The following is a 72,089-nucleotide window of genomic DNA, read 5'->3' as shown; positions in this document are numbered from 1 at the left end:
AGTTTTTAATTTGTACTACAACTTAAAATGTGGAAATAAAATTAAATGTAAGCTTAATATCAATGAAAGCAATACATAGCACTAATTTTGACTTGATATATATTTTTCAAGCTACTGCTAATACTTAACGTATAACTTCTACAATAAAACATGCCTATTTTGCTTGCCAGCATATGTTCTGTATTGGTCAGTTTGAGAGTTGAATTTATAGATGTTTGGTATAAAGCTTGCTAATTACATTTAAGAGATTGATGTGTCAATAATTAGCGGGCAGTCCTGATTTCCTATAAAGGTAAGTCCATTATCTTGGGTAAATTCAAGGGATGAAGAAATATATCATTACCTGAAACAAGATACTTTCTACCGTGATGATCGTTGGTGGTTATAATTAGTAACAAGTATTATTGCAGATGACCTGAAGCCCTTTATTCTTTTTTCCCCCTAAAAAAAAAAAAAGCCTCTTTCACAAGGACTGCTAAAAATTGATAGCACAGCTTCCTTAAACTTTGAAGTAGAAGTATAAAAACTGTAATATAAATCTAAAATAGGCAACTCACACAGTTAAAATAAGAACCTTATGTAATTGTATCTTTGTAACCTTAACATGCAATTGTCAATATAGTTATGCATTGTGAACTCCCTATTATGTACTAAATATGCATATAATATTGCATATGCAGTAATGCATTCTACGTCATCATCTAGGCCAGTGGTCGGCAAGCCGCGGCTCGCGAGCCACATGTGGCTCTTTACACATTTTAATGCGGCTCTTCTGTGTGCCGGGCGCCCTCTCCCCTCCCTCCTCTCGGGCACTTCAAAACAAGCGCCCCTTTCCCTTTTTTCTTTTCGACCCACAATGATTAGGGAGGATCCTGAAGTCGGGCGGGGACGAGAAGCGAGGAGGCAGAAAAAGAAACGGAGGCTAAGGAGCTTCCCCCCGTCCCCTCCCAGCAAAAATCTAACCGGGGAGCCGGGCGGGCAGTAGCAAATTAACCGATCATGGGGCGTGATCGGCTAATTTGCTACTGCCCGCCCGGCTCCCCGGTTAGATTTTTGCTGGGAGGGGGCGGGGGGGAGCTCCTTAGCCTCCGTTTCTTTTTCTCCCTCCTCGCTTCTTGGGGCTCCACCAATGGGGGAGCAAGGCCCGCCCAGCGCCAGGCTTTGGGCTAACACAGAGGTCTGCAAAGTTGGCTGTTTTAAGACTGGTGGAATCCTCAGAATTCTGGGAGTTGAAGTCCACCAGTCTTAAGAGCCAATTTTGCAGATCCCTGGGCTAATATGATTGATGCCCTTGGTGGACTTCAATTCTCAGAATTCTGGGAGTTGAAGTCCACAAGTCTTCAAGCTGTAAGATTTGAAGACCCCTTGGGGTTTTTTTCCTAAAGGGTTAGGGATGCAAGGATCTTGTAACTTGACAGCTTTAAGACTTGCGTGCTTCAAATGCCAGAGTTTATTGAAACTAAAAACAGTGTACCATCCTATGTATTTTCGGTTTTAAAAATGTGGCTCTCAAAATAAATTTCAATCGTGGTTTTGGCGAGATTTGGCTCAGTTGAAAAAAAAAGGTTGCCCACCACTGATCTAGGCTAATATTTGAAAATGTTCTAATATTACTGGAGTTGAGTGAAGGATAAATATGATGTATTGTGGCACTTAAATCTGCATATTAGAGATAATTGATTAAATCTGGGATGGAAAACAAAATTAAGGATTTTTCTAGCCACATTTTCCTCTGAGAAGAGTAGTGAGATTTTTTTTTCTATTGCTTTACTAATTTATTTTCTTTTGTGTCCAGATATCATCAAAGAGTTCTTTACATTGATATTGATATCCATCATGGTGATGGTGTTGAAGAAGCTTTTTATACCACAGATCGAGTTATGACAGTATCATTCCATAAATATGGTGAATATTTCCCTGGAACAGGAGATTTAAGGGTGAGTTCAGTTATAAGCTTATTTAATTAAGATAACATTTCAGAAATGCTATTATTAAGCCTCATTCTCAAGTTAAATTAGTTATTAGTTTCTGTCTCTCTTTTCCATTAAGTTCATTTAAGATTTATCAGGATTGACATTGATTTACATTAATATGATATCGGTCTACATTAGTGTAAGTCCAGATGCTTATTTTTGTACATTTCTGGGAGAGATAGTTTAATGTTTTGAAAGTAATTACACTTTTATATTAGATGTGGCATCTGGAGGGTACTAGCGTTTTAAATAAAAGTCATCTTAGCATCTAGAGTGGTTGTGAAGTTCTTCCAACCTAGTATCTGGACTCCATTTTCACTTGCAAGATAAATACCCAGAAAACCTAAATATGGCTGGTCAATACTAATAGGTACCAGGATGCCTTTAAGATTTCTCAATAATTTGAATTGAACTATACAAACAGTCATTGTTTCATTTACAAGGATTAGTATGACAACAAACATAATATTTAGCAAAAAATATATGCCTTTATTTTGTTCCTATAAAACATGAATAAATACACTCACTGTGTTGTAAAAAGGGTAACATTTTATTTGAGATAATGTTACATTGTGCAACAGTATAAAGGAACTATAGAAATTTGAGTTTATAGGCAAGGCAGAATACCAGAAAAAATGAAGGTCTATTATTAATTCAGATAACCATAATTATTTAAGGATGTATCCATGACAAATGTTACTGTATCACTAAAATCCATTAGACACATTTGAGTCTAGGCCAATGCTTAGAATCCCACATTCAGAAAAACTGAATGCCTCCTTTGAATATACTGCTTTAAAAAAAAAACTTTAAAAGAATAACAAATAAAAATACTTCACAAAAAACTTAAGACATTACACGAAATCATGTTTTAAGTACTGTTTTGTTGAACAAACTACAGTGGCCTTGTTCTTAAGTAATGCTATATTATGCTAACAGTGATTGGGCCAGCACAGTGTTTTAAATTGTTGGACTTAGACTAAGGAGACTTCAGTTCAAGTCCCTATTTGATCAGAAAGCTGACTAATTGACTTTAAAGGGCATTGGGGCAAACCCATATATACAATGTTAAAAATTGTAGAAGAAAGTCAAAATATAAATGCAATAGACATAATAAATCTGATTCTGATAAAGTTTTCTGAGTAGAGCAACTAGCTATAATACTATATATGGGTGCATAATCTTGTGTCTCTAAACTATAACAGTTAAGAAAACAGAGATAATTTCTATTGCTTCAGAGTTTCTTGGTAGTTGATGAATAATATTTTAAGAAGCTTTGAAAATTTTTGGCACATTCTTATTTTGCCATTTTAGGTTGGCTGAATCTTTAGTATCAATAGGGCTGTGTTCTGAGATTAGAGAAACCAGGTGATGTTTGATGTCATTAAATGTTAAGACTAATAATGGACTTGATGTTTACACTCATACCAATTTATCTTTTAAAAGATAGAAATCCATTTATTACCTTTTTAATAGGAATTAAATACAATAGTTTAATAACTGTAAGAAACTTTTTTCAACTTGTCTGACCACAAGGTGGTACTATTGCTTCATGCTAATCACAGGTGATTTTGAGAAAAAAATCACATGATTAAGAGTATAAATACTATTGAATACCTATCAAAAATAGGTTAGTTGATGGTATGAAATGGCATTGAAAACTTTAACAAGATCTGTAAGGTTGCACTTCCTCCATCTAGGTCATAGCAAACATCAGCCACCAAAGCAGCCAATTTCATAGGGCCTGGCCTGAATCCAGATGGAAGAAGTCCAAATGATCTGTTTCCTCTAGAGGACTCTTCCATTTTTTCAATAACCTACATTTTTAAAAAATAGGAAATGTTGGATGTGGGACAATAATGTTCAAAACAAAGATTTTTGAGAAGTTGATCATTCTGGGTACACACCGTTGTTTTTGTATTATAAGTTATTTCCGCTGGAAATAAATACTATTCATATTCATTCTGGTGAATATGAATAGTAACCCATTGTTTAAAGGAGTGCAGCTGTTAAAATTACTGAAGGATTTAGAATTTATGTAAAAATACAAAGGAAATGAACATAAAAGATTATTATTTTGTGTCTTTTGCTTAGTGAAATGTGGCACATTTCTTGTAGATAAAATAGCATGTGATTTTACGCATCTGACAGAGCAGACCCATGACTTTGCACCCTATCCCCAGGTAATTGGTTGTTTTATAAAATCTAAGCTGCCTGAATATCTGTATTTTACACCATCCTCATTCCTGGTGAAAGACACTGTATTTTACCCTGTACAGTGATTCCAAATCATGCTTTGCTGAGATAAATTGCATCCTAATTTTGCTTCTGGGTCTGATTCTTCTGTATTGTCACATGTCTATAGCTTGTTTCTCTGAACATATTTCTTTTGTACATTTTTTCTATTGCACAAATCAGATGCTTTATAGTGTATCCAAAAATTCATGTAAAATTTGTTTGATACCTCTGTGGTATAAATTGTGTTTATTTTCTATTTAATATTTCTCACATGCTATACTATAGAAGCAATATTTTTAAATCACTGGTAACAGCCAATGTTGATCTGGAATTAAGTGCAGCATACCATGCTGTTTTCTCTCCTTGGCTACCAGTATGCAATGCCTTATGTTCATACTTTTCTTATAGGACATTGGAGCTGGAAAAGGCAAATACTATGCTGTTAACTTTCCAATGAGAGATGGAATAGATGATGAGTCCTATGGACAAATATTTAAACCAGTGAGTACATTCTATACACCTTTTAAAATAAATATTGTAGTATTGAATAAAAGGTTTAATAACATCCCTGCTTTTTTATAGATTATATCTAAAGTGATGGAAATGTACCAACCTAGTGCAGTAGTATTGCAATGTGGGGCCGATTCACTCTCTGGTGATCGACTGGGATGTTTTAATCTTACTGTTAAAGGTAAGGAAACAAATACAGAAACATCACAGCTTCATATTCTTGAAAACAGTGTTAGAAATGTTTGGTGGAAGTGTTTTATGAGCTTTAATTCGCTAAAGAATTCAGCTTTATGACCTACAATGAGTTTCCAATTCTAAACAATCCCAGACATTTTTCTTTCATTTCAGCTGTGTTTCGTAATGCTTATGTAGCTGTTTATACTGTATACAACCATTGAGTTTTAGTGGGATACTTTCAAAGTATTTATTCATTCATGCCGAAGTAAAAATAGTAATTAAATAATTTACAGTTAAATTGTGATGTGTTGTATATAAATGAATGGGTCCTCTAAGAAAATTTGTATCACCTTTTAAAAACTTAAAATGCCTGTTATTGACAACTGTTTGTATATGTAGTTTTTTGTACACGGCAGGCAGTTGAAGGAATAACTTAAAAAGCTGTTCCATTTTAGTATTTTTACATATAAGGCTGTTGTGCCTTGCTTGTCACATGGCATGTGAAGAAAAAGATATACATAAACATGCAGAAAATATTTATGCTACTAAAACCCTTGTTTCCATAATCTTTAATGATGCTTCATAGGGCAACCATTTTTTGAATCAAGTTATTTCAAATGGGTTAATTTATAGAATGCATCCGAAATCTAGGACACATGACTGAATGAAATTTAGGGAAGTTGTGGCTGCTGCAGTCATCTACACAATATTCTGTGACACTTACCTGCCCACTGGCCTTAGACTTGCAATTTTTTCTGGCTTCCCCACTGTTTTTCTCTGAAACCCTCTCACAAGCAAAATAAGCTGTCCAGAATTCTGGAAAGGGGAGGGAGGGAGCTTCCCACAAGGAAACTCAATGGGGAACCTAGACGGAAGTCATTCCCACGCCCACTGCTGTTTTGCCTACCCATGGTCATTCTGTTTCTGTTTAGTTAAGGAAATGTCTCTGAAATAATGACACAACAGGGCACAGGCTGTCTAATATACTACTATACTACTCTTGTGTCTATGTGATTGTTTAAAAACTTAAATTGGATAAAATTATGTGTGCTAGGGCAACAGATTTTGAATCAACATACCTCGAATGGCTAAATTCTAGAATGTGTCCAAAATCCGCAACCCATGGCTCTCAAGAGATTGAAATTTGGCAAAGTTGTGGGCACTTTGCAACTGCTATGTTACTGTGCTTCTTGTAGTCACGTTTCTGACACTCCCTGCCAGCTTCCAACAGTGAAAGTCTGTCGGGAAGCCAACAGAAAGATGAAGCTGCTCTTGCTCCGACTACTTTTTTTGCCATCTGTGGTCATTCTGTTTTTTTAAAATAAAGGAAATGTCTCAATGACCCAATTTATCGATTGTCTATCAGCTTTCCTTAAATATAGTATTATGTTAATCTACAGTTGTTGATGCTTATAAAGTTTTCCCATTAGTGGAACATAGTTCTTAGAGAATCATTCATTAGTTACACTTAATTGTGGGCAATTCTGTGCCTTTTTTAAAACCTGGAAAACAATTTACATACAGGTAGCTCAGTGCATTAATGCAAAACACCTTAAACATTTTAGGTAATCATAATACTATTGATCATCTTAATTTTAGATTGTTTTCCTTAAGACCAATAAATTATCTGTATTTTAAAACTGAAGTGCTATATGCTTCCTCCACTTTATTCTTCTATCATTTCAGATATGCTTTGTTTAGTTATGAGTTCTCAAAGTAGAAAATCCTTATTTGGTAATCTTCATAGTAAATATGTGTGCCTTTTATAACTGCATGTTTTCTTTTTATATGTCCATGACTTCTGGCAGGTCATGCCAAATGTGTGGAAGTTGTAAAGACTTTCAATTTGCCTCTTTTGATGCTTGGAGGAGGTGGATATACCATACGCAATGTTGCTCGATGTTGGACATATGAGACTGCTGTTGCCTTAGACTGCGAAATTCCTAATGGTAAATATTATACTAAAAAGTACAGATTGTCTAATAATCTAAGTTATAATTAATATAAGTCCACTTAGAGTTTTCTCTGCCTTAACAAATTCCTAATTCCAGCAAGAATTCTGTACATTGTGATTTTGAGTGGCATCATCCAAAAGCCTTACAGTTCTAATTTTCTGCAAAATTCTTCAGACCTCATTCTAGCCCTGCTTCTCCTTCTGTGGTGTCTTGACTCCAAAACTTGGTTACATATTTGATTCTTGGTTTTTGTTATGCTCAACATTTCTGATGTGCAGAAGGGACTGGACCCTTCAAAGTTACCCTTCCCATAGCTTCCTATGTTCATCTCTTCCCCTGAGTCATAAAAGTTACAGACACCATTGTTGTAGAATCCAAACACCATCGCTGTAGCTGGTTATTACCTTCCAGAATTTTGTTGTCTTCTTGGGCCATGATCCTCAATTGGATATCCTGACAAAAATATCTACATTTCCAGTTTCTTTATCTTCTAACTGAAGGCTTTATAATCTCCAAAGATTCATTCAGGATCTCTTGGCCATACAATTTGTCCATTTGCATATGAATTTCATTTGCATATGAATCAAAAGGAATGAATAGTTGGTGAGTTTGAATAATGTTGGTAATGTTTTTAGAAGGCAGTGACCTTGAAGGACAAGAGGAAGAGCTCCTACCAAGGCAATGGCCCTATAGGAGGGTCTTGATCCTGGGCCAAGAAAACATCTCAAACAAGCCCCTCCCTAATTTGCACAAAGATAAAGTGAAGGAATTCATATTTGCAATATTCTGTTACTATAGTTGTTACAATAAAAGTAGTCCTGACGTTTGTGGTATTAACGTTTGAGCATAATCTGTCTTGTTGGGCTCACCTCTGTCATATTATGGAAAAACAGTGCTTTGGCTGCATCTTCCTTATTCTTCCACCCCTGTTAATATCTATTTGTTGTCTGTCCTCAGTGATCTCAATCTCTGGAAGCATCCTTAAATTTACAGTGTAAAGCTTATACTGTACACTAAAATATATAGTATAACTGTAACTTGTAATTGTTACAATTATAGTGCAAGGTTTTTTTTAGTGAAGTAGTGGGGGATGTTATACCTTAAAATAATATATATTTATAATATGTTCTCAAACAAAATGTCAATATGTTTTATTTCCCCGTTGAATCCAGTGCATTTTGTAGTGTTTAAAAGGCATCCTTAGTATTTTGGTGTGTGTGTGTTATCATAAGAGTTATATCATCCTATTATTCCTTTGTTGACTAAGAGACATTCTTTTTGTAACTATTACTTGCCTATTGAATTTTACTTGTTGAATAATTATTAAAAACTAAAAGTTCAACTGATGTTTCTTGAATGCAAGAGTTTATAAAAATAATACTTATTAAAAATAATTTTAATATTGAAAATAAATAAAAGACATAAAATCCTGTATGTAATTATGTTCATAACTTTAGATAGTGATTTAAATTAATTATTTAAGTCCTTCCAGTCAGTATATAGAAATGGCCATCCAGTTCTTGATGACATTTTCAGATGTGTTTGGTCAGTGCCTTCTTTCTCGGGGAATGACTGACTTGGTCACCTGGCTGGTTTCCATGCTTCACTCAGAATTAACACTGCTATTCTCCCAGCTTTTTACTCCAGCACTTTTAACCACTAAATCAAACTGACTGTGTGTGGTACTATGTATAAAACACATTTCAAATTTTTGAAGTAAATATTTTAATTGAATTATTTAAAGTCTTTTGAGCGTAATACCATACAGATTCATTATTTTAAGTTTTAGTAGTTCAAAATAGACGTATGTTTGGAAGCATCACTTTTGAAGAACTTTCCTATTCTATCTTATATTGTACAGCTTTAAATGAATGCACGTACATAGTGTTTAAATGAATACATTCCAAAATTCCAAAACATGACTGAAGAAAGTCACTTCCTATGACAGTGCAGACCCTATTTTTCTTTTTCTTTTACAGAATATAAATATTCTGCACGTACCTAATGTAACACTATTTGAAACAAACCATAATTTTGAACTATAATATATTTTACTTAAGTTTCTTCTAGAATAAATCATAGCATTTATTGTTTTGATAACTGAAAATTTTTATAGTAATATTTTCAAATATACTAGTAAGATCTGTAAGTCTGTTAGGAATTCAACAATAAAAATAAAGTTATGTCTCAATTTTGTTTTAACAGAATTGCCATATAACGATTACTTTGAGTACTTTGGACCAGATTTCAAACTGCATATAAGCCCATCAAACATGACAAATCAGAACACTCCAGAATACATGGAAAAGATTAAGTAAGTATTAATGTCCTATTTTCAATAAAAACAATAATGCCGTGAAAATTTGTAAAATTTTTATTAAATGATCAGTAATAATAGAAGGCAAGATAATAGATTTTCTAATTACATCTGGGGTCTGAAATAGTATAGAAAATGAAAACTGACAGTTTATCCATTTAGTAATGTAAGAAATATCGCTTTTCCTCTTCTAAACTGAGGCCTATCTGTATTAAAATCATTTTTGCTTAGAAAGTAAAGTCTGGTAAGTCTCAGAAACCTTTTTTATCATTAATATTCATAGCTTGCATACTATTTTGAAAACTGGAATATGTTACCACTATAAAGTTACATTAGTCATTTTCAGTAAGTTTACATTGAATATTGAAAACAGGATATAAGACAGAAACAAAGTTGTTTCATAGTTAACTGCTTTCATTGCAGGCAGCGTTTATTTGAGAACTTGCGCATGCTGCCCCATGCTCCTGGTGTGCAGATGCAAGCCATTCCAGAAGATGCCGTTCATGAAGACAGTGGTGATGAAGATGGTGAAGATCCAGACAAACGTATTTCTAGTAAGTAAATTTTATAGGTAATGCTTAAAATGCTGGCCTTGAATTTTTGGATTTTGCTCCCAGTTTTTGTGGAGAAAATAATTAAACCACAATCCTAGTGCAGTTGCTTTTTTGAAGAAAAAGTCACCTTGCTTCTTTGTAATTGCTTGTGAATAGATATAAATAAATAATTGCTTTTAAAAATGATATGTCAAGACTGGTTTAAAGGTATTCCCATAATGATTTTGTTTCCTTTTACAGCCATTTGTTCCATAGTAACCCAACATTTAGAGTTTGGTAGCAACTTTTAAGATCAATAAATTTTATTGTAAGACATAAGCTTTATGAGTTTCATCTTATTTCATCAGATGCATGGAATGGCTTAACTGATGTAACATTTAAATAGGGATGGAGGGTGGTTATGCGAATGAGGCTTCATGGGAGAACAGATTACAAGTACCTTCTCAATTAATAATAGTAATGTGTTAAAAATTCATTCAGTTTGTTCAGACCTTCTGGGATAGCTTGAGCATAAAAACTATAAGAGCACAATTGAGTACAAGACAGTTGAACTTATCTACATCAGTAAGTGTCAGGTTACCATGCCTTTTTGTTGTTGTTGTTGTTAAATACTGTGTCATTGCTGAAGAGCCTTTATGTCATCAGGTAACATTTTGAAGAAATATGAAAGAACTTGGAATAATCTCTTTTTTAAATACCCATATTAATTCTAGTTCGTGCTTCTGATAAGAGGATAGCCTGTGATGAAGAATTTTCTGATTCTGAAGACGAAGGAGAAGGTGGACGCAGAAATGTTACAGATCATAAGAAAGGAGCAAAAAAAGCACGCTTAGAAGAAGATAAGAAAGAGGCAGAAGACAAAAAAGCTGGTAGGTCAATGCTAAATTAAAGACATTTTCTGTTAAGCTAAACATACCAAATTAACTGGTAATTCTGTAATTTGTTTTGCATATAATTATAGCTCCTTTCAAATGTTGAACTGAATGAATAAATAGCTAGACAATTTGACTAGGCATTATCTGTTCTCTTAAACTACCAGACATTCAGACAAAGATGTAAAGAATTATGCTCATATTTGCAAAAATAAGAGTATGGTCTTAGATCCTATTTTACCTGCTTCCTTTGTCTCATATGCAAAGCTGTACAAAATTTTTTAAAAATACAAAATAGTTATCTTTCAGGCTTCCAGTCATGTATGTAGCTCAAAAAAAAAAAAAAAACCAAAACCCACCAGGTTACAAAACTTAATCCTGTTTTACCTTTGAAACCCTCCTTTGTTCATCTGATTAAATGAAGAACACTTTTTATGATAATATCTAGCTAAACCACATTTTATGACTTAAACCAAAGTAACTGCAGTATTCCCTTCCTGGGTTGAGAGGAGGGATCCAAAAGTGCATAGGTTTAGCTTCGATCATAAAAAAAATTGTAATACTGTTGATATTACATATTAAAGTCAGCTGTCATATTTTCTAGATTACCCCCAATGCATGTAAATTGATTGTGAAATTAATAGCTAATTTCAGAGGGGAAATTTCAGTTTTAAGTGAGCTGCAATCTTGTATTTACTTATTTACCTGAGAGTCCTTTTAAACTGAATGAAGATTATTTCTTAATCATATAACTAATTATACTGCTTTTGCAAATTGCTGCTATTCTTTTTTATTTCTAGATATTAAAGAAGAAGACAAATCTAAAGATAACAGTAATGAGAAAGTAGATACCAAAGGGTAAGTATATTCCATCTGAAAAGTCTACACCTGCTTTTAAAATGTTATTGAAATGGTAATTATCTGCCCCTTACTTCCCCTTATAAATTACAATAATCTTGTATTGGTAACAATTGCATTTGTTTATAGTGTATGCTTGAATGGGTGAGCCCAGTCCATTCCCATTTGGAGACAATTTCCACAATTTTCTGAAGGTGAAATAAATTCCTTAAACATAAATCAAGCTTAAAGCGCTCACTTTGGCCCATCAAAATTCTCCAGAATCAAAAAATGAGTCTAAGCCATTTGTGGGGCTCTTGAGAGCACGGAAAGGATGTTTATAGCCTGCATTCAGATTTCAGACTGCATTATTTGCATATAAATGATCACAATATTAACATGTGACCTACACTAATAACTATTCTTTCTTTCTGCCCCTCCAGCACAAAATCAGAACAGCTAAGCAATCCTTGAACATAAAGCCTTACAGTATGTCAATCAAAGGACCCAATACCATAATGAAAAAAAAATACTAAGAGAAGCTTTTCGTACTGGAAGAGACTTTTTATTTTCATTTAGTAGAATTTGGCGTGGAGCATATTTATTTTCAAACAACTGTGTTTTGATTTTTAGCAACTTGTATTGTGAATTCCCCAATTATGATACAAAATTTGTTCCTTCCACCAGGCTTTATGTAATACTATTTAAAATGGATGTGAGTTAAGATGTAGTTAAACGTCTAAACTGATCTATTAAAATTTCCCTTTACCCGGATTGATTTTATCCCCCTTTTTGTAATTATATCTTTATTAAAAAACAAACAAACTGTACTTGGCTGATTTGTTTATTATTACCTAGTATATACAAATGTATGCATTACACTATTGTTATGAAAAAACCTGGTTAACCTTGAAATTGAGTTTGGTAAAAAAAATATTTTAGTTAATGCCCCGGCTTTAAAATAATTGTACGCTTAGGTCTAAAGATCTATGACTATACAATAGTTAATAGAACTCTTTTTATCTATCTTCTAGTAGGAAAGTTTTGTTTTTGTTTTCTAGTTCTCCAAATCAATGCAGTCTTTGATTATGTGGAAGCGTACACCATACAGCTGCAGACCAGAATTTTTCTTTCTGCTGACAATCATAGCCTACGTTTGGGGGAGGAGGGAATGGCAGATCAGGTGAGCATTCCAGATGTAACATCTAAACATCACCTATGCCATGGTCCTTTTACAAACCAGAAATAGCATCTTTATTAATAGGATTTTTTGAGGCATAATCGAAATAAATGGCATTTTATTTCTGCACAAAAATAATAATTACAAAAAGGATTTTATTCCCTTTTTGTAATTGTATATTTATTTATTTTTTTAAAAAAGTTGATAAAGTCAATGAAATCCATTGTTTTGGTTCCCCCTCTTCCAAGTCCAGCAAAACATGAGCCAAAACAGTTACTTTAACAATTTGTTTAACTAAAGTTATTTATTTGTTTATTTTAAAAAGATTTCAGTAAGGAGAAGAGAGAGTATAATGAATCCTGACTTTTAACACATCACTGGGAGAATAGATTGTTATTTCTGAATGTCTGTTACATTCAAAAATGTATCATTCACACATTATAAGACATTTGCTTCATGACCCCAGCAACATCATCTTTGCAGTATCCTTTTTGATGTCACAAATATCAGCGAATTAATTTAAAATTAAGATAAATATAATTGCCTCATCCAGACATTTCAGATGCAGGACACATGTACAGGTGAAACTCGAAAAATTAGAATATCTTGCAAAAGTTCATTTATTTCAGTAATGCAACTTAAAAGGTGAAACTAATATATGAGATAAGACTCATTACATGCAAAGCAACATAGTTCAAGCTGTGATTTGTAATAATTGTGATGATTATGGCGTACAGCTCATGAAAACCCCAAATCCAGCATCTCAGAAAATTAGAATATTACATGCAATCAATAAAACAAGGATTGTACTTAGAATAATATCTGAACCTCTGAAAAGTATAAGCATGCATATGTACTCAGTACTTGGTTTGGGCCCCTTTTGCAGCAATTACTGCCTCAATGCAGCATGGCATGGAAGCTATCAGCCTGTGGCACTGCTGAAGTGTTATGGAAGACAAGGATGCTTCAATAGCGGTCTTTAGCTCTTCTGCGTTGTTCGGTCTCATGTCTCTCATCTTTCTCTTGGCAATGTCCCATAGATTCTCTACTGGATTCAGGTCAGGTGAGTTCGCTGGCCAATCAAGCACAGTAATGCCACGGTCATTGAACCAGGTTTTGGTGCCTTTGGCAGTGTGGGCATCTCATTGGAAACCAAGGATCCAGAGTATGGAGGAAGAATGGAGAGGCCAATCAAGCACAATAATCCCATAGTCATTCAACCAGGTTTTGGTGCTTTTGGCAAAAGTTGCTCTCACCAGAAAAGAGGACTTTGGACCACTGAGCAACAAGACTTTGAACTATTGTGCTTCATTAAAACCAGGGTCAACACAGTGGTCCACCAGGAGATTTTGGAGCACTTCATGCTTCCTTTCGCAGACAAGATTTATGGGGATGCTGACTTCATTTTCCAGCAGGACTTGGCACCTGCCCACACTGCCAAAAGCACCAAAACCTGTTTCAATGACCGTGGGATTACTGTGCTTGATTGGCCAGCAAACTCGCCTGACCTGAACCCATAGAGAATCTATGGGGTATTGCCAAGAGAAAGATAAGAGACATGAGACCGAACAATGCAGAAGAGCTGAAGGCCGCTATTGAAGCATCTTGGTCTTCCATAACACCTCAGCAGTGCCACAGGCTGATAGATTCCATGCCACGCCGCATTGAGGCAGTAATTGCTGCAAAAGGGGCCCAAACCAAGTACTGAGTACATATGCATGCTTATACTTTTCAGAGATCCGATATTGTTCTATGTTCAATCCTTGTTTTATTGATTGCATGTAATATTCTAATTTTCTGAGATGGTGGATTTGGGGTTTTCATGAGCTGTACGCCATAATCATCACAATTATTACAAATCACGGCTTGAACTATGTTGCTTTGCATGTAATGAGTCTTATCTCATATATTAGTTTCATCTTTTAAGTTGCATTACTGAAATAAATGAACTTTTGCACGATATTCTAATTTTTCGAGTTTCACCTGTACTTATTTGGGGGATTCCAGGTGGAATTTCAGTTTCGTGCATCTGAAATCCACTAAATGGAGTAAATCATTAAATCAAGGCTTCATTTTGTTACAGATAGAAAAGAATAGGAAGATGATGCAGAGAAGTGTTTTATTTCAACTTATGTGTCCTCCAAAGCACTATTGGGAGATCATGTTGAAGAAGCACAGTTATAATACAAAAGCAGTTCTCATTGCCTTAATAGCTTCTTTTTTAAAATATTTTTTTAATTTTCAAAACAAACACAACACAAAGGATCTTTCTTCTTTACATACTGTAGAAAGTGTATCAGTTGGTTACAAAAGACTTTCGTGCATCTCTTCCACAGTCATCAACCATAATTCATATTAACTCAAGTATTTTAACTCAGATATCTTTACATGTTGCCATATTCATACCTCCATTTTCATTTGACTATAATTGTTTAAACATCCTTCATCATAAAATATACCAAGATTTAATACATAACCACATACTGGCATTTCATTTACTATTTCTGAAATCCTCCAATAACATTGAATCCTTATAACCTATTCTAGCTAAACATCTATAATATTTAGTAACAAAGTTTTCTCCAGTGCGCTGCTTGGAGAGTCCAAGGAAGGGTTAACACAGCCTGTTTGCCCAAGGACTGAGTAGATTTTCCCCCTCTGGTCACGCCTCCTTTGCCTCTTCAGGATCAGTTTTAAAAACTCAGTCCGCCCGATAGGACTAGTTTTGGGGAGCTCTCAGTTTTTGAGCAGATAGGCTGAGTTCCCCAGTATATTTTTTCCCTTTTTTAAGGAACAGTTAGTATAGTGTTAGGATTTTTCCCCAATTTTTTTATGATTCAGGTTTTTTCTTGAGAAATGTGTGAAGGTTCTTTTAAATTTTACTAGAAGGCTGAGGCAGCGATCATGTTCCCCATCTAGTCCTAGTCACAGCTGGTGGAACGAGCGAGGCCGCTCGTCCGGCGTCAGCTGGCAAGCGCAGGAACGAGGGCAATCCCCCGTTCGTCCCTGGCCGTTTTGAGGAGGGGTTTTTAAAAAACCCTTGCTTCCTCAGGCGGCATCTCTAGCCAATCGGGAGAGCGTGGCCGCCATTTTGGAAAGGGTTGCATTGGTGCGCTTTTTAACGGCAGCCAATAGAAGGACAGCTGCATCCTGGGCTGCGTTTTTTTTTGGCACGCGAAAAGCGCGGCGGCCATTTTATTGCTCCAATAGTTACCGGCTAGCAAGAGCAGTTCCCAGAGCCTCTCCGCCTCATCACAGATCGCCGCTGAGGATTGCAAGGGCCTGACTGGGTCTCCGGGAGGTCTAAAGTCCCTCTCAACGATAAAGGAAGCGGCAAGGAGTGTCCTGGTGCCAGATTCAGCCTCCTAGCAAGATCTGCAGACGCTTTGGAGCCGTTGGGCCAGCGTCCATTGCTCTTCCCTCAGCAGCGACCTCTTCTATTCAAGCCAACCTCTTAAGATGGCTGACGAAGGTTTGGAGCAAAGGGAGGAGCTGGCAGGGCCATCTGCAAAGCGCAGTAGGCCAGATCTCTCAGGCCAAGGGAGAAAGGGAAATAAGGGCACAGGGAGGAAGTCTTCCCATTCTTCAGCTGGGAGCAAGGCCCCCAAGATCCACGGGGACAAGGGGCAGGAGTCTCTTAGAGAAAAATCTGCTAGGCCCCAGATTCCCCTCAGTTCTTTGCCTTGTGAGGCTGGGCCTGTTCCTTCTCCACCCAATCAGAGGGAGGAAGAGCAGGTGGATGATATAGAGGATAGGTCTCCTTACTTCTATGACAGGGATTCGATTTCAGGATCCCCTGCAGCCTCTCTGGGTTACCCAGATTCTCCTAGCTCTTCAGTGAGGGAGGATCTCCCCTCATTCCAGTGTTGTTTCCATGTAGAGGATCATAGGGATCCTTCTAAGGGTGGCAAGGCTCAGGCCTATTCCAGATCCAGACCTGTGGAGGACAAGGGCCCAGCTATGTCAGCTGAAATGAGGGAGCTCATTACGCAGGCCATCTCCCAGGGAGTGGTGGAGGCCATGAGGCTACAGGAAGGCAAAAGTGCAAAGGCCTCTAAGGCTGCTTGTCCCCCCGGGGAGAACAGAGACCGCACCCTTGATTCCCCGGGCACTTCTGTTACCACGGAGGTGTCTGCGTGGGAGGAGGAGGCCGCGGATGAATTTGCACTTTCGGAGGATGAGGACATGCCCCCAGACAAGCCTTCCTTTTTGGGCCTCTTCAAGCCATCCTTGTTCAAGGCTATTTTACACAAGGCCAGAGCTTCTACCGAGCTTGGCGCCAAGCCTAAGGACAAGGCAGTTCCCTCTGCAGCTCAGGATCTCATGGCAGGGCTGTTCAGTGAAACCACCCCGGACCCTGAACTAGTTCCAGTCCCTGACATGTTCATGGAGGTTATCCAACGTCAATGGGTGCAGCCAGGCACCCTGGCCAACCCCAGTGGTGCAGACAAAACATTGTACCCCCTAGAACCAAAATTAGAGGACATTTTGAAAACGCCAGAGGTAGATGCCCCGGTGGTCTCTCTGACCTCCAACTCCAATCTTCCTGCTGACCTCTTAGAGGGGTTAAAGGCAGAAGATAAGAGATCCGAAAAGGCCTGTCTCAAGACGCATCAGGCGGCCGCCTGGGCGATCAAGGCCTCCACCTCTGCTTCGTTTTTTACGAGGGCATCCTTGCTGTGGCTGCGCCAACTCAGATCTCAGCCTCCATCTGAAGCATCTCGTTGGCGACATGATCTTAACAAGATCATTACGGCCGTAGAATATTCCGCTGATGCCTCCCTGCATGCAGCGAAGTTCACCTCCAGGGCGCTAGCGTCCAATGTCACTTCTCACCGCCTGCTATGGCTACGGCACTGGCAGGCGGATATGAAGGCGAAATGGAAGTTAGCTTCAGCTCCATTCAAGGGGGGTACTCTCTTTGGGGATTCCCTAGAGAAGTTCTTGATTGAGACGAAGGACAAGAGGAAGATCCTTCCGTCCACCAATCTGACAAGAAGGGCCCGGGTGCATTCAGAAAGCAGGCCTTTCAGGCGCAAGACAGTGCCCAGGCCTCCACTTCATCTTACCCTTACCAGAGGCCATACAACCAATCTACTGACAGGTCTCAGGAGCGAAACAGTTTTGCTACCAGGGGCAGGCAATTCAATCAGGGTTCCTTTCGGAAGCCCTTTCGTGGGGGCTCCCACAACCATCAATTTAGACGTGGGAAGTGACCGCCTGGATTCTCCTCCCATCGGGGGCCGCCTGCAATTCTATGCAGACCGTTGGGAGGAAATAACCACGGACAGGTGGATTTTAAACACCATAAGGAGGGGGCTAACCTTGGAGTTCCTGTCTTTTCCTCCACGAACCTTTGTTCGCTGTCCCCTAGCCAAGAACCCCGTAAAAAGGTCACTCATGCAGGCAGAAATAGATCATCTTCTGCAAATCAACGCAATAGAGCCAGTTCCCCCGGAACAGGAAGGGAAGGGGTTCTATTCCATTCTCTTCCTGGTTCCCAAAAGCTCAGGGGGGTGGAGGGCCATATTAGATCTGAAGCGCCTGAACAGACATCTGGCCTACAAGCGCTTCAAAATGCAGTCCCTTCAGTCGATCCTAAGCTGCATACGACAAGGAGATCTGCTCACCTCCATCGATCTCAAGGAGGCGTATCTGCATGTGCCCATTCATCCCTCCCACAGAAAGTTCCTGCGACTGTACTACAACGGAAAGCACTTCCAGTACAGGGCTCTTCCGTTCGGACTTTCTTCTGCACCCAGAACGTTCACGAAGCTTCTTGCTGCTGTGGCGGCCCACCTGCGCAAGCTTCCCATCCGTCTGGAGTGCTATTTGGACGACATCATCATTCACTCGAGAACTCGTCCACAAGCGGTGAGAGATGTAGACATCACAGTTCGCACCTTGCAGGACCACGGGTTTTCTGTAAATGTGGAAAAAAGCAACATGAACCCTGCTACGCGCATCCAACACCTGGGCGCCATAATCGATTCAGTCTCGTGCCAGGTGTTTCTGTCCCCGGGAAGGCTCCGCAACCTCAGGAGCAGAATCCGGTTGTGTCGCAGGAACAAGGCCTGGCAGATAGTGCAGCTATCCCAACTGTTAGGGATCTTGATTTCCTGCCTCAACATAGTTCCCTGGGCACGTCTCCATGCAAGGGAGCTGCAATGGTTCTTGCTTCCAATGCAAAGAGCAAAGATCAGCAACTCCACCAGGAAGGTCCGTATTCCACCGAAGGTGACACGTTCTCTGAGTTGGTGGCAGTCACGGGCGGTGGAGAAGGGCTGTCTATTCAGGGAACCCGACAGAATTGTGGTAACGACCGATGCCAGTCTGTACGGTTGGGGAGCGCATTGCAAGGGACAGTTGGCACAAGGCAGGTGGTCAAGCGTGGAGGCAGCCCAGAGCATCAATTGGCTGGAGCTCAGGGCAGCCCGTCTTGCGCTGAGGAGATTTGCGGTTCAGCTAAGGGGTCACCACGTTCTGCTGCTTACCGACAATGTGGCCACAAAGGCCCATGTGAACCGACAGGGCGGTACCCACTCCAGAAGGCTCATGTCAGAGGCAGAAGCCCTGTGTCGATGGGCGGAGATCCACTTAGCGTCGCTGAGAGCGGATCACATATCCGGCACCAGCAACGTGAGTGCGGATTGGTTGAGTCGTCAGACCATTGACAACTCGGAGTGGCAACTACATCCGAACTTGTTCGCCCAGGTGGTAAGACGGTTTGGCCTCCCACAGGTCGACTTGTTTGCCACGGCGGCAAACACGCAGCTCCAGCGGTTCTTCTCCCGCTACAAGTCGACGCAAGCAGAGGGGACGGATGCCCTGAGGACCAACTGGCCTTCGGGCCTACTTTATGCGTTTCCGCCCCTCCCTCTAATTCCGCAGGTGATCAACAAACTGCTGAGGGAGGGGGCAGAGCTCATCCTGGTGGCTCCACACTGGCCCAGGAGATCCTGGTTCGCAGATCTGGTCGATCTGTCTGTGGAGAAACCGTGGAAGATTCCCCCAGAACAGATATCCTTGCGTCAGGGGGCCATCAATTATCCGGAGCCCCAGTGGTTGCAATTAGCCGTCTGGCACTTGAGGGGCAGCTCCTGAAAGATCAAAGCCTCTCGGACAAGGTCATCCAGACCATTCAAGCTTCCAGACGTCCGGCTACAACTCGCATTTATGAGGCGACTTGGTCTGCATTTTCTATTTGGTGCAGACAACAGGACATTGACAGTGTTGGGGCATCCATCCCACAGTTATTGGACTTCCTTCAGGAGGGTTTGGACAAGGGCCTGGCTCCGGCTACCCTCTGGCGTCAGGTTGCTGCGTTGTCCACCATCCTGTCTAGACATCATTCTCAGTCCCTGAGTCACCATCCTCAGGTCAAGAGTTTCTTGAAGGGAGCCTCCAACACACGACCTCAGGTGGTACATAGGTACCCGACCTGGAACTTACCTTTTGTCTTACAGGCATTAACGGCTGCTCCCTTTGAACCTTTGAGGAAGGTTTCTCTATGACATCTGACTCTTAAAACCGCTTTCTTCATAGCGATCACTTCAGCCAGAAGGGTGTCTGAGATTGCTGCCTTCTCGGTCAGAGAGGAGCTGTGCATCATCCATCCAGACAGGGTCATCTTGCGTCTGGATCCAGCCTTCTTGCCGAAGGTAAATTCCCATTTTCATAGATCTCAGGAGGTGATTCTCCCGAATTTCTGTCCCAGCCGTCAACACTCCAAGGAGCGCAGGTGGCACAAATTGGACGTGCGAAGGGCTGTTCGCCTTTACCTAAAACGGACTAAGGACATTAGACACTCTGAGGCTTTCTTTGTGTCTTTTCAACCGGCACGCTGGGTCGCAAAGTATCATCATCAACCATCGGACGATGGCTGCGGGCTTGCATTTGCTTTCTTTGTGTCTTTTCAACCGGCACGCTGGGTCGCAAAGTATCATCATCAACCATCGGACGATGGCTGCGGGCTTGCATTAAGATGACATATGACCTCCAGGGCAGGCCGGTTCCAGCACATGTAACGGCCCACTCCACCAGAAGTGCGGCCACAACAGCGGCCTGGGCGACTCAGGCATCTATTCTGGACATCTGTAGAGCGGCCACGTGGGCGTCACCCACAGCTTTTATTAGAAACTACAAGATCAATTCCTTTGCCTCTGCCAAAGACTCCTTTGGACGAAGAGTGTTGCAGAAGGTTATTGAGGCTCCGGACAATGCTACTTCTTCCCGCCCTGGGACACAATAGCTTGGGCATGTCCCTTCCTTGGACTCTCCAAGCAGCGCACTGGAGAATGACCGTTGTCTCACCTGAACGGTGATTCTCGGGGCGCTGCGTGAGAGTCCAAGACCCGCCCAGGGTTGTTGGATAGCACCGAGACTATCTTTGTACACAGGTGCGAGCTGAGGGCGTCTTCCTCGGACAAGACCTCGTTTTTAAAACTGACCCTGAAGAGGCAAAGGAGGTGTGACCAGAGGGGAAAAATCTACTCAGTCCTTGGGCAAACAGGCTGTGTTAACCCTTCCTTGGACTCTCCCGCAGCGCCCCGAGAACGACCGTTCAGGTAAGACAACGGTCATTCTAATCCTCCTTTCCAAATCACTGTTTACAATTTACATCCAATTTCCTTATGTTATACACATACATATATATATATACGTTGTTATCATTATCCCTCCTTTATTTGACTATATTCTGTATCATAACCTTTGCCCCCCTAATAATCAAGACTTAACTGTATCTAACTTAGTTCTTTTTTATTAACCTTTATATATAATCCAAAAGGATTTCTAATCTTCCTTTCATGGGTACCATTCAATATTCATATCCAATTTATTACTTATAACACTACACGTATACATTATTATCATTATCAATTATTTATTTAACTATATCTATTGTCACTAAATTTCATTAAGTTTAACTAGTTTTAAATTATACACTTCCATCTATCAACCTGTATCTTTCTAATAGCAAAACAGTCTCATGTCTTCTGCCATTTGTGGTGTCAGTCCTCTAATCATCTCCTTAATCAAATTTGTATGGACTCCTCTTAGCAACTCCTTGCTTATAGAATCTCTCATGTAATTTTGATGCCCTTCTGTTTCCTTAATCAGCTTATCTTTAATTGTCAGTAGTGTTATCAATGATGTTGCTAATAAAATTTCTCTCTTTAAATCCATAAATTCTTTTGTTTTTTTCTTCTTCTGTGTCTTGCCATCTGGGGTAGAGTTCCCCTCCATTTAATTCCTCTTTCAGTATTCCACTCTTTCCATTTCCAGAAACAAACCAATCATCATAAATATCAGCAAATTTAATTTCTTTATGGTCATTTTCCTCTTTGGTTTTTAGGATTGTAACCTCCACTTTTTCCACTTTATAAACATCTCCAACTTCTTCATCATATTTTACTGTTAGATACTCTAAATCTTCCAACTTCTTCTCCATCCTCTCAAATGTGTTTGATAATTTCTGAATTTCTAAGAATATCTTTTGCAGGCTTAAAGTTTCTTTCTGCTGTTGAAGTTATGCCATTATCTCCAGCTAACAAGCACTGCTGCTCTGGTTTGGAAGGTTTTTACAAGATTAAGCATAGATTCACAATAAAGTTTTATTTTCACTTTTCTTTTCTCACTTTTCTAAAGATATACTTCAAAGGGACATCTGTATGCTTTTCTTCTTATCACTCTATAAACAAGCAGTGACACCTTGGAGCGCCAAGACAGGATGGATCAGTAAGAAAAGTAAAAGTGTTTTGTTTCCAATACACAAACCTCCAGCCTCAATAGCAGTGTTATTGTTGCAATTTTCTTTGTTTCTTTTTGTATCTTTTTTGTATTCCAAGTTAAAAAAAGGTCCGATTCTTGAATGAGTTAGAAAAACACCGACAGTAATGAAAGAGAATTTTAGTCCATAGGTTACAAAGAGTAATAAAAGAAAAAAAATAGAAGAAAACTTAATCCATTCGTTTTAAAAGACTTGCATAAATTCCATCCATGAACATAGCATTTAAAAAGTAAGATAACCCGCTGTCCAAAACCATTCCAAACTTAAATCTGCTGCTTATTTCTCTTGTTCTCCAATTTAAATTAATTTTAAGTTTTTTATAGGCAGTCTCTTTTAAAACAGTAAAAATTCCTCACCAGCTGGAAACACTTTCTCTTTCCGTATCCTTCCGTTTTGGAGCCGCCCCGACTTCATCAGCCTTGGCTGGATTTTTTGTCGCCGGCTTGAAGAATTTATCTTGCATTGATCAGGGACTTTGCGATGTCCCTGAGATCAGCAAGACATATTCTTCCTGTTCACTGTCTCTGTGGGACAGTTTAGGTCCGATTGGACCACCCAGCGGCAAAAGTATCGGCTGCAGTCTCGGAGCATCGAGACCGCACGTTCGTATCGTCACAACGTTGGCTCCTCCCCCTGCCTTAATAGCTTCTTAAAGCACTTCCAATAGCTTGAACTTCTGTTTATTGCTGTCATTCATTTCTAAAGCCAATCTATCTTAATAGCTTGGCAATCCTCAAAATCTAGTTTCCAACAAGTTTGGATGACACTGGGTCAGAAATATATTCCTTGCCTTTTAACAAGTGATTTACATAAAGCAAATGAAGATTTAAATGTATTCATAACTTACTGTTAAGCTTTGTAACCAATCATTTTCCAGCAACCAGCCTTCAAAATTTCACCAAACTATTCTAGCAACATATAAATCAATGCAGATGCCAATTGCATCCACATTTAGAATAAAAAAATAGAGATTATGTATCTTTCTTTGGCCAACTTCAATCTTTTCTTGGCAGTTTCTTCCTGAAGACAAGCATTTGTGGTTAGCCATATTAATACACAATTTGTACAGGATTTCATAGACAGATGTCAAGTATTTTTAGAGATTTATTTTCAAAATATAATGAATATTGATGCATTTCCTATAACTTGCATGGCAAGAGTTTTATATTTGAACAGATCCAAAGACTACTGTAGTTGTTGATGTTGTTAAGTATGCCCCTAATATTTTGTAATATTTAAATTTTTGTTTATAGGAAATTCTTTGCATCAGTTTGCCCATCCTCATTGGCACATACTCCAGCACAGATGGTACAAAAATATACAGTGGCCAACATTAACATTTGGCTGTTCACCATCTTCAGGAGATTTTGGCTACAGTGCTTGATATTCTGGGTTGTAAATAATGCATTAACACTGAGAATATATCAGGTGGATGCCAAGAACAGGACATCTGACTTGGCAATGGGCAGACAGAAATGAGTTGGCAAATAGCTTTCATTGATGTTCAATGCCAATATTTTCCTCCTGATTATATTACCAGGACTAGCACACATGAGCTAGGCTGCAGGCAAATGTTCATTTATCTTGTCAGCCTCTAACCAAGTAGCATCAAAATCCAAGTAAACACGAGCAATTTTATCTTCAAAAAAAAACTTATTATAGTATTCTTCAGACAGTTCTTCCATCTCTTTACCCAGGAGAGTTTGGATATAGAGAAGTTCTGTAATGTTCTACATTTAGGCAAGAAAAAACATGCACAGGTATAGTACTATAAGTGGTACCTGCCTCAATAGCAGTAACTGAGAAGGATCCTGGAGTCCTAATGGACAATCACTTAAAAATGAGCCACCAGTGTGCTGCAGCTGCCAAAAAGGTCAATGCAATGCTAGGCTGCATTAATGGATTGAATCAAGATCATGTGAAGCATAAGTGCCACTTTATAATAATACCTTGGTAAGATACCCACTTAGAATACTGCATCCTGTTTTGGTTGCCACAATGTAAAAAAAAAAGCTGTTGAGACTTTGGAAATTAGTGTGCAGAGAAAGAGCAACAAAGATTATTAGGGGACTGGAGGATAAAACAGAAGGGTTGCTGGAATTGGGTGTGACTAGTTTAATGAAAAGCAACACTAGGGGTCACATGATAGCAATATCTAAAGAGTTGCCACAAAGAAGAGGGGGTCAACCTATTCTCCAAAGCACCTGAAGGCAGGACAAGAAGCAATGGATGGAAACTAATCAAACAGAGAAGTAAGGAAAAATTTCCTGACAGAACAATTAATCAGTGGAACAACTTGCCTCCAGAAGTTGTGAATGTTTCAACACTGGAGGTTTTTAAGAACAGATCAGACAAGTATTTGTCTGAAATGGTATAGGGTTTCCTGCCTGAGCAGAGGGTTGGTTAGAAGACCTCCAAAGTCCCTTCCAACTCTGTTATTCTGTTACAAGTATAGAAATAGCTTTGAAGCTTATATCAATAGCCATGAGGTAAACACCAGCTTAGCCATGAAAAGAAGCAGTGTGTGAGGAGGAAAATACCTACCTTAATTCTGAGAGGCTCAGGTTTCAATAAGTGTAGAGAAATAGATGTTTCGCTATCATTATCACCAAGGAATGCTGTCAAATATGATTATACAATTTTGTTTTGATTGCATTTTGGCTTAGTTTTTTTTGCTACCATTGCTCTAGGTATCTGTTAAGTAATTAAGCTCCCCATTGGGAGTGCGAGTATGCAGAGAAACGTAATGAGACTGATATGGAAGAACATGCACAAACCAGCATACAGAGACACTGAATAGTATAAAAATATAGTAGTTTACTATGTAGAAATATAGAGGTATTCAGAGTCCAGTTAACAGTCCAAGTCATATACAGTTCAGTCATTCAGTTATCAATATTCTCCCACAAAATATAGCTAAACAGTAGCAAAACACAAACAGTCCAAGTCATATACAGTTCAGTCATTCAGTTATCAATATTCTCACACAAAGTATAGCTAAACAGTAGCAAACCACAATAACTCAAAAATACACTGACCAGTTTCTAACAAAACACAGAGAGAGAGAGAGATCTAACAACCATTCTGGCTCCCTCTTATGGCTGCTTGAGGTAACAAGCCAATTACATCTGTTAAGCATTTAAAGTAACAATAAAGTAATCATAGCTTATATACATTGCCAAGCCAAGCCTAGGGTTACATTCCTAACAGTATCTTTTGACTATCATTTCCTACAACTACTCAGAGAAACCAGCAACTCCCAGATCTGAGGTCCCAAAGACGCCACTCGGGGAAAATCTTTTCTAACCTTCTAATTACCTTTAGAATTTAGTACCTTGTTCAAATTCAGTCTCCTCTCAATTCCAAAGATCAACCAATGATTTTAATTCAAATAATATAACATTTATTGTTACAGAAGTTATACTAGCAGAAACAGAGGGGCTTTAATGTATGATGCAGTATAATTTGTGGCTCCAGTGGACTCATCTTTTGTTCCTTTAAATGTAAAGGTAAATGTAGCTAATATTTATACAAGGAAAATGTATACAATTGTAAAATAAATTATAATTGTTTTTAAAGTTCTTCAGTAGTTTCAATGTTAGATTTCAAAAAACCTAACTGTAAGGAAATATTTTCAGATTGATGGCTCCTTGTAGAAAAGTTTCATTAATCTCAGAATGCAGTTGTGAATACAAGTCAGTTTCACTGAATTCTTTCATTAATTCAGTGTTTCACTAAATCTTCTTCCAATTGGTCTGAAGCCTTCAGATAGCTAGATTTTGTGCCCCTGTTGCTGTTTTATTTCTCTTCCCACCAACCAACTCTGGAGAAATACAATGGCATGTCTCATTCAGAATTAATTGTTCCTTGGCTCTCTGCACAGCCATTCTTTTATATACATCAAAATGACAATCACTGCTTGTTTGCTGTTATCTAGTATATTTGCTCAGTTAAATTTAAGGTTGTCCAATTGCATTCAAGGATATATGTATGCACAATACTATACAGCTGGCATGATATGCCTAAAGCAGAGTCTTTCTTTCATTCACTATAAACCTCAGACAACCCCATTTTGACTTGTATATTGTGTAGACAAAGCTTGATTGATTAATGTTTGGTGCATTAAATTCAGAGAAAATAGGTTAACTATGATAACTGTATGAGACAATTGTGGATACAGAGGTGTCATGAAGACTATACCTTACATAGAATATAAAGGAAAATGTTCCTTGTATACTACCAATAATCATATTCTGTAAATGTTATGCAACACTGAAATTTCCACTTTCCCTTAATTTTTTTTCTCCTCTTCCTAGATTCTAGGCTTTTTACAAATTACCTACTGGTACTTATTAAGCTTTTCAAAAAGCCAAGTGGCTGTATACAAGAGAAGCAACGTAGCTATTTCTTTCCCATTGCAACTGCTCTGAAATCTTACGACTTTTAAAAGCTCATGTTGCATGGAGGATTTTTGATAGTTTATAACATAAATTCATTTATTATCTGTGGAGAAATGAAACCTTGTTTTTATCATTTTGTTGCTACTCAAACAGTGTATCAATATCATACTGCAGTCCTCAACGTACGACCACAACTGACCAAAAAGTCTTTAGACTTGTGAATCATTCCAGTTGTTAAGTTAATAATATGGTTGTTAAGCGAATCTGCCTTCTCCATTGACACTGCTTGTCACAAAAGATGATCAAAAGAGGTTGGGACAACCCGCAACCAACATAAAAGCGAACCAGTTGCCAAGCATCTGAATTTTGATCACATGATCATGGAGATGTTGCAAACGTCATAACTCTGAAAAATGTTCATAAATCACTTGTTTCAGTCATTTGTTGTTGTAACTTTGAACAGTCACTAAATAAACCGTTGTAAGTCGAGGACTACCTGTACTTGCTTTAGGCATGGCATTCACCAAAGACTGCAATCTGGTCATGATAGGTATAATAGGAAACACATTCCATGAAGCTTTTGGAGAGGAAAAAGCAGCAGTATCTAGGTTTCCAAGATTAAATGTTTTAAAATAGTTTTCATAGAATGAAAAATACGATAAAGGAATAAATAATACGAAATAAAAAGCATAACAGAAGTTTGCTTGTGGGGGTTATATTTTAATTGCTTTAGATATCATTCATCAATTATTTCAAAAAATTAATCTTTTAAATCACCTGTGTTTCATTCAGGTTCTCTTTGTTCTGGATGACTCTGGATAACTTCTTCACTTGCTTGACCATCCTTCTAAACAAACGATATTCCCAGACATACCCAGACCAAACATTACTTGAACCCATATTCCAGCTGAGTTCCTGATTACCTATTTATGTTAAATAAATAGCACAGGATCTGACTATAAGTTCCCTCATAATGTCATTAATTTTCCACTGGAAGCTATTCCCATCTCTTGGGACCTCCTCCCAACCCAATGGATGAAATATCTTCATGCAGCTGGCAAAGAATATGTCTCCTGATTAGGATTAGGTAGTTTGTTTTATTTCCAATAGCTACTTAGCATTTTGTAATGTTGCCAGCCTTTTCCATAAATACAAAATTGGAGGTGATTTTGCCCACTCTTGGGAACAATCTTCTTTCTGTCCCAGGCTGCTGGATATTCATATTCAAGAATCATGCTATTCATGATTCTTCAGGAAAGGAAAATTGAGCTCAAAATAAGGGTTGGGCAGGGGGAAGACAGGCATTCTTCTCTGTAAGGGCAACCCTTGAGCCAATTAAGTTCTTTAAGTTCATTAATTGTTTTAAGTCACAAAAGTAATATTAATTTCTTAAGATTTATTGGTTTCAACAATGTTATTTATAATGGATCATTTAAATTTGGTAAATTGCCTACATCTTTTTCCAAGAGTGATATCATTGATTTTTTTATTCATACAAGAGCCATGGTGGTGCAGTGGTTAGAATGCAGTATTGCAGGCTAATTCTATTGACTGCCAGGAGTTTGATTCTAACTGGCTCAAGGTTGACTCCACCTTCCATCCTTCCAAGCTTAGTAAAATGAGGACCCAGATTGTTCGGGATTATGGAGCAATATTGTGCTAAGTGCTATTGCTATTTACGACTAGGAAAAGATCTTAAACCTTGTGCATGTTATTAACCCTTTTGTTAATTAATGCAGACACTAAAATATTAACCTTTATGTTGACTTGGGGATTATAGAGAATCTTCTAAAATCACCCATCTCAGTCTTGATTTATCATACTCTGATTTTTCTTAGCTGCCTCAAAGAAGTCTGAGATGCTTTTTATAAAAAAATAGCTAAGAAAAATCAGCCTTTAAAAAAACATTAAATTAAACCAACTTATCTATGACTTCAGGAACAAAGAGTTGGAATGCAGTATAATTGAACAATAATGGATCCAAATATTTAAAAGTGTTGCTTGTTTCTTTATACCTGAAGTTAAAATGAATCCATCAAAAAAGTTTTATTCTATTGGACTTCTCAAAGATTATATAAGAAAGGAGGGATATTTCCTCCGTTGGTAATGTAAGACACCTGACAGTAAATAAACTTAATGGCATGGTCATGTCTGTTTGGTTTCTTGTTGGAACAATATTATAACATATATAAGTAGATGTCTCTCAGGGTTGGAACCCCACATCTTCCAAGTTTGTTTATTTATTTGCAGTCAGGATCTTAAGGAAGATACCAGTAGTCTTCAACATATGACCACAAATGAGCCCCAAATGTATGTGGTTTAGTGAAAAAATTGTTAAGTTGAATTTGCTCCATTTTATGACTTTTCTCTCCATATTTGTTAAGTGAACCACTGAAGTTCTTAACATGGCTGTTAAGTGAATCTGGTGCTGCTTGTCAGAAGGTCACAAAAGGGGATCGTATGATTCCGGGACAATGCAACCATCATAAATATGAGTAAGTTGTCAAGCATCTGAATGTAAATCACATGACTATGGGAGCTGTGAAAAATGGCCTTGTAACTTTGAATAGTCACTAAAAGAACTGATGTATGTCGAGAACTACCTGTACTGTTCTTTCATCTTATTTTTTTCAACACCAATCCTGTGAGATAAGTGAGGCTTGACAGATTGGCTTAAAATCAGCTAGTGAGTTTCCAGAAAAGTCTAAACCTACTTGTCTTGTTCCTTGACCAACAATTTAATCCTTCGGCCACAGTAGCTTCCCAGAACTATTACAGTGAGATCCTCTTACTGAGAGTCATTGAGAGTCAACCACTCAGTACTTTTTCAGCCCCTGTGTCAGACCTGGAAGCCATATTTTACATTGGGCCTTCAGGCCTGCCACATTTTCTACTGTGGGAAAATGGGAGAGGACATTCTATGGAGTATGGGTGATACGTAGTCAAAATAACATTCTTTTCTCAGAGAGTCAAGGACACCTTGCCCTGCAGCTGCGATGATGTAACTGGGAGGTATCTCCAGTTTTGGATGGTGCCTGATTGGATCATGTGCTGATTGGATCATGTGGTAGACATGTGGATGTTGGGCAGGGATTTGAACTTTCACTTGGGTGGAGAAAATCTGGACTCTTTCAGATTTGGGTTTTTCCAAATGTGACAATATGATATCTCTAATAAAATGGACCTTGGAGGAAACTCAAGCCTCGGAGTCTTCTTTCATGAGGGGTGTTACTTGGTACCCTGACACCCTGATTTTCCCAGGCTGGTACTTTATAATTTTTTTGGAATTTATGATTCCAATCCAGTATGTCCAATGGGGCATTGAGAGCAAAACCCTATCAGTGTCATAAGACTTCCTACATTTGCTAGGAAAAGTCAGTAGGCAAACAAAAGTAGAATTGAATTGCAGTACAGTTTACTTAATGCACAATGTGTACAATATTGTCTTAGACTGTTTCTGATATAAATACAGGTGGTTCTCAGTTTACAACAGCAATAGGGATCAGAATCACCAATACTTGACTACACGGTTGTAAAGTACAATGTGACTTGATTGTGTCGGTTCCAGCAATCCTGTTGCCATTCCTAAGGACACCAAGTGACTACAACTTCCAACATCCATTTCCCTATTTACTTTGTGGGAAACTGGCAGGCAATGTTAGAAATTGTGATCACGTGATCCCTGCTGACTACGACAGCTGGGACTTCATGGGCTGGTTATAGCTACTACTTATGTAATACCACTATAAGTTTGAATAGTCACTGAATGAGTAGTCATAACCCAGGGACCATCTGTTCTCACATCCAAGTTCTATTTCAGAAAATTCTCTTCAGAAAAGTTGTGCATGTAGTCCTGATTTAGTGACCACAATTAGGCGTAGCAACTCGGTCACTGAGCAAAGCAATTGCTAAGTGAAACATAATGATTTTACAATATTATTTCAGGTTTCTTTTGCTTTACAAACCTGCAAAATGTGAGGGCTGGTTGCAACGTTGCAATGTTTTATTACTGTCGTAACTGCACATGATGGCTAAATGAGGCAGTTGCTAAATAGGATGCACAAAGCTTTTTATCAGAGTCACAGAAATAGCTCTGTTAAGTGGAATTCTGTTGAATCAGACTATGACTGTGCTGTTCAGCATTATGATTTGATGTTACAATATGCTGGTCAACAAATGAGAAAAGATATTATATCAACCATGTCTGAATCTGGCCCAACCCAATTTATCCCCATCTTGCAAAATGGGTTAATCCAATTTCAGGAATTGCATGAACAAACAGAAGTAATGCTTTAAGTTTGCTGTATTTAAGCTTCAACCTTAAGGCTGCCTATTCAAATGTGTTTCTTCCTTCAGATAAAATAACAAGAAAACAACCCTATGTTTGGTTTTTAAATGTTGCTCTGGTTTATTTATAGGATTGATTTATAGACTATTTTAGTCTATTTATATGGGATTGTTTTATAATGTATTCATTTTTATTGCAAGCCAGTCTTGAAGACACAAGTTATAGATTTCTCTATGTATAAATGTGTACATGTGTGCGCGCGCATATGCACAATCAAATACATGGTTATTAAAATAATTGCATAATTTTATGATTAAAAACCTAGAGAATTTGCACAGGTTGTGTGAACAGAAAAAAAAAGCCTGAATTATGCACCTAATTAATTTTGGCTGTTTGATAATAGCAGCTATCTCCTGTGCATTTTAACATGCTTAATTTAAATGCAATAATTGTATAGGAATTGCTTTTAATCTCCATCATGTTAAAGAATTTGGTTATACTTGCAAAAGGCAAAAAAAAAGAGGTTAAAAGGAGTGAAATGTTTTGGAATCTTTCCAAAGATTTTGTTTCTCAAAGAATATTCCCCCCGCCTTTTTTTTTTCATTTTCTTTGATAAGAACATTTCTGTGATCATTTCAGACTGATTGCAGTTATGGTAGCTTTTCAAACAAACCTGTCAATTGCTCTTTTTATTGAAAATATCTTACGTAACTCTTTAAACTCTACTCTAAAGAATGTGTTAAGACAAGAAAGAAACCATATTCCTTTGTTTACAGCAAAGTGAATTTAACACAGAACGAAACAGATGCACAATTCCTAATCTGCCAGACTTTTTTTTTGGGATGAGATTTCTTCAAGGAAAGAAAAGTCTTTCCTCTTTTGCAAGTAAGGTCAAGGAAATAAACTAATCTAACTGCAGTCCAGCAATGTGATCACATGATAAAATACAGCAAAGCTTCAGTTAAGGGATCTTTGATGCTGAGGAAGCTGGTTTGTTTTCTTGCAGACATTTCATTACCCAAACTAGTTAACATCATCAGTGTTAGAGTTACCTAGTTTGAGGATTGAATCATCTGCAAGAAACCAACCAAGCTTAGAGAGCACCAGGGATTCCCTCCTTTCAACCACGAAGTACAAATAAATTCCTTTAAACCTCCCTATTTATTTATTTATTTTTATCATTTGTGCATGATGAAGAGACAAAAACATGGATGCTTGCTCCAATATTTCTGGAATATGTATAGGTATTATAAATAGATATAGATATTCCAGAAATATTGGAGCAAGCATCAGATAGACAGACAGGTAGATGATAAGTAGACAGACAGACAGACAGACAGACTTACTTACTTATTTACTTTACAAATCATTTTTCAATATCCCACATGGTTCTTGTGGTATTATCTTCCTGAAACTTACTGAAGGATAAAGTACCATAACTACATTCATATGGCTGTTTCTCCTTCCAAATATAAACCAGTTTTCAAGAGACTGCAAAAAAGAGCTGATTAACAATTTTGAGTTCCCAGGGCTTCTTTTATATAAATACAGGAAAAATATTTATTTAATGCACATTTTAATATGGAAAACCTATTCTGTGTCTTTAGGGGAGGGAAGGGTTGAGCCAGTTTGGTTTAGTCGTTAAAGCACCAGAGTAGAAACTGGGAGACAATGGGTTTTAGTCCCATCTTAGCAATGAAGGCAGCTGGGTGATTTTGGGCCAGTTCTCTCTCAGCCCTTAGGAAAATGGAAGTCAAGTCTAACCATTTTTGAAATCTTGTCAAGAAAACTGCAGAGATAGTTTCAAGCAGTCACCAGGAATTAACAATGTGTGTTTGTCTGTGTGTGAGAGAGAGAGTGGATGGAGGGAGGAAGCGGGAGAGGAGATAGAGAGATTTACAATTTAATATACAACCACATTAATTGTAATCTTCAGGTTTCATGCAACTCCAAATAATGTGCTACAGTTTCCTGAGTGAAAACTGCATATGCACTCAAATTATAAACTGGTGTTGGAGTAAGACAAAACACTTCCCAAAACTTGAAACCCACAGAAAGGAAAGAGACAGCTATACCCATCTCTACCCTTAGATGTTCTTTTCTTTCTTTCCTAAGTTAAGGAATACCGATTCTTCAACAGCCCATTGATGTGTTCCAACCACTGAGATATGTGGGACATTTCTTGGCCATGCAAAACTACATAGTTTAATCGGCTGATACAGTTTATCCAGTATTAAACATGATCCTTGTTTATGTCACTCGTTAACAGAATAAAGAATAACTCCTGGGCCAAAGATTACATGTGGTCCCCAGCCTTCCTGTTTGTAGTCCCAGAGCGATGTCTAATGCATTGCCACAACTTGGCAGCAAAAATGTAGAAATTTGAAATATGATTCTTCAAGCAGAGTGGAAAACCTTCACAAGCAAGATAACTTCCCCAAGTCCTTCTTTTGAACTGAGTTGAAAATGTGTAGATAAAAGCAGCCACTTCACTGAAAGCAAACTAATGAGGCTCAAATAATTTCCATTTAATTGTGTTCATGGCAGAAAAGAGATTTGTCACTCAGAGCCAATTTAGATATTAGTCCTCACAAAACACGAGAAGATACCATAACATACACCCCTAGGGAAACCTCAGTGTTTCTTTCCCTTTTTCTTCTTCTTTATTATACCATTATTGCTTCGGTACTGTATTTTTAAAGCTAAGGTTGCTACTTTGTCCCACTCTGGGATCACAGAAACTTTGTGGGAAAGGAACAGATGGTTCCACTTCATAGAAGAAGAGTGGAACTACTTTTCATCAAGCCTTTATTGCAACTTAAAGATTAAGAAAAAGGAAGAAGAGGAAATTACTTTTGTTTTCTTATATTTTATCATGTCCGATTCTCAGATACTTTCTGGACAAATCTTTGCAATTTTCCTGGCAAGGTTTTTCAGAAGTGGTTTATCATTGCCTCCTTCCTAGGGCTGAGAAAAAGTAACTGGGCCAAAATTCCCCATCTGGCTTTCATGCATAAGCTTGGAGTAGAACTCTCAGTCTCCTGGTTCCTCGCCTGATCCCTTAATCAATACACAATACAGCGCCTAACCCATAATGCAATGCATGCGTGACCCCCCTCCGCATATCCTGCCCCCCATGCATGCACACACGACTCTCCCATGTGTGCCCCGACCCCCACGCATGCATGCATGACCCCTTGTCCCCTGGACATGAGTGCACCCCGCTGCCCTGCACATGCGTGGTGACCAGAAAACTAGCTGGCTGGTGGGAGGCGTGCACGCATGTGCAGTGGAGCTGAGCTGGAGTGACGGCTCACCTGCCCACAGAGAGGGCTCTGCATGCCACCTGTGGCACGCATGCCGTAGGTTCGCCATCACGGCTATATGGCGCTAAACTCTTCTCAGATTGCATAACAGGCAGAAAAAAATATAACTGAGTTCTCCAGATGAACCTATGTTCTTCCAGCATTTTCTGCTGGTGTAGAACAGTCTTCCTCAGTCAAGGTGCCTTCAACACTCAAAAAGTTTAGCAGTAGCCATGGTGGTTGAAGAATTCCATGAGCTGAACCTTATGAGTCTAAGGACCAGATGGGGAAGCTTCATTATAACCTTGAAATATTTTAACAAATCAGCTTAGCCCATTTGAATACAGTAGGTAGACATCTCTGAATGATGCTTTCTTCTGAGTTAAGCTACTGGCCATGAGGGAAAGAATCCGTACTATCCAATTAGCTAATGTAGTATTAGATTTAAATGTGCAGTTTTTAAATGAAAGGTAACTACTTGACATCTTTCCACTGCCTCCTCTGGTTTTATTTAATAAACTATTAAATTAAAACTATAGACCATTCTCTTGGCTTTTAAATATGATCACTGTTTTTAAACATTGTAATAGTTTTAATTCATTTTTGTTAGCCTCTTTGAAGTAATTCTTTTAAAAAACCCTGAAGGTTCATGATATCTTTTTTCATATAAATTGTTTGATTCATATACCAATCACCGAGACATCCAAAATGTATTTCTTAGGTAAGGTGACACATGTCAACAACCTCTAGTATAAAGACTTTGTTAGTGCTTCATGGTTCTGTTAGTAACTTCTCTGCCAAGTTGCCTGTCACTTTAGAAATAACTCACCAAGCAGATTTTTCTTGTATAAATAATATAAATGCAGTTGCAGAAAAATAACTAGGCATGTAGACTTAATGCAAACACGAAGAGCCTTGGTAGCGTAGTGGTTAGAGTGCAGTACTGCAGGCTACTTCTGCTGACTGCCAGCTGCCTTCAATTTGGCAGTTCAAATCTCACCAGGCTCAAGGTTAACTCAGCCTTCCATCCTTCCAAGGTGGATAAAATGAGGACCCAGATTGTTGGGGGCAATATGCTCACTCTGTACACTGCTTAGAGAGGGCTGTAAAGCACTGTAAATCAGTATATAAGTCTAAGTGCTATTGATGGTGCTATTCACACTTGTGTATTTCAACACTCATAGAAACTGTACTACCAATTACAGTTCCTCTCTCACAGGGACTCAAGTATAATATCTATGCAGTCACAAACAAAGTCCAATTCCCCTTGATTGCTGGTGACCCTTATCTAACTCTAACCAAGTGCTGACTGTTACTTGAGAAGATTCCTGTACATCACTTTTAGCAATAAATCAATTAAATTAAATTTCCAGATATGGACCTGGTCTTTCATGCCTGACATAAAGCCAGATAATGAGTAGCCTATTATCTTCCAAAGAGGTTTTTTTAAATAAGTGCTTGTATATATCAGAGGAACATAATAAGGAAAATAATCTACAAAGCTGTCCTTAAAACAGGAATTTCCTTCAATTTCTTTCTGTCTCGTGTTGTGGGGTGGGGTGGGGAATCATTTTTAAAACTATTCCAGGTCCTGGAAATAATCAGGGATAAAAAACAAAATTATTCATTTTTCTGAAGGGTTATATCTAAAATAAGACATAAGAACAAAGGGAGAAAAAGCAAAGAACAAAGCAAAATGCTAAGGCTGTTATTCTGCATTATCTCCTGATATTTGTCTGTCCTACCCACCAACTTAGCCCATTTGATATCCACTATATCATCATTTTGGCATTCCCCCAGGGATTTCTTTTTTTTTAAAGGGTGTGTGTAAAGAGAGAGAGAGAGAATTGCTGGATTTTGACAAATACTGAACAAACATCCATGAACAAGGTACTGATTTATTATGTTTAAACTAATATATATGCTCTGTGCTGAGGCATTTGCCAAGGGATGATACATTTAGTTTTCTCTCTCTTTATCTTCTTTTTAAACATCTGAATAATTTTCTCTCTGCAGAACAAAGATTATGTTACAGTTAAAACTGACACCTTCTTTCGGGTTAGTAAATGGCCTTGCGCTTTCATTGGACAAATACAAACTTGGTCTGCCAGACAAATCTTGTAATGTGATGTAAAATAAATCACACACTCAGATTTAGTGGTGGAAGATAAAATCATTGCCGCGAACGTTTTGCTGATGAGTGAGTTGGTTGTCTGCCGCATGACACATCTAATTACCTAAGCAGAAAGAATTCCAGTGTTAGGTCTAAAGGTGTTTCCTGCTGTAAAGATTTGCTAATGCAGAACGACCACATGTCATTTTCCAGAATGCAACTTTTGCTGAATCAGGAAATTAATTCAACCATCTAAAAACTCTGTCTCTCTATCAGTGAGATTTAATTGTAGATAAATCCACCCACAAACATACACAGTTTAGTCTGGAGTTTCTTAGCATGTGTGTAATATTATCTTCAACCATTGATTGGTTTATTACTTTATTGTTACTCCTGTACAGTGTTTAGCCTGTTCTTCTCTTATTTTTTATTGTTTGTTAATTTTTTTTACAACACCCATAAGATGACTCTGGACATTTGACAGATTATAAAGTGATACAGATTACTCTTTGCCTTAAATTCTTTGAATTCTTAGAAATTATTCTGCCAATATTATGTCATGAAATTATTGCTAAGCTTTGAGATACCATTAAAAAGAAAAGTCTTTATTGACAATAATGCAGTTTATTTCAAAGATAACATGGTTTCTGCTCATACCTATTGTTTTTTTTAAAATTCTATACCATCAATACAATACAATACAATAGTAGAGTTGGAAGGGACCTTGGAGGTCTTCTAGTCCAACCCCCTGCCTAGGCAGGAAACCTTATACCGTTTCAGACAAATGGCTATCCAACATCTTCTTAAAGACTTCCAGTGTTGGGGCATTCACAACTTCTGGAGGCAAGCTGTTCCACTGATTAATTGTTCTAACTGTCAGGAAATTTCTCCTCAGTTCTAAGTTGCTTCTCTCCTTGATTAGTTTCCACCCATTGCTTCTTGTTCTACCCTCAGGTGCCTTGGAGAATAGTTTGACTCCCTCTTCTTTGTGGCAACCCCTGAGATATTGGAACAATGCTAATAATTTTCAAAAAAATAGAGTTATGGTTATGGAGATTAAGGCATAGGATAAAGTTTATAGAATTGAATTATACATACAATTTAGCTACTCAAAATTGTTCAGCCATATTCAGAAATCTAAAAAGCACATTTCATCTCTCTGGTTTTCACCAGATAAGTGGGGTAATGGAGCTCCTGAATCCCTCATCAGCATGGCCATCTAGAAACACAACACACTGGAAAATTTCAGCTCATGTAAAAGGTGTAAAATGTTTCATCTCCTTGATGAACTGAAATACTACTACAGTGGATAAATGCAGTGGCAGGGAAATTTTTACTTACTTGATAACCTAACAAGCTGTATTTAGATTTAGTTCTCTTCTCAAGACAGGTTTTGTTCACATTTGCTTTCTAAAAATGTAGAAGTTCTTAGAAACAAAGCAAGTGTCAAGCCTTATTCCATGGAAATACAGAAATGTCTACATGTTATCTTTCAGATTCACATCAATATTAAAGAGATCTTTGCCAGCATATTCTGAGCAACAGAAGATGCCGCGAAGTAGCAGATGTTCTAAGTTATTAAGGTAGGGATCCGTTTTCTGTTCCCTTTATGATTCAAATGATTATAGGGAGCTCAAGTAGCAAAGCTGAGAAGGAAAGGCAATCTGATGTCAAGCAATGTTTATGCACTGATGCTACCAGCTGATCACAAAACTACTGAGTAGGTAGCAGAAATCCATGGAGACATAAATAAAGGTTTTGGAGACCCAATCTCCAAATTTCCATCATCAAGTTCTGAGACAGCTTTCTATTGATTTCTCTGCTGACGGGCAGTGGCTTCTAGGAAGCATGGTTGTTCCCCGGATCTAGCCATGCTAGGCCATATGTTGTTGGATTATCAATTTAATCAGTGGCCAAATCCAAACTGAATCTTGAACCCGAACCAAAGGAATCATTTGTTGGCATAGCACCACGTGGGACCCTAGGCTTAATGACAAAAAAGTAGATGTCACTCCACAGAGTATTGCTCAAGCTAAATTCTGCCTACAACTGGAATGACGTGTTTGCTCATATGAGGTAGAGGAGAGGAACGAGCTGTATATGAAATATTAGGAATAAAGTTCAAATAAAGATTTGCTGCCAGTCTTTGAAAGAGAGACTGTGGGTGCAACTCATCAAAAGTGAATTAAGTCCCATTTATTTTATTTATTTAGTGGGTGGCAATACAAAGTCCCATAAAATCAGTGAACTTAAAGTACAGAGTTAAAAAAATATATAGTTTAATTCACACTGACCCAGAGGGTTCCCAAAATTTATAAAATTAATCCCTTTGCACCACATGAACAAGTTATTATTCTGTTTTTATTTCAGATATAATTTTATAAAAAAATTATTATCTAGTATACAGTATTTGACTGGTCAATGGCAGTAAATAAACTTTACTTACTTACATGATTTGAATAGAATATTAGATAACTTTCCTTGGGCAGGCATTGTGCTTTTTTCTGATGGAAGAACTCTGCTTAGGCTGTCATGGGAATATGAAACATTCCTGCTGGCTTTACATTTCCTCTGTACTGACTCCTTTTACACACAACAGCTGCAGTATCTGTGTGATGTCTGCCAATCTTACTACATGGTAAATAACTTTCTGGATTGTGCTCAGTGAGAGGAAGTTACAGAGAATGGTAAAGGCAGCACTTTTACTTATTTTGCCCAAAGAAATTATTGTATACCATTCTGAATGGCCTAATTAAAGTCAATGAAAGTTGCCTCTGGAATGTGAAACCTAGAAGGTACGTTGTATTCCAGCGTATTATTTTCACATTTTCCCAATTCAAGCACAGCCCTCTGCAGCAATGTATTGGCATAATCAAACCAGGAAATGGACATCCCCAGCAGTGCAACTCAGTGGCCTCTTGGTGGCACCAGAGAGCTGTCAGTGAAACACATGTCTGTTTCCCCCCCCCCCATCTTTGCTGTATAAAGATATAATCTAATACAAATGTATTTGCCTAGCCATTATTGAATCCTGCTTTCTGAAAAGCTAGAAGTATTGTAAATAAAATCTCCAATATAAGTTTGAATTAACATGTGTAGAAAACTGAAAATACCCCTCTTGAGGCAGTTCTGTTTTTCCATAGGAAAAAAAATACCTACAGAGATACATACATGCATATAAAACACTACAGTATAATGCAAAACTCATGTAAATTTTCAGAACAAATCTACGAATGGCTGAAATCTATAACAATTTCTTGTGTTCCCAACATGATATATTTTATGACCACAGCAAAGATGTTACAGCTGAACCTCAGAAATAGGTTGCAATGCAAGTTAATATCCTTTGAATTAGTTTTGCCTCAATGTTGCCCTATCTCAGGCTACACATGTAAATTGAATAATTCCAGAATATATAAGGTTTAAGACCAAGCGCAATCTGCTCATTAAGTATGGCTTGCCATTAACCCTTCATATGCACCAGCAGCAAAAACAGGTGTGGTTCATTCTCCTCTATAATTCAGATTTGTTATTGACAAGTTTTTTCCCCCATATTCAGTAACTGGCCTTCCATAACATGGAAGATAAAGAAATTGTGAAGATTTGACTAAAGAAAGACAGAGAAGGAAGAACTGTAGATTCCAGGACAGAGCTGGAGGGGAAAAAAGAATACCAGACTATTTATTGTATCCTTTAACAGTAAATAATTAAGACTGTGAATATATTCAACCGTAATGTGGCTTCTCCGTCCAAACTCTACTAGGTTTTCCATAAAAGGGCATCCACTTAAAAAAAGCATTTTGAATCCTTAAAAAGTGATATTTAATATTTAGAAAAAGCTCTCATCTGCTTTCTAATCCAAGGGGAAACACAATCTGCTTTCAAGTGCTGTGCTAGATTTGAGTAAATTACCACTGGCATTTTAAAGATAACACTGATTTTTTTTAAAAAAAAGTTATACAATGAAAAAGAATTCTTCTAACTGGTTTTCTGCAAATTACAGAAGGTTTCTATCGTCTTCTTTTCAACAGCAAGCCTGGAAAAACTGTAATACCAATGTAAATAGAAGCTGAAGTGTATTTTAGCAACGATCTATGGCAGTGATTGTGAATCTTTTTTTGGCTCCTGTGCCAAAAACGGGGGGGCGCAGGGTGTGTGTGCGCGGCCGTGCCATACCCATAAGGCTATGCGCACAACCCCCACACACGTGCATGCGCCCCCCTGCTTTTTGCACAGTTTTTTCACCCTCCCCAGGCTCCAGAGGCTTTCTAGGAGCCTGGAAAGGGTGAAAACAGCTTCTCCCACCCCCCCAGAGGCCTCAGGAGCTTCCCTGAAGGCTCTGGAGCGCGAAAAATGGACCTGCGGGGAACCAGGAAGTTCAGGAATGGTGACTTCTGGTTTGTCTGTAGGTCCGTTTTTCACCCTCCAAAGGCTTCAGGGAAGCCTCCTGAAGGCTTGGGAGGTCGAAAATCAGCCCTAAGAGCAAACCTGAAATCCATTTCCAAACTTCCAGTTTGCCCGTAGGACCGGTTTTTCGCGCTCCAGAGGCTTCAAGGAAAAATGGCCTCAAAACAAGGCCAAAGTCAGCTGGCCAGCGCGCTCGCATGCCCTAATAAATGGCTTGTGCCATAGGTTCGCCATCATGGACCTATGGAAATGAAAAGGCTATTCCTCCAGTTAGGAATACTGTAATGAGTGATGTGGTCACCAGGATGGGTCAGGGAATTCTAAAGCATTTGCAGGTAAAGATAATATCTTTCAATTTTTGACCGATAGGTTTGTGCTTGTACAATTGTCTACAATATTAAACTATAGATCAATCTCTCATTAAAGGATTCGATCCTTGTATTCTACTTTTCAGTTCCATTGAATTGAAATGCAGAAAGGGTTATACATATGTATAATTCTGTTTAAAACAGGAAGGATTTCAGACAAAGCATCTAAAAGATAGCACATAGGAGGAATGGGGAGGAAGAGAGGAAAATACAAGGTCAGGATCAGTTCTGATTTAAATAATACTCTTGCAATTCAGGCCATCATTAACTAACTGGGAGATGGGGAACCAACTGGTGTTTTTTACTACTATTTTGACATTATGCTATTTTCACATTGTTCAACTTGCATTATTTCCTTTCACTGGGATTGCTTTGATAACATTCACTATGTCACTATAGGCTCCCAACAGGATGTTTTGCTTCCTCCAAAGGTGATAATAACCATTTCATCATCAGAATAACTCCATCAGATGCAAATGATGTTGAACTGATAAAACAGTAATAGAAAAGTCAACTGTTTTTGTGATTCTTCCTATAGGAGAGATTCCGAATTTGTTCTCACCTGTCAGGTTCGGTCTTTTTGCTCTCTCTTGCTATTGTCTCTGCAGCTTCATCATTCCAGGTTGATAGTAATAGTACTACTAATAATAAGCAAGTATAATAAGCAAATTCCAGCCAATGACACAAAGGCATTTCAGAGCCATCAAGGTATCAGCCAAAGATCTCAAATACTGATGAGCATAGTTTCTGAATAACAGTCTGTAGTATCCAAAAGTAAGAACAAATAATAGTTCAGCAAAGATCTGGGTGGAAGAAAAGCAGACCTCTGGCTCTGATCCAACAAAAACAGTAGCCCGTATATTTCCAAGGATTTCTGAAAGTGTGTATCAACATTAAGATTTATAAACGTATACCGGCGCTTTTGTGCTGATAGGACATTTTTAAAAATCCACTTCTATTGAATCCTTTTCTTTTAACTTTCTTTAATTCGTCTTCTCTTCAGGCAACAGTGACTTGGATTTCTTTTTTAGCTTAAGAGGTAGAACTAGGTGGTTGTTTTTTTTAAAAAAATGCAGATGACACTGCATATGCCGCAAGCTGATTCTTAAAAGGGAGTCAATACATATCCATATTAAAACACAAACCTTAGAGCAGGGGTGTCCAAACGTGGGAACTTTAAGACTTGTGGACTTCAACTCCCAGAAATGGCTGGCTGGGGAATTCTGGGAGTTAAAGTCCACAAGTCTTAAAGTTCCTAAGTTTGGACACCCCTGCTTTAGAGCAAGGGTGTCAAACTCGATCACATTATGTGACATCACGTGACATCACAACATTTTGAAGCCAGTGTGGGCTTGGCCTGTGTGTGATGCAACCGGCCCGTGGGCCACTAGTTTGACACCCTTGTCTTAAAAGGATTCTGAGGCACATCCATAACAAATTCATATTTACTACTTATATTATTTCAGTTACATTGATTATGGACAATTTATTTCTACATTATCCTTTGGAATTATACACATGTATTGTTATTTTGTCATTCAAAAGTAACTAGAGTTATACAGCAGCTCTCTACACTCTTTCCGGAAAAAGTTATACAAAAACAATTTATTTGCAACACTATACATCAGGGAGGGAAAAGTTTCTTTAAAAATGCTTTATTTCTTCACCATATCTGAATCATTGTCTATGAAGATTCTCAGTCATCCATCCAGGTCATGGTTGTCCCAAAGGTGCTTTTTCAAGAGGCAACTGGACTTTCTGGTTTTTCTTTGAAAACATTTTGCTTCTCATCCAAGAAGGTTCTTCAGTTCTGACCGGCTGGTGGGGAATGGAAGGATTTATACTCCTTGCAGACAGCTGCTCATTTGTGTTCTTTTAGCAAGTTGTTAAAGTTGTCTACGGTTTACCTGTGTTATCAGGGCCACCTGAGTGGTGCAAATGGATGTGGAGCTTTCTTGGAACTGTTGAAAAGACTATGTTGTAGTTTGGAGATAGATGGGGGAACAAGACCTACATTGGGGAAAAACCACTTCATAAGCATATGCCACAACATAGGAGAACAAACCTATCAGGACTAGATTTAGCAGCCCATTTGCATTTAAAAGACAGAGACCACCACATTTTGGACAGAGGGCCACTGGTTTGAAAAATGGGTCGAATAGGACATCTGCATCAAAATTGAACAGCCCGCTCAACAGAGGGGGGGGGGGGATACGACATCATCTATCTCCAATCTACAACATAAGTCTTTTCAACAGTTCCAAGAAAGCTCCACACCCACTTGCACCACTCAGGTGACCCTGATGACACAGGATAAACCTCCAGGTGACCTTAAAAGACTTGCTAAAAGAATGCAAATGACCAGCTGTCTGCAAGGAGTATAAATCCTGCCATTCCCCACCAGCCAGTCAGAACTGAGAAGTGAAATGTCTTCTAAGAAGAACCAGAAAGTCCAGTTGCCTCTTGAAAAAGCCCCTTTGCTATGCAGTATTTGTAATAGCTTAAAGCCTTGGAAACCCTTTCAAAATCCCATTTACCAAATATTGCATGTAATACTCAGTACAGATCTTTTTAAATATTTAGGGATACATGGAAGTTCTCATAATCACTCATGGTTGGTACAGACAGCCTTAGTCACTGTATATTATATTTATCAACTACCCAGAGTTGCTGGGAATCGGATGGCATATAAACTTAAATGATTGCTTCCCAAACCTGGGTAAATTATTCAAAATTGGATAAAATGACTTTTTGAGTGATGACACACAAATCCAATGCACAATCACAACAGGGACCTTTAAATTGAAGTGTTTTAGCCACATTGGGTAAAAAAGGATTACCTGACTTGTGGTTATGAGTAATGAAGAAAAAAGATTGGGAACCACTGATTTACAATAAATCATTGTTGCTTTTGATGGTTATTTATACTCATGTATTTGCAAGGTCTGCATGGCTTCCCATGTTAGAACGCGAGCTTGGACAGCTCATAATAAAAAAACCCATAAAAATAAAACCCCAGCACTTCAGTTAACTTCCTTGGATGCCTCCCACCAAACATGTGCCAATCTTGCCCAGTGCCAGGAGAAAGAGCCAGCTCTTTATGGTTTTCTTTTGAGAGACAGATGAAGTCTGCTTCATGATTATGAGACTTCTAATAGTTTTCCTCATTATTTACATCTTCACAAATTAGATTTACCATCTTGGGTGTCTATATAGCCCTTGACTGTATTGTTGCTAAGAGCTGATCTTAAAATTTCAGTAATATTAAGTATTATTGATACTTAGTATTATTGAAATGTTTATTCCAGGTAAATTAGGAAATAAGTTATGGCATTCCAAAGTTATAATAAAAACTTATATTTTGTTAAAATATCCTATAAGTTTTTCATGTACAAATACATCTAAGCATACATATATGTTCTACAGCATCTGCTATTGGTCTACTCCATCCAAAAATATTAACCAGTTCCTCATTCTTTAGAAGCTGCAGAGATTTTCATTTTAGTGTGTTAAACTTATAGAAAATCATTAAAAAGGGGATGGTTGTACTAGTAAACAGCCTAATGTTTTAAAAAGGAGTTAAGATTAGTAGACTTTGCAGCAAGCTGTAGAGGCAACAAGGTGTTTCTTAGCATTCTCACTATTCTCCCAATCTTTTACCACTGGCCATACTGGTAAGGTGAAGCCCAAAACATTAGGTAACCCACTAGGCATCTGGTAAAATTAAAACCAGTTTCCAATACCAAGACAAATTATCCAGCTTCTGCATTGTGTAATTAAAAGCTCTACTCTATTAGATTACACCTTGCTTTCTATTGGAGAACTTGATGTATTGGTGGAAATAAAGCAAAGCATTCATTACATGGCTTTGCATAAATTACTTTCTGTATTATGTATGCACTTAATCTATACCTTTTAAAGAAAAACTGTGCAAAGCAAATTAGTAAAAATTTGGGGGTTATATTTTAAGAATTTGGCACAACAGCAATGCCATCTTTCTTTTAAAAAATTGAAACTTGCATTAAGCTCTAAGAGCTTTAAGACCACATATTCTACCTAGACAAATCCAATCCTAGATGTTACTCTACACAGTTGCAGCAAATAATGACAAGGGATATGACACAACCCCACAATCTGCAATGCATAAACAGGCCTGTGTCCTACTTTGGCCCAGCTGAAACAACTTGGGTGGAGGGATAAAAGAAATAATTCCATTTAAATCACTGTATGCAGATGTAAATGACAGCTAGTTTTATTATTTTTTAATGACTTAAAAACACATGATGGGCCAAGAGTCACAGATCAGGTGTACAACCACATCAATACTTTATCAAGAATTACGATTAGAAAAGTGTCTCACAGATGGAGTCCAAAAATGACACTGGTATGGAAGATTTTACATCCATTTATTTCATCCCATGGCCATTTAAAGCATAATAGTCAATACATTTCTAACACTACAGAGAAATACCAGGGTGACCAGAGTATATATACAAGCCAAAAAAAAAATATATGGATAGCTGAGTAAGAGTATGTATTCGGAATGGAATCCATTGAACCTCATTCAGCCCAGATTTTGTTTTTTCAGGGAACAAGGTGCTAATGTGCCACTCGCTCATAAAGTGTAATTGCTTCTAAAGCAAGTTACAACTGAAAATAGAGGGAAGGCAAGTTAAATGTAACACTAAATTTCATCTATAAACCTAAGAACAATGCTTTTTTGAATCAATTTCCATCCTCCAACAACATTAATACTCCATTACTTGTTTTTACAAAAGCCTACTACTGTTTTATTAAGGCCTGTTTTGCCCTGAGCAGCAAGGTGGAAATTAGCCCAAATGTCTGAACAGTTAAAAGGCAAGCACCAAGTGACTTTTATAGACAAATATAGCAATTTTTGTTAATGTATAGTTGGGAGTAATATACAAAAAGTATTGCTCATTCATTTGGTAGAACAAACACTTTTTTTTTTAACTCTAGCCCAAACTTCCAGAAAAGGTTGTGTTTTAAGTTAGGCACTGAAGTAATGTTGAAAATGGTTAAGAACTTGCATGTAAGATTGGACCTTTTGCTGTCTTGACACCTGAATTCTGGTGTCCCTGTTGGAAAGCTCAGGTTCAGTCCCCAAGACATTCCAAACAACCACAGCTAAAGTGTCAAGTCAACTCAAGCTAAGAAATAACTAATATACTAAGGCGATCCTTAAGGATTTGATTACATACATACCCATTCTAGCTGAAGTCAACTGGTGCAAACATGGTTGTGAACACATTTGGTCTCTTAATCTAGTTTCTCCCCAGAACTCAGTATTAGTCAATCAGGTGTCCACACTGGCATGGCCAGCTTAAAATCCAATTCACACATCTATTTAGAAGGCCTTAAAGATCTTCTGTCTACAGATATAGGTTTTAATAGGGCCAGGAGGCCATGCAATCTATACTACAGAAATTGAGAGTAATGTTAAGGGGCAAACAAGTGCCTTTTTTATACAAATTTAAACAATACAAGAAATCAACTAAGCTATCAAGAGTATCCAGAAAAGAAACACAGCCAAATTCTACATTTTATTCACATTTATTTTTTTTCGCTTTTAGTGTGCTCACAGAAAATTAGAACACCTTAAGCAGGAATTTAATAGCAATTTTGTAAGCAAAGTTACATTCCATCTCTAAGTCAAATTGGTCAAAGCTTCTCCAGTATTTACAAAAAAAACATGATAGACATGATGCTACACAAAAACCATTGCATCTGAAATTGTTTTCTTTTTATTTTCAAAGACAACTGGAAAAAGAAAGCATTGTCTGCTGTCATCAAAAACATACCACAGCATAAACAGTAACCATTCCACTTTGTCACAGCTTGGTTGAGTTTAAAATAGTGTGTGGTTTTTTGTTTTTTTTTAAAAGGTCCAAGATTACTGCAATTTTACAAAAAAAAAATGGGCAGGGTGGCAAAAAGTTGCAAACTTAATGTGCTTCTGGATATCAAGATTTGTTTTTATACAATAGTCACAGTTAAAAAACACCCTGCTGGTAATACATAATTACACTTTATTAAGGTCATAAACCAGCAATAAACAATAAAGCCTATACAACTTGTATTTCTACTTAATCACTGACTGGTACAGCTAACATGAGATAAGTGAAAGTTCCTATGGTTTAAATGAATTTCCTAAGACTATGATTTTTTTTAAAATCTGAGTATTGGATTTTTTTTTCTTTCTTAATCAAGACTTGTAGTGTTGTAAACCTTATAGAACATCTGCCTCACAAAATACATTGTAATAACTTTCTTTTTTTAAAAAAAAGACTAACCCCTTATTTCCCGTGGCACATTTTCTTGGCAAATTATCTGCACCACTAATTCCCCATTGTGACCCCTATCACTTCATTTGCTATCCCTTATTGACTCCTCCATCTCCTTCATATATGGGCATGTCCATAGACTGACAAAAGAAAAGAAAGTTTACATTTTGAATAAAGATGCGAAGTATGCAATAAACATTAATACTGATGTAAAAAAAAAAGAGGAGGAACAAGGCAAAGGGAGGCATTTAGTCTCTCCTCTACCGAGTTGGAATGGTGGTAACAGAATGATTTGAGATGGGATCTGTGGGTAGAGACAAAAAGAGAGAGAGAGAGAGAAAGAGAGAGAGAAAGAGAGACATCTTTTAAATCAATCCCTGGTTGTAGACAAGTTCTCCAAAACCAGTACCTGGCACCACTCCAAACAAACAAACAGGGGGGAAGAAAAGTTCAATCATCTCAAAATTGCCATTCTTTTCATTGCCTTGTTTTACTCCGCCGACTCGGTGGGTGGAGCTTCTGGACTAGACTCGGAGGCAGCTTCCTGTGAAGGAGCTGCTGCTGCTGCTGCCGCTGCCGGCTCCTCTGCTTTGGCTGCCTCTGGCTCAGTTGAGGTGGCTTCGGTGGTAGCACTTGGGACCTGAGCCGCTGGCGCCTCTTCTGGTTTCTCCTCCGGCTTCTGTTCTTCAGGAGCCTTGGCCTCCTCTCCTGCAGGCTTCTCTGGGGCAGTCTCTTCCAACTGGGCTTCCTGGGAATCCCCGGTTTCCTCTTTGGCGTCCTCTGTGCTGGCACCAGCGGCAGGGGTGGAAGGCGACACCTCCTGAGAAGCCTTGGCCTCCTCGTTGCCCGCAGGCTCTGCGTCGGCTGCCGCCGTGTCAGCTTTTCCCCCTTCCGAAGTAGCCGCCCCGTCGTTCTCCGCTCCTTCCCCAGACTCCTTTTTGTTCTTTTTAAAAGAAAAGCCACTTAGCTTAAAAGACTTCTTGAAGGAAAAGCGCTTCTTCTTTTTTTTCGGGGTCTCGTTACTGGAAGACGGGGTTGCTCCCTCCTCGGTTTTGGAGGAGGTCTCCCCTTCCACAGGAGAGGCGGGCTCTGTGCTCTCCACTTCGGCAGTCTCCTTTTCAGAGGCAGCCTCGGACGGGCTCTGCTCTTCCTTGACCGACTCCTCCGCTGGCGCACTGCCATTTGCTTGGACTTCCTCCTTGACAGCCTCTGCAGCTGCTGGGGAGGCATCGCCGTTCACCTTCACGTGGCCGTTCTCCTGGAAGAGGAAAATGACTGTATTATTGGAGGGCACACTCTCTTAAGACCCAGTGCAAGGCAGCCTCCAATTGGAGACTTCATCTCCCAGAAGCTCTTATCTACCCAATGGGGAAATTCTGGGATGTGAACTCCAATCCAGAAGGCACCAAGGAAGGAAAAAACCACTGCCAGCTCCTTATCTCCAAAGCAAAAGTGGAGCAACTGGGGTCTTGAAGCCCTGTGCCACAGCAGCCTCCCTTCATTCTAGCGGTTAAAGCACCAGACTTAAAAAAAATGGGAGACAGCGAGTTCTCGTGGGCAGAAAGCCAGCTGGGCGACTTTGGGCCAGTCGCTCTCTCTCCACCCTAGAAAGAAACCAATGGTAAACCACAAAAACAAATTGCCAAGAAAACTGCAGGGACTTGTCATCCATGCTATTGCCAGGGATTCAAGATTGACTGAAAAGGCATCCAAACAACAAAAACAACAACAACAAATAAATAAAAGCCACCAGCCAAGGATTACAAGCTGTCAAGGAGAGGCAGAGCGAGATCAAGACATAAATTGGTGGTCTGTGGCAGCACTTTGCCCCAGACCTTTTCCGCGGCTTTCTTGGGAGGAAAAGCGTGTGACGTGTCGCCAAAGGCTGCGTAGAAAGGAGAACACGCCCCCCCAGAGCCGAGTCAAGCCACGCCCCCCACGCCTTTCCCCCGGCTACTCTCTTAAGGGGCGCTACGCGGGGAGAAGCCCGCGTCATCATTCTCCAGACACATCGCCCGGCCCTCGTTCCGCGCTTTCCTTTCTCTCTCTCTCTCCAGATCCCAGCCGCTACCAAGCAAACGTCCGCCTCTAGAGGGCACTATGGCTCCGTCTTGCACTCCTCGAGGCCGACGGTGGGACAGCCCAGGGAACAACGCTGAGGGAGGAGCGAGCTCGGCCAGAATCGGCTCCAATGAGCGAACAAAGCTCCCCGTCCGCTTCTATCTACCCAAGCCCCGCTTTCCTTTCTCTCCTATAGTCTTTCCTCCGTTCCAAAGCAGAAAACGGGCAACCTTCCTTTTTTTCCGCCTCGGTATAATCGAGGCAAGAAGCGCTTGCCAACCATTCACACGAGCACATCTGTTGCTCGGTCTGGCTCTGGGCTGAATGCGCCTCCAAGGTTTCTTTCTGGAGCAACTACGACAGGGTGGCACATCTTTCTGGTGGCACCGGCCGCCAGCACGGGTGGGACGAGCCCCATTTACCTTACACCCCACTACTGGGGGGGGGGGGAAGCGCCTGGATACGGGGCGGATTGCAACACCCTCGTAAGACCCACCGCTATCCCAGTTTCAAGCCGCAGCGAGGAACCCACGCGGGGCCAGTTTCCCAGGAAGTGTGCCCCTTTACGTTTCATACAACGCAGCGCCTCCCCGCATTCTCACCCTAAAGCGGCCGAATTGTAGAAGAGCATCTGCCTTAAGCGGGCCACAGCGAAAGGGACTATAGAAGGGGGCCACCAAAAGCCCAAGCGCACGAGCAAAGCCAGCCAAGCAAGATGGAGAAGGACAATTTACGCACGACAGCCCCTTCCCTCTATAACGCGGACAACACTCCAGCGCCCCTAACCTCAATCTTGCTTTCAGGTATCTCCGACAGTTCTATCACGATCAACAAGATCTCCCTTAGGCGCCAAAGGCGGAGATGGGGTGGGGGGTGGGGAGAGACAGTCTGTTAAAGTACAGGAAACCGCGGGAGAGCACATTCAATCCGACCACCAAAGCACATATAAGCCCCCCCCCCAAAAGGGAGGTGGTAAATTAGCCTTCCTGCGGAGACCAGCTAGGAAGAAGACACCATCCAGCAGGCAAGCATCTCGCATTGTCCCCCCCCTCACCACTGCATTACACATACAACAGAATAAAATCCCACATAAACACGGTGCCATAAACAGCCACTTATTATTATTATTTTAAGAGAGAGTTGCGATCGGTTGAAAAGCCATTCGCCCCCTTACCAGAAAGAGAACGGGGGAAGCAGAACAAACATTGCACTCATTGCCCAGAAACCAGTAACAATCCATTAGCCGCTCCTCTTCTTACCTGTCCGTTCGCCTTGGAAGGAGATGCAGCTACCGCTTCTCCGGGTTTTTCAGCAACAGTAGTTTCGCCTTTTGCAGCGTTCTTAGAGAACTGGGCGCCCATGCTGGTTTATTCAACAAAGAAAACTCGGCAGATCCAAAAGAAGGCAAACAAAGAACAGTAGGTTCGTTCGTATAAAATGCTGGTCGACCAGCAGCCTGAAGAACAGCGAGATACACACACGCGCGCGCGCGCACACACACACACACACACCAGTGGGGGAGGAGGGGGGGAAAAAGAGAAGAGAGCCGAATACGTTTAAATATATGCACTCCTTTTTTTTAATAAAGCTGGAAAGGTCAAAAAAAGACAGCAGCAGCAGAAGAAAGGGGGATAAAAAGGCAGGAAAATAGTCGAGCAAAAATATCAGAAGCCCAAGTTTAGTACAAAAAAAAAAAGGAGAAGTAATAAAAAAAATCCCAGATTTGTAGCCGTACTGTAGACAAGGGGAAAATGGAGAAATCTCCCTGGTCGCTAATAAGATGCGGAGTCCAACGCCCAAGTGCACAGATGAATGGGCTTCCCAAGCACTGACGGCAACCCCCACCCGCCGTCCACCAATCAACGCGCCGCCAGACAAAAGAGAGGGCGGGGCCTCCAATTGGAGCGAACAATGGAGCTGCGATTGCAATAATTTGAATTCGGCCTTGGACTGATAATTAATACTCCGAAGAACATAAATAAATTAGTGGCATTAAGACTTGTGCTCTGATTTCTTCCTAAAAAGAAAAAAAATCGAAGGATACACGGTGTTTACTGCCCCCTGCCAAATGCTCCGTAAAAATAAATAAAGGGGAGTGGGGGGAGGATTTTGATTTGCAGGGTTGGTAGACTCTGTTGGTGTCTTGAGTCTCTCCCCCTCCCCACCCCTGTTAAATTAGAGACAATGGTTTGACTTGTGTGCGTTTGTGATTTCATTTTCTTGCCCCCGCTGCCGCCCCCTCTATTTCTCCTCCTGCCCACTCCAGCTTCTTCCAAAAAACGAGAGAGAGAGAGAGAGAGAGAGAGAGAGAGAGAGAGAGAGAGAGAAATCAACAGATAGGGGGGTTGGTCTTTAATTGGTTGCAATTGTTCAATTCTCCCAATTTGGAAGGTATTTAAACCACGTAGATCGACTTTCGCTAAGGGAGATCATGAGTTGAAAATTATGAGGTCTGTAGGCCAGATGTGAAAAATGCTTAAAGCAGCTGCCGCTGTTACCTTGGCGGTAGAACGCTTAATCCGTTCCCCCAACAATACGGAGTGGGGGTGTGTGTGTGAGGAGCCTACAGCTCTAATTAAATTTCGCTGCCTGATTAGTTCTGATTTCAATCTTTTTGGGAAACTGCCGAGAATGCGACCCCCCCTTTTTTTTAATGAGGAAGCTAGTACCGTAGGAATGTCGGTTTCTCCGTGTGTGTCTAAATAGCATCCACGTGTAACTGAAAAAGGCTTCCAAACTCAATGGAGCTCAAATCTAAATCGTTTTATATGTTGCTTGTCGGAGCCATGATGGTTTGTATTGTATGACAATGCCAAGATTGCGAAAGGAAGGGGCGGGGGTCTCGTCTTAAGAGCACGAAGCAGCCGGATCCTATCAAGAGTTTCTCATTTCCCCACAACCTCATCCATGCCAGTGCGAGCAGATGCGCTTAACTGCTTAATCCTTGCTGAGTTGCTTCTTCTATCCCGTGGGTTTAAATCACTACAGTGGAGCCATAGGAAATATCGAGGGGGGGGATCATCTCTCGCTTCGTTGCTTGCAAAGCACATACCAAGGGGGTCGAGCGAACTACATATATTCCCCCGGAAACGTTAAGAAGCCGGTGGGCTGGGTTTTTTTTTGGGGGGGGGAGGTGAAGAATTCAAGATTAATGGCATGTACTTTTTCTCTCTTCTCCCCACCCCCTCCCGTTTCATTGTATGATGAGTGCAGATTTATGCATTTGCCGCTATCCAGACCCCCCAAGCCCAGTACTGCCAACATTCTAGTATTTTTAGCAAGATGGCACTCAGTCAAGGAATATTTCATTTCTAGCGGGCAAAATTCACCACAAGGCTTTTTTTTTTTTTTACATCAAACTCCTCCTTCCTTCCTCATTGCCATTTCTCCCCCCGCGGTATTCTTTCAGATACAATTCCTTTCTCCCGTTTCATCTACTCCGGGAATATGGATCTCCGGATGGAAAGCCATTCGTGCAAAACGCGTTTCTTGTATTCGCATCTTCATCCCCCCCCTTCTCTTTTTAGGAAGGGGGGTGGCGAACACGCTGTTTCAATTTGATGAATTATTCACTCTCTCTATTTTCCCTAAAGCTGCCTCTCTCTCTGTCTCTGTCTCTTTGGCAGACATGCATAGTGCCGACAAGCATGGCTTATCGTCCTTTAGGGAACCCGGGCCAGGCAGGCAGTCGGCAGAACTATAGTGGAAGAAAACCGACCCCCTTTTGTGAACATGTGGCACTCCCGAACCGAAACGTAATCTGGATAAAGCCATTAACATCCAAGGCGCTTGTAAAATGCACTTTGGAGCCTGTTGATTTTCTTCACTGGGGGAAAAGAAAAAGGGGGGGAGAACCCCCGCGGTTACGTTCCATCTGCATTATCTGCTTTCCCTTGGTTCAAATTGCTGCGAATTCTGTCTAGAAGGCGGCGAGAGGCTTCTTTTCCAGCATCTGCATCAAAAGGGGTGGAGAAGACAAACTGAGCTAGTCTGGGTTGTGTTTTTTCTTCTTCTCCTCCCTCCCTCCTTTCCTTTCCTTTCTCTTAAGTCTCATTTGAGAAGCTCGGCTCCTTTATTGCTTCTTTGTTACCGGCTGCATTGCTTTTTCAGGGGTGCCTATTTACTCGGTATCGGCTAGTTTCCTAGGTGACGGCTGGGGAAGATTCTCAGGGGAGGGGAGGGGCTCGCGTGAGCCAGGCGCTAGAGGAGCAGGGTTGCTTGAAAAGCCCAACAGATGGACCCTAAAGGGGAGGAGAAGGGGGGGAGGGAGGGAGGGCTGGCGGGCGGAGGAAGATGGGCTGACCCCCAGGCGGCGGGGAGGAGACTCCAAGAGGGACCGGTTGCGAGCCGAAGGAGCGGTTGTTCCGAGTCGTATGAACGGGATTCTTCCGTGGCTCGCTCGGTTTCCCCGCCTGTCTTGGAAACACACATTGCAGGGGGTTATCGTCAGGAATAACGCCTTGGACTTGGAGGGTTGCTGTAAGAGAAGACGCGGCTGCCGAGGCTTGCAGTCGTTTATCTCTAGGCCTTAGAAACAAAAGCAGATGAAAGGAAAATGGCGGGAGGTGGAAGAGAAAAACTGGGGAAAGAGAAGATTAAAAACCACACGTGTGCTAGGAAAAAATAGAGGGTAAACGGCGGTCTTTCATCAAACGCCTGCTTTTTTCAGACGCGGTAGATTCATCTCCTTTTTGGGAATTGCGTGAATTCTTGGCTTCAGACATCTGGCCACTTTAGTGCACAATTTCTTCTGTTGTGGTGCAGATCTTTTTAGATAAACTTGAGAAGAATGGGTGCCTCTTCTTTTTGTTGCAATTCTGTGGCTGCTCTTGAGAAGCAGGATTGGGGAAGTCTGGAATTTCCTGACATGAATGTCCTCTCTACATCTCCTTCCTGCCTTCTGCTGATTGGCAATGGGAGAGGATTTAGTTGCTTTTTTAAAAAAACAAAGCAGACAAGTATTCTTCTACAGTATTCCTTAAAAGCACCGAAGCAGCTTATGCTTCTAATTTTTTTTTAAAAAATATTATCCTTATTATCTTTAATGACAACCCTGAGGCTGACCAAAAGCCACTGGTTGAATGAAGATTTGAATCTGAATCCACCAGTTAAAGTGGTTTCACAACATGCTTACCAGTAGCTAGCTAAACCATGGTTTCCTGAATTGCTCAAATTGTGTGGGTTTGCTCAACATATACTGGCCTAGATAACCACGCTTGGCTGGATCCACACACAGCAGGTGGAGTCACAAACTAACCAAGGGTTAGTCCCGAGTTTTATAAATTCAGCCAGTGGCTCTTAATGTTTTACTGGATTGCTCTTGCAGATACACATTTTTAGTTAACTAGGTTACTCTTGCTCATGGAAGGAGGTATGAGATAAGTGCTTCAAGAGAAAGGTGACTTCCACAGTCCCACTGCTTCACTCTGAGGCCTCCATTGGTTGCTATAAATAAGGCAGCCAGCTTGCTGCTTTGATTTATACCCTGCCTTAGATTTAGGAGGCATATACAGTGCTCCTTTTTTCTAGTTGTCTCACAGAAGAACAGCCCTGTTAGAAAAGTGTCTGACATTGACAAGTGAGTATCCATGTCTTAAGCTAGACTTAAAACTAGTCTTTCCTGTCCTCATCCAACACCTTCATCACTGCACCACTCACACTCAAATTATATTTTCCAAGTGGAATATGCTATTAACATTTTCACCAGTTAAAACCGCCCCTAAAACTATTTTGTTTTCAGCCTTATGCACACTTATTAGCAGCAAGTGAATGAGAGTAGGGGTATTTTTGGGTCAAACATCAAGAAAAGACGTGTGTTTAAAAAAAAAGGTTGAGTATCAATATTACAAGAGGTCTGGTGGAAATAATTTGAAATTGAAAGATTAAAAAAAGGCATCACTTAAACATTCATTTTACAGTCATGCTACAAATCTCCAATAAATGTGTTAAAAGCACCAGCCATCAATGTATCATGCCTTTTTTCCCTATTGGTTTTACAGTGCTTAATTAACTGAGATATAAATATAAAATAAAGAGAGAGAGAGAACAGTTAGAATTCCCAGAAGCAAGTAGATGCTGTATGGAAAAATTATTTTCTGATCCTGTATACATTATGTGGAGATTGTATCAATGATTTTGGAATTTTGCTTTTGCACAATCCTATTTATTCAGGTTGTGTCTTTGTTTTTCCTTTGAGGCACTCTGGAGAAGTATCTGCAGTGCCACCTTGTTGCATAAGACTGGGAGATGTTATGTAAGTCAGTCTGCTTCAGAGTGTGTCAGCAACAGCATTCCTAGCCCCTAAACAGAGGTAGACAAAGCCCAAATCTAAGACTTCGGTGTTGCTGCATTTTCAGTTTACTTTATAATTACTTTTAAAACATAAACTTGGATACACTATTCCATCATTTAAGATACAATTCCATATTTTAAATAGTTAAATGTGGAATTATGCTTGGAATGGCTAAGAAGAAACCGAAGGCACTTTCATTTTTTTGGTTAATTTTGTAAATAGCAGCAATTGCAGCTATGGTATTTCCTGCCAAAAGAAAGACATGTTAATACTTATCACACCTACTAGTGTAAAAAATAACTATCCTAAATCACAGCCACATGCAAAAAGTAGGGTGGAAATTATAACTTTGTCCCTGTGGTCTCATAGATATCTAAAGTCTTCTATGATTTACAATCAGATATGGGCCTTGGATGAAAAGTTGAGGCCTCTGTTCATTGACCAAAGTTTTCCATGGTTTCCCCCCCAAATCCAGTAATTTAACAAACAGGAGATAATTAATGATTAAATTGGTAGATTCCTTCAGGTAAATCATGTTCTCTGTCATTAACTCAAACTGGGATTAAGCCTTGTGGAAAGTCATGTTTTGAACATGGCTTATTGATTAAATTGCAATTAGCATGGTTGTAGTTTATAGTTTACAGTTTATAATACTGTACAAATTTAAGTACCCACATTGTTCCTCCATAATTTGTAAGGACCATTATACTGGACATTCAGAATTGTTTACATTGATACAGATAAGAAAAAAGAGAGAAATGTGTGCTTAATTGCAGTAGAAATCGTCAAACATGGATCACCCTTGCCCTACCAATGTTGTCTGTGGATAGAATGATATCTGCTAATTCTCCCTGGTTTTAAAGGAATTAAACAGTAGGAGACCTGTTTGGTCAATTGTAATCTATTTACCTCAGTAGTGTCACATAGGCCAGGCAAATTGTAAAATTAATGGTGTTCTAGCATTCAGACTTCCAAATTCAGAGTTCAAGTGACTTTCACCTGGTGACTTTGGGTGGTTGAATTGTGTTACCCATCTGTAAAAATAGCCTTGGAATTTTAGCATGCTGTTAAACTTAATACATTAAAAAGTGCTATACATGTGATTAATTATCTTTAATCATGCCAAGTTACAAGTGTTATATTCTAAGGGGAGTATATCCTATAAAATGTGCTATAAATATCAATTTTCACTGTTCTTTTGTGTTGTGAGCCAAGTTCAACATTTTATTTTGCAGAAAAGGGACTCAGATTCTTAAATGGTTTTCTGAGATCAAATGTTACATAATTAACACACACACACACGAGACACATTTTGAGTGCCACAACCTCCCATTTGAAGCTTTTAAATGTCACACCACAAATCAAGAATACACAGAAGCATGCTATAAACCAATGCTTTTCATCCTTGGCAACTTTAAGATGTGTGGATATCAACTCCCAGAATTCCCCAGATAGCCATACTGTCTAAGGAATTCTGGGAATTGAGGTCCACACATCTTAAACTTGTCATGGTTGAAAACACTACCATAAATCAATATGCGGTTGTTTATTGTGTGAAATTTAAAGGGAGCTTCTTTGAAAGGAAGGTATTTGAAAGCTGTTTTGTTTTTGGTCATCAGTTACAGTGGTGGGTTGCTAATTTTTATTACCAATTCAGGCACGCGTGATGCTTCTGTGCATGCACAGAATCATCCGGGCAGGTGGGTGGAGCCTCCCCCCACTGCTACTACCAGTTCGCCCGATCTGGACCGAACCGGGACCAACCCACCTCTGGTTACAGTACTCGGAAAAAGCACAAGTCCTGGGAGGAAAGTGTACACCCTTTGTGTATTAAAAGGTAGTCAAGTCCACATGTAACAAATGTTTTAGAGATGTTGCAACATGGAAACACAGGATAGGCAAAAGTAATTGCTACCCTGGAGAAGTAGCAACAAAATTGCTTTCATAGAAATAAAAAGTAGGATATTACCATTTTAAAATTGTATTGGGTTCCAATAGCAGAAGTATAGAAGTATAAAGAAGCTGGGATTAAAATTCTCTTAAAACACTTGACTCTAAAAAGTGTTAACATAATTATGATGTTATGTTCAGGCATCGTGCTAAGCCAAAAATGTGATTTGGGTTTAGTGTGTTATATGAGCATAGTCGATGGGAGTTATTCAACAAACTGGTTGAGACACTGGTGGGGAGAGGGGAGGAAGTAACTATCCATCACCTTCTAAAGCAGGATGGGCCAGTATGGAAATATTTCCCAGCTGTTTCTTAAAGCTAGGGAATGATAAAGAAGAGGGACTACTGGAGTTGGACAGTATAGAAGTAGAAAACTTGGGGCTGCAGCCACTGCCTTGCCTCATAATTCTTGTTTGCTTGTTTTGGCAGGGAGGGAAAAAAATACCCAAACGAACACTGATGATTGTGCAGGGAGAGTGGCACAATTGCTACAGTGGAACCTCCGGTCATGACTGTAATCTGTTCCAGGACTTCGGTCGGCACCTGATTTGGTCATGACTGGAAGCAAGGCTGACTCTGCATGCAACACACCAAAAAAAAAAAAAAAAAGGTGTGGAAGGGGAAATTGCTGTGGCTTTGATTGATCGCCACCCAAGGATGTGTTTGTAAACAGAATGAAATATTTAGCGGGTGTTTTGGTCGGCACCCGATTTGGTCATGGTCAGAAACGTTGATGACCCGCGTTCCACTGTACTTGATTCACATCTGAAGAGTTGCACTTTGACTTCAGGAACGGAAACTTATTGATTTCAATTGACACATCCATCTTCACCCATCTTACTAAATAGTATTTTGTTAAATGCAACTCAGGCAGACTAACAAAAATTAAAAATCAGTACTTTAAATTAGGAACAATGAGAGCATGCCATGGCCATCAAGGAAACCATGCAAGCTATAGTACAGGTTCAACTATTTTCCTGATCCCCATGCCAGGTTTTCTGAAAGACCTGCAGCAAGTGAAATGGGCCAACTTAACCTTGGGTGGTATAGTGTTGCAAAGGATGGGTGTCATGTAAGAAGTGTTGTACTATAGAGATTTTTGCAAAGCAAGAGTCATCACAAAGCTCCAGAGGGCATACCTCCAGCCTATTTATTTTCTGTGCATTGGTTCTCCAAGAATTATGCCATTTCTATAGTATGATAGTGACACAGTGGTAGTGTTAGTTTAAGGCTGATGCAGCTCTCATATTTGGAAGAGACTTGGTATCAGTTTTCAATTTGGAAAAGATATTCGGGGAATATCTTTCTACATGTGCAAAGCAGCATCTGAAATTATCCAAATTGATTCAGATGTCAAGTTAATTTGGCAAGTTAATTTGAATCAGAGTTTTGATTCCTCGCACAGAATAGTTACATAGCCATAACGGTCTCTGATGAAACACAACATATCCAAAACATGTATTAGAAGATTGTAAAGGGAAAACTTTCTCACGGCTTGGATTACATAAACTATTTGGTGTAGTTTGTATGTTTTTTTTTTTAAAAAAATAACTGAGTTCCCAAAATAAAATTCTAAAAGTTCCATTACATTTTTTCTCATAAAATTATTTCTTTCTCCTCTCCCATACCATTGCATAGAACAATTCAAAACATTAAAACTTATTATCTATGATATTAAAACTTAGATTGAAGCATTCACCAACATTTACCAGCACGAAGAGCCATGGTGGTGTAGTGGTTAGAATGTAGTATTGCAGCTTCCAACTATGCTCACAGCCAGAATCTTGACCGGGTCAAGGTTGACTCAGCCTTCCATCCTTCCAAAGTCAGTAAAATGAGGAGCCAGATTGTTGGGGGAAATAGGCTGACTCTGTCAACCGCTCAGAGTGTACTATAAAGCACTATGGAATAGTATGTAAGTCTAAGGGCTATTGCTCTTTACCTTTATAAAACAAGTTCAAAATGGTTTCCTAAGGTAGCTCTGCATTGTTTGTATGTCTCATATAACAAGATGACAGTTCAATACACCATCACAATGTTTACCTTACATCTGTTGCTCTTAAGGACAAGGATTCTTTTCATTAGGAGATACAATAGTCATTGCTGTGAATGTGTCCTTCTTTAGACAGATTTCTTTTAGCCAGTTTGGTTAAATAGTTAAGGCTCCAGGCTAGAAAGCAAGAGACTGTTGAATTCAAGTTCTGCCTTGGGTGACTTGGGCCCAGTCACTCTCTCCTAGCCCAACCCTCCTCACAGAATGGTTGTTGTGGGGGGAAATAGGAGGAAGGTGCGTTGGAAATGTTTGGCATCCTGAAGTTATTTGTAAAAATAATAAAGGCAGGATAAAAATACAGTAAAATGATAAAATAAAATAACCTGTTATCTTCCGTGTGGGTTGGGAAGCTCAATCATATCTAGTCATATTGGCTGGGAATTTTAGGATTTTTAATCCCAATATATATCTGGAAAACATCTATTTGAAGAAGCTTGCCTTAACATTGGTCAAAGGCATTGGTTGAGTTCATTATTCATGCTAATGTAAACTATCATGCTAATGAATAATGGTATGGTATGTTTAGTTTTAGCAGAGCATTTTGTGTAAAGCCAGGCATCATGTCATGGGATAAGCTTAATGCAGTACTCGAACCCCAGTTATGGTGGCTTTTAAAGTAAATCAGGCTTAAAACAAACTATGGCTTTATGTAATGCATAATCCCAAGTACCAATAAAGGGGAATATTTGTAGCTCAGGGTTGAAATGAGGGGACCTTAGTGCTCTCTGAGCTTGCTTGTTTTCTTGCAGACATTTCATTACCCTAACTAGGTAACACTGCTAGCACTGATGATGTTACCTAGTTAGAGTAATGGAAGGTCTGCAAGAAAACAAGCACAAGGACCCCTCATAACCCCAAGTCTCCGTTCAGAGATCCATTTATAGTACCCTGCTTGTTGCATTCTGCATGTACTTTTGTGGGATAAAATTCCATTTAAATTCAGTGGGAGGGCTGGCTATCCACCATTCTATTGTTCTTATTTAAACAGAAAACATTTGTAAGGAATATTCATTTGGCTTGAGTTGTTCTTTGGAAATAAAAATAAATGGCCAAGTAGTTGTTGAGCTTTGCAGAACTCTTGAACCACCGAAAAAGAACATTTAACAATGAAGATGTGGGACATTCATAAATGTAACTTTTTTTCAAGTTTTAACAGTTTTATTAGCTTATAAGTATAAAACACAAAAATACAAAATCAAAACATAGGAAACAAGGGAGGGAAAGGGGAAGAAAGAAGTGTAGATAAAAAAGGAAAAAAGAAAAAAAAAAGTCATTGGCTTCCCACTCCCTCTGGTGCAGTAGAATAAGCCATTAACATCAAACCTTAGCTTTTACTTTTCCATAATAATATAAACTAGCCATTTCTATAACGACAAATCTATCTAATCAATAAAACCCAAAATCAAAGTTTCAGTTTTTTCACCTCAAGCACAAAGTCCAGAAGTGGTTTCCAATTAGAAACAAAAGTACTTATATTGTTTTCTTTGATCAAAACAGTCAGTTTAGACATTTCTGCTAACTTCATCAACTTTTGCAGCCATTTGTCCATTGTAGGAATCTAAATATCCTTCCATTTTTGTGCATAAAGTAGTCTTGCTGCCATCAACATATATAAGATAAAATTTCCAATTTTTTCCCAAGTCTTCTTCCATTAAGCCCAGAAGAAAAGTGTATGGTTTTAGGTTTATATTCACTTTAAGAATTTTCTGTATTAGAGTATGAATCCTACTCCAACATTTCTTTGCTTTATCAAATGTCCACCATACATATAAATGTAACTTTTGACTTGAATTATTTCATAATGCTTGACATTTGATATTTTTATTGAGTCACAGATATGGCAACCTTTCTTAATGGTGGCAATTTTCAGGATAAACTTTAACCAGAATTCTATAGCCAGCATACTATTAATTAAAATAGTGGAAGTTGAAGTCCACACACCTAGGAGTTGATGAAGTTGGGAAATACTGTCATAAATAAGTGGTATAATTTAAGCCAGAGCATCTGCCATGAAACATGTTCAGAATTGGCTTTCTAGCTGGATTTTGTCTTTGGGGTTTCTTACAGATCAACTGTGTAGCCAAGACTCTCATCTCCAGAACCAAACGCCTAGCTGACAAAAACCACCTGAAAACTGAATTACACACTCACAAACGTATTAATCTCCAACGGATTCCAAAGAAAAACAATTACCAACCTAATCCAAAGGGAGACTCCCCCCAAAAGCCGAGACACAGAACAGAACAACGGCATCACCCTCCTCCCTTACATCAAAGGCACCACAGATAAAATCAGCAAAATTCTCCACAAACACAATATCAAGACAGCCTTCAACACTGACCAAAAAATAGCCAACATCTTAAGAAACCCCAAAGACAAAATCCAGCTAGAAAACCAAGGAGTCTATGAAATACCATGCAAAATCTGTCCCGCAACATACATAGGACAAACGAACAGGAGAATAAATGCACGCATCGCAGAACACATGAACGCAGTAATAAAAAAATAAAAAACGTCCTCCCTTTTCCAGCACCTTAAAGTTACAGGACATGAAATTAATTTTGAAGGAACCAGGTTAATCTCCAAAACTGAACACTTCAACAAGAGAATAATTATGGAAGCTATCGAAATAGAGAAACACCCCCACAACATGAACAAACGTGACAATACCTCCTACCTACCAGACATCTGGAAACCAGCTCTAGTCAACAAACGAACCCCACCCACCACCCAGGCCGTTACAACACAAAACAACAACAGGCACACAGCCAGCACCAATCTACCAATCATGATACAACCACACAACCAATCATTCCACTTACTGAAACAAAGCCAGCACTCCACAAAGACCCAAATACAACAAGACCAGCATACCTACACCTGTGAAAATCTCCGAAAACATACATACATACATACATACATACATACATACATACATACATACATACATACGATGTTTTGTCAAGGCACCTGGTATGCCCCAAATATGGGAAGGAGCATACTGCTTCCCTTTTGCCTTTCAGTTCCACCCTAGGAGCCTTCCAGGAAGAAAACCATTTTTGTATTGAATTTTTTTTTTGCTGATAAATAAACGAAGGGAGATTAGTATAGATCTATTTCAAGCTATTTAGCTCTCATCAGCTAGCCATACACTTACTGGTATTTGAACTTGGGCTATTTTACATGTTAGGCAGTTATAATAACCTCAGCAATATATATGTGTGTGTGTGTCAGAGAGAGACAGACAGACACACACACACACACACACACACACACACACACTGCGGTACAATGAGCAGCCAATAAATTTGATAAAATAAATAAAATAGTGCTAATGGGACTGAAACCACAACTCACTTTGAAATGAAGAGATGGCTGAAGGTGTAAACATGACAGGATACCTATCATAGAGCCATATTTCCTGTTTCACTAAAGCTAAGTGCATTTTTCCCCACCAGGACATTTTTCCCACCTCATATACATTACTTGAATATGGTGTGGTGTGGACCAGATCTGTTGTGAATCAATGAATAACTATTGTTTGGTTACTTGGAAAATAATGCATGATTTGTAAATGGAGTATTCTGTAATAATGTCTCAGTTCAGAATATGACACCCCGGGAAACAGATAACTAGGAGCAGAAAGCTGGAATTGGGTAAATCTAAAATATTTTAAAGATTCCTCTGCTTTGTGGGAAACAATTGTTTCGTGGGAAATGATTTAAGAATATGTTTCTCATACATTTTCTTGTACATAAATTCCCAGTGATCATTCCTATCCAAACAAAACCTAGTTATATACAGTAGCTGTACCCCTGGATTTCTCATCCGTCAGGAAAAAAGGGTACTTTTATTTTTGAAAAAAATTCCAGTACTAAAAATCTGTGGAAAGACTTCTAATTCCCCAACATTGTATGTAACAGGAGGGAACCCATTTACCATACATTGCCAGTTTTTGTTGATAAGGTCCATAGCTTATGAAGCAAATAATTTATATGTCTAATGGAATTTAGAGCTGACATTGGGAAGGTATGAGAGACATATTAAGAAAATCTTGGACATGAGAAATAAACTCAAAATAGCTCCACCTTGATTTTGGCCATGTTTTCAGGATTCTGTTTTAGCTAAACAATACAGGTGGTCCTCAACTTATGACCACAATTGAGCCCAAAATTGATGTTGTTATGTGAGAACTTTCTTAAATAGTTTTGCCCCATGTTATGATTTTTCTTGCCACTTTTGTTAAGTGAATCACTGCAGTTGTTAAATTAGAAACAGAGTTGTTAAGTGAATCTGGTCTCCCCATTGAGGGGATCACATGATTCCGGGATGTTGCAACCGTCATAACTGTAAATCAGTTGTCAATCATCTGAATGTAAAACACGTGATCCTGGGGATGCTAGAACGGTCATAAGTGTGAAAAATGGTCATAAGTCATTTTTTTCAGTGCTGTTGTAACTTCAAACAATCACTAAACGAACTGTTGTAGGTTGAGGACTACCTGTAAAGGAGCATTCTTAAAATCCTTGCAGTATCTGTTTCTTGCCCTTGCCTACTTGAAAAGGTTGGTGATATAAATGTATATAAAAGTCATTGTGCTATTACGTGAAATGCTATATCAGGCTTGCCCAGCTTGAAGTACCAAAGTCAAGAGTTAATCCATCCCTGATGAGCTTTTTTCTCTGGTGACCTTCCTTTAGATGCCAGAACATATTCTCTCATGGACACTGAAGTGCTTGACTTCTTTCTTCAAGCACAGAGTTGGATTAATTAGATTGCAATACTCTTCAATTTTTTACCATATTCTTGAGAACAGAAATTAAATGAATTGGTTGAAAGAAACCAAATGGAAGAAATCTGGATATGTCACTCTTACTAAAACTCAAAATACACATCCAGTTCTGTCTGGTATATATGAATGCTTTTTTTCTAAAATACAATATAATCTGCAAAATGGAAAGTCTACCACTTTCTCCCCGAAGAAGTATGTATGTTAACAGGGAATATTGAAAGAAACAGTGACTACTGAGAAGCATAAATCAAGATAGCTTTTCTTCTCCCTTAGATGATCTTTAGAAACTCAACATCTTTCCCTCATGCTGAAGGCAAAGCTCCCTTCTTACCCACTGGACTGCAGATGGGTTTCATCAATCGTCAAGCAATGCATGTGGTTTCTCTTCTGACAAAAGCAGATGGCTATTCCCTTTAGTCAAATTTCTATGCTCTTGTTACCAGATGGCACACAAAATGCTTGATATACAATGCAGAAAGATCCAAGTCTCCTTACAAGGATCATCCATGCCCCTAAGTATCTATCCTTTCATTGTCATCATCCATCATATAAATAATACAACTAGATAATTTATTCTGGAATGTATGATGTTAAATTCCACATTTTGTTTTGTTTTTATGCAGAAAAAAAATGCTACATTTGTAAAACTAGCACAATAAATGCCCTTATCAGTGGTGTGATTCACTTACCTTCCCTACCGGTTCACAAATGTGAGCATTAGGTCGGGGCGGGTGGACGGAGCCTCCTGCAGCTGCCGCTACCGGTTCACCCGAACCGGAGAGAACCAAATGAATTATGAAACCCAAAATATTCTGACTTTATCTTTAGAATTTTTAAAATATTCTCTAAACCTGGCACATTTGCCCACATTTACAAGAAGTGCCCCTAAATCTGACGATTGGAAATTCCCTCATTTTGGTGGGTGAAGACAAATGAAACAAACTTGAATGCAGCATGGCAAACAAGTGTGATAGAAATGACACAAATAAGTTCATAAAAGGGACAGTCGAAGAACACCTGACAATATTTCCATGTCTTTTTACAAGGTCAGTGGCATTGGAGAAATGGAGTATTGGAATGTCTGCCCATTAACAATACCAAAGGAAGGAGATTGAAGGTCAATTTGAAAGGCAATATCTAAGCAATATTAGTGGGGAAAAAGATAGACGGCAGCAGTGGTGGGTTTAAATTTTTTTTAGAACCTCTTCTGTAGGTGTGGCCTGTTTTGTGGGAGTGGCTTGCCAGCCATGTGACTGGGTGGGAGTGGCTTGCCAACCATGTGACTGGGTGGGCGTGGCCAACTTGTAAAATGTGGTGAAACTCACTTAACAACACTCTTGTTTAGAAACCAAAATGTTGGCTCAGAAACTCTGGCATTTGAAGCACGCAAGTCTTAAAGCTGTCAAGTTACAAGACCCTTGCACCCCTAACCCTTTAGAAAAAAAAACCCAGGGGTGTTCAAACTTAACAGCTTTAAGACTTGTGGACTTCAACTCCCAGAATTCCTCCTCTCACTCTTCATCTTGATGACGTGCGGACGTGCGGGGGGAAGGGAGCTGGAACCGGTTCTAAACGACACTGTAGATTTGTAGAACCTCTTCTATAGAAGAGGTTAGAACTGGTAGGAATCCATCCCTGGGCGGCAGATAAAACTTAAAGCCCTTAGAGATCTTTGGCTATGTATAATTATGGGATGAATTTGTGTCTGTATCTTCATGCTTAATAATTCTTTCAGTATGATAAAGATTCATGTATAACAAGAGAAAAATATAATATAGTAGATGTTTCATCAGAATCTTCTTCCAGATAGGATTAAGAATGTGTCTTCTGGAATTGATAGGGTCAAACTTAGCAATGCAGAATGAAGTGTAGCCTTAGACTGAGAAAGAAAAAACAACCGTGTGGCTTCATTACAATCTAGTCATTCATGTCTGGTCTATAGAAATTAAATTTTCACTGTTTTATTAGCTAATACGAATCTACTGTATATACCAAACTAGGTCTTGGCTGCTTTGTGTGAATGAGCGTGTCTGGAAGATACCATCAACAGAAGAAGAGGACTTCTTCCTATCCAGGACATGCACTAACTAGCTTTGGGGTGGGGTGGGGCATGCAGGGCCTGAAGGAATTTTACATGAAACTTTTTCATACATTCCTCTGAAGCTCTTGTTGGGAGAGGGATAGAGCTATACAAGCTGGTCCTATCCATAAACTGTGATAAAACTATAAAATAAAGTATAAAATGTGCAGTCCTTGTCCTTTTGAATCCATGTTTCAATGTTAGGTGCCAGTGTAGGTAGTCCTTGACTTACAATAGTACATATGGTGACCGTTCAAAGTTACAATGAAAAAAGTGACTTCTGACTATTTTTCACACTTATGACCATTGTAGCATCCAGGCAGTTACGTGGTTTACATTCGGATGCTTGAAAAAGGACTCACATTTATTATGGTTGCAGTGTCACGGAGTTGTGTGATCCTCTTTTGTGATCTGCTAGCAAGCAACATCAATGGGGAAATCAGATTTACTTAACAACCATGTTACTAATTTAACAACTGCAGTGATTCACTTAACAAATGTGGTGTAAAAAGCCGTAAAGTGGGACAAAAACTCACTTAAGGAAGTTCTCACTTAACAATATAAATTTTGAGCTCAATTGTGGTCATAAATTGACGTCTACCTGTATATAAATCATGGAACTTGCACTGTGAATCCCCAATGAATATTTTGTCATTTTGTTCTTCACCCAGCAGCCTGGTTATCTGTGATCCCTTCTCTCTGTGTAACTTCTCTATTTTCTCCTTTTTCAACCTAATTGCAAGTTCTGAAATAATATGGAAATTATGAATCTCCATTTCATTTCGGAAATTTAGAGACTTGCAATACTAAGAACGAACTGAGGACGAATGGGAGGAATAAAGGCTACGAACAATAATATGTTAATCACATATGTAATGTTTTAAGCACAGAACAGGGAATTGCAGTTGATAGATCTTGCTCAACCCTTATTACAGATAGCAACCTGAAGTGGAGTCATTTTCCATGACTCTATGTAGTTTGGCAAAGTCTGGAATAAAACCCTTATTCTCTTATCAATTCTTATCAACTGGCATCAGAAATCACAACTCTTAACTGCTTGATTGAGATATTTTGTTATTTGTTTTTCACCAGTCTTTGGAAAGCTTATCTTCCGGTTGCAAGAACTCAAAGTTAAATGGATTATTGTAATACAAAAGCATACACATACTGCCAGTCATTTTAATGAGGTTTTATCTGGAGAACGTCCCAGTGGATGACTTACCTTGGGAACATGTATGTTCATGGTTATGGGTAGAATTTAGATTTTTATTCTTGGGCCCTAGAAATCCTTGAACCAATGCTGATGAACAAAGAAATTAAGAAAACAAACACCAATAGCAACCAACTGAGGTAGAATGCTTTCAATTTTTCTATGGTGTGATGGTGTTTATTATTTTTGTTTTTATTCTAATAGTTCAACATTGTACACATCCTATTCATTATTATGTAACATTCATTATGAGGAATCCCTCAAGAATGCCATATACCCTGGACATAGTGAGAATTCCATCTGTTCAGCAAGCTCTTCTCCAGCAGACTAAATAGCACGCTATCATTAAGAAATATTCTCTGGGGCTGCAGTCCTTAATTAATTTCATTTTAAATTAATGGCTATGGATTAACTGGAAACTATGATAGTTCCATTCAGAAATGTAAAAATGAAAGAAAGGTAGACAATGAGCTATGGTTGATAATGTCCAGTAAGAAGCATTTCTTCAAAATACATCAACAGTAAGAGCAAAATAAAAGAGTGGATCATTGTTTGCTTCAGATGGACAAATCTTAACAGATGGCCAAGGGAAATCAGAAATCTCCTTATCACCTATATTACTTCTGGCTTTATCTCCAAGGAAATTTTGATTTGAGCAGCTTTGACTGGGAAGGAAAACAACAAGGAGCAAGTTTTAAAGATGCGGTAAAGGATCTTCTGTGTAATTTGAATATTTTCAAGTCCCCAAATCCTGCTGAAAGGCACCCAAGAATAGTGAAGGAACTGGCTGAAGAGATGTTGGATCTCTGTAAATTATCTGTAAAGATTCCTGGAAAACTGGAGATGCGTCAGAGATCCAAGATGAAATGTCTTATTAAAAAAGAAAAAGAGGATCCTAGTAATTACCATGATTGCTTTATTATCTGCTCCAATATCAGTATTTGAAAAGAGATTGGTTCTAGATTATTTTCATGTAGTTGCCAAACTCCTCTATCTGTTGGAAATAGTTGAGTAGGCTGCAGTCACAGTTTTCCTTGAAGGAAAAGCTGTATCAGGAGCCTTTTCAGTCATGTTGCAGGGTTATAGGATAATGGCTGCATGTGAGGAAGTGAAGTTGAGATTCCTGTCTGTGCTTGGAAAAGCAGTTGCAGCCAGGAAGAAAAGCTTGTCATCACACTTCCCGAAGATGAGCACAACTCATGTTCTTTTTTCTCAAAGAGTTGTAAAAGTCTACAGCCCCAGAAATCCATGCATACATTCATTCACTCATAAATTTACTCACAGGCATACATGCCAGGCTTCCAACTACCTGTCTAATTGAGCCACATCCTGGAATTTTCAAGGATGTGCCAACATCCAGAGGCAGCCTCACTCCACTTAAGCTCTTAGCTTACAAAACAAACACTAAGAGTGTGTATGGGGTCGTAGGAGGAAAGACTGCATGCAAAGAGGCGCAGGCAATGCCTAGAGACTGGCAAACATTTTAAGCAGGCAAGAGGAGCAACATATCCTGGTGGGAGTCCTGCCTGGAGCTTGGACCTTTGCCTGGAGCTCAGTAGCAACTAAGAACAATCACATTGAAGCAGCAGTAATTACCATGATTGCTTTATTATCTGCTCCAATATCAATATTAGAAAAGAGATTGGTTCTAGATTCTTTTCATGTAGTTGCCAATCTCCTCTATCTGTTGGAAAGAGTTGAGTAGGCCGCAGTCAGTTTTCCTTGAAGGAAAACTTGTATCAGGAGCCTTCTCATCGCAACAACTGCAAAAACTTTTGGAAAAAAAAAGACAAAGGTGCTATGTTACATTATAGATTTTAAGACTAAAGGACTGGGTATAAAGGATTGAGGATTAAAGACTTATTTATATGGCAACGTAACCTTGCAAAGCCTAGAAGGGTGGAGTTGACGTAGAGTAACATCCTGTTGTTGAGGAAGGTACATGCTGCAATAAAGCATTGTGCACAGATTTACTATGCTGTGGTATGTCCAGTCCTTGGAAAGAAAAGCATTTTCACATAGCACTGGAGCTCTGGAGGAATTCAGACAGGATGGGGTGCAATCATCCTGGTCTTCCTTAATCTTTTAATGTTTTTTTTAATACCACCAATCATGGTAGACTTCTGGACTGCCTTTGAGAATGAGAAGCCCTATTTAATGGTAGCTGTCTTTTCTCAGTGACCAGTTCCAATTTGTGTTGATAAGAGGTGAGATAATGCTCAAAGCCCTTAATATATATACCAGTGATGGCGAATCTTTTTGTAAAGGTGTGCCAAAATTGTGCGTGTGGGTGCTATCACACATGCATGTGCCCACACCCCCAATTCAATGTGCCCCACACATGTGTGCATGACCACCCCCCCCAGGCTCCAGAGGCTTTCTTGAAGTCTGAAGAGGGCGAAAATGGCTTGCCCCCACCACCTGGAGGCCCTCTGGAAGCTGGAAATGGATCGTTTCCTAACTTCCTGTTGGGCCCATTTTTCACCCTCCTGCGGCTCTCCGGAAGGTTGAAAATCAGCTGACTGGCACTTGCATGCACACTGGAGCTGGTGGCTCGCCGGCTGGCAAATATGGCTCCACATGCCACCTGTGGTTTGCCATCATGGATATATATACTGTAGTGCCACAGGGCTCAACATTTTCACCCCTCCTGGTTGCACAACTTTCTTGAGGTGGTTGGGTGAGTTTGGTTGGTTCAAGGCTAGTTATCATCATACACCATTTGATTACAGGCTGATCATGTGATTCTGTGAGATCTGCTGGGGCCTGAATAGGGAGGAACAGATTTAGACTCCACCCTAGCTGAACCAAGAAGCTATGAGTATTGGGGCCACGGGGAACTGAATGGGATTGCATTTCTACACACAGGAATGGAGTACATCTTGGGAGAATCTTCCGGGACTCTTAGTTTCCACTCAAAGAGCAATAGCAGTTGTGGCCAGGAAAGTCTTTGCACAGATGTATCTTGGTGCACGATCTGTTGAACTGGGTTGCCCTCCTCACAGTCACTCATGCTTTGGTTACATCAGGGGTGTCCAAATTTGGGAACTTTAAGACTTGTGGACTTCAACTCCCAGAATTCCCCAGCCAGCATGGCTGGCTGGGGAATTCTGGGAGTTGAAGTCCACAAGTCTTAAAGTTCCCAAGTTTGGACACCCCTGGGTTACATCCACACAAAGATTATTACAAAGTGGCCTATATATGGCTGCCCTTAAGGACCATTCAGAAACTGAAGTCATTCCAAAGTGTAGCGACACAATCAGTAAGGGGCAAACCTCAGTATTCCCAGGTAACATCTCTTCTTGGGGAACTGAACTGGTTGCCAGTAGGTTTCTTGGGGCAATTCAAGGTGCTGGTTATTAACTATTGCAGGAAGTTAGCACCCACCTCTCTCCTAGAAAATGAAATATTTTAGGAAATATTAAAGGGCAGAATAAAAGGGAGGAAGAAACTCATCTCCCCCGCCTTTTGTCAGTGGGCCATTAAGGCCTGAGCCAGTCTATTCTACATAACAACGATCTAACCCCTTCATCTTGAAACCAATACTCACCACAAGGCACCTGGGGAAATTACATCAGCCAGAAAGTATAGCAAGCCTGGGAGATAGCCCACAGGTTTGCCCATGCATGGCCCCATGGGAGTCTGACAACCAATCAGAATACAAGCTCAAGTTCAAAGCCAAGAAAGGGCATAAAACCAGGAACTTTCAGCATCTCGGTCTCTTTTTCTTCTTCACCCAACATCTGGAAGCATGTGATTCCCCCCTTTCTGTTCAGGAGCTTAAGCCATATGGTCCAGTCCACCATTAAATCATCTTTCCAAGAAGCCTCCATGTTTCCAGTGTCTTTCCCCCCACTTGGAATTGGATCCAGAAGGACATTTCTTCCAACACTATCAACCTCTACATGGCATGGGTCCCCGTTATACATTTTTCTTATGTTTTCTGCTCTCGGTTCAGCGAGTGATGGCATGCTCTGTGCCCCATCCGTTAAGTGATGCTATCTGATGGGATCCAAAAAGCATGACTTCTCTGCGCAGCACCTTCTGAGAAGGCATCCTTCC

The 72,089-nt window shown here is 39.4% G+C and overlaps 2 protein-coding genes and 1 long non-coding RNA gene across 3 annotated transcripts in view; 2 read left to right on the top strand and 1 right to left on the bottom strand.

Annotated features, from left to right (window-relative positions):
* HDAC2 (histone deacetylase 2) overlaps positions 1-12,263 on the top strand; it is a 22,079-nt gene extending 9,816 nt beyond the window's left edge. The window contains exons 6-14 of the mRNA XM_081940298.1: positions 1,796-1,937; positions 4,620-4,712; positions 4,794-4,902; positions 6,707-6,847; positions 9,059-9,167; positions 9,594-9,724; positions 10,438-10,593; positions 11,397-11,454; positions 11,877-12,263. Of these exons, the coding sequence (XP_081796424.1) occupies positions 1,796-1,937; positions 4,620-4,712; positions 4,794-4,902; positions 6,707-6,847; positions 9,059-9,167; positions 9,594-9,724; positions 10,438-10,593; positions 11,397-11,454; positions 11,877-11,907 (970 nt within the window). The 3' untranslated portion in view covers positions 11,908-12,263. The remainder of the gene's footprint in view (positions 1-1,795; positions 1,938-4,619; positions 4,713-4,793; positions 4,903-6,706; positions 6,848-9,058; positions 9,168-9,593; positions 9,725-10,437; positions 10,594-11,396; positions 11,455-11,876) is intronic.
* A 33,410-nt stretch (positions 12,264-45,673) lies between these two features.
* On the bottom strand, positions 45,674-51,867 carry MARCKS (myristoylated alanine rich protein kinase C substrate). The gene is made up of 2 exons (XM_081940626.1): positions 50,910-51,867; positions 45,674-48,847 (listed from the first exon to the last, which is right to left on the bottom strand). The coding sequence occupies exons 1-2, from the start codon at positions 51,009-51,011 to the stop codon at positions 48,080-48,082; spliced, it is 870 nt and encodes a 289-aa protein (XP_081796752.1). The 5' UTR covers positions 51,012-51,867; the 3' UTR covers positions 45,674-48,079.
* Positions 51,868-55,054: 3,187 nt separating this feature from the next.
* On the top strand, positions 55,055-65,356 carry LOC309388548. Its single transcript, XR_014174801.1, has 3 exons — positions 55,055-55,228; positions 55,847-55,960; positions 65,011-65,356. It is a non-coding gene; the product is annotated as an uncharacterized lncRNA (long non-coding RNA).
* The last annotated feature ends 6,733 nt before the right edge of the window (positions 65,357-72,089 follow it).

This window comes from Natrix helvetica (genome assembly GCF_964273705.1).
Source record: "Natrix helvetica genome assembly, chromosome: 2".
Lineage (NCBI taxonomy): Eukaryota > Metazoa > Chordata > Lepidosauria > Squamata > Natricidae > Natrix > Natrix helvetica.
This window is presented reverse-complemented; position numbering and strand designations above follow the sequence as displayed.

Excerpts from the sequence above, each read along its gene's own strand:
- MARCKS (XM_081940626.1), bottom strand. The coding sequence starts at position 51,011 with ATGGGCGCCCAGTTCTCTAAGAACGCTGCAAAAGGCGAAACTACTGTT. Across the intron at positions 48,848-50,909 it reads CTTCCAAGGCGAACGGACAG|GAGAACGGCCACGTGAAGGT; the intron begins GTAAGAAGAGGA and ends TTCCTCTTCCAG.